At 36.5% G+C, this 72,089-nt stretch overlaps 6 protein-coding genes and 2 pseudogenes across 7 annotated transcripts in view; 1 reads left to right on the top strand and 7 right to left on the bottom strand.

The window, feature by feature from the left end:
- Positions 1–7,910: 7,910 nt before the first annotated feature.
- On the top strand, positions 7,911–8,863 carry LOC109371638 (olfactory receptor 1038-like; annotated as a pseudogene).
- Positions 8,864–16,652: 7,789 nt separating this feature from the next.
- LOC109371612 (olfactory receptor 5M9) lies at positions 16,653–17,591 on the bottom strand. The gene has a single exon (XM_019624232.1). The coding sequence runs from the start codon at positions 17,586–17,588 to the stop codon at positions 16,653–16,655; it is 936 nt and encodes a 311-aa protein (XP_019479777.1). The 5' UTR covers positions 17,589–17,591.
- Positions 17,592–24,679: 7,088 nt separating this feature from the next.
- Positions 24,680–25,590, bottom strand: LOC109371636 (olfactory receptor 5M3-like; annotated as a pseudogene).
- Positions 25,591–34,454: 8,864 nt separating this feature from the next.
- LOC109371611 (olfactory receptor 1030-like) lies at positions 34,455–35,393 on the bottom strand. The gene has a single exon (XM_019624231.1). It carries the CDS (start codon positions 35,391–35,393, stop codon positions 34,455–34,457), a length of 939 nt encoding a protein of 312 aa, XP_019479776.1.
- Positions 35,394–40,798: 5,405 nt separating this feature from the next.
- LOC109371626 (olfactory receptor 5M8) lies at positions 40,799–41,792 on the bottom strand. The gene has a single exon (XM_019624247.1). The coding sequence runs from the start codon at positions 41,782–41,784 to the stop codon at positions 40,846–40,848; it is 939 nt and encodes a 312-aa protein (XP_019479792.1). The 5' UTR covers positions 41,785–41,792; the 3' UTR covers positions 40,799–40,845.
- Positions 41,793–52,781: 10,989 nt separating this feature from the next.
- LOC109371610 (olfactory receptor 1030) lies at positions 52,782–53,768 on the bottom strand. Its single transcript, XM_019624229.1, has one exon. It carries the CDS (start codon positions 53,766–53,768, stop codon positions 52,782–52,784), a length of 987 nt encoding a protein of 328 aa, XP_019479774.1.
- An 8,342-nt stretch (positions 53,769–62,110) lies between these two features.
- LOC109371630 (olfactory receptor 5M11) lies at positions 62,111–63,105 on the bottom strand. Its single transcript, XM_019624250.1, has one exon. The coding sequence runs from the start codon at positions 63,095–63,097 to the stop codon at positions 62,129–62,131; it is 969 nt and encodes a 322-aa protein (XP_019479795.1). The 5' UTR covers positions 63,098–63,105; the 3' UTR covers positions 62,111–62,128.
- Positions 63,106–69,699: 6,594 nt separating this feature from the next.
- The window catches only part of LOC109371632 (olfactory receptor 1030-like), a 6,274-nt gene continuing 3,884 nt past the window's right edge, over positions 69,700–72,089 (bottom strand). The window contains exon 2 of one of the 2 annotated variants that reach the window (XM_019624254.1): positions 69,700–70,629. In XM_019624254.1, coding sequence (XP_019479799.1) covers positions 69,700–70,629 — 930 coding nt within the window. Of the gene's footprint in view, positions 70,639–72,089 lie in introns of those variants that run through there. The other variant, XM_019624253.1, reaches the window with a different exon arrangement.

Here is a 72,089-nt window from a genome sequence, read left to right as displayed (position 1 = left end):
CTTCATACTCTTTTTCATAATAGCTATATCATTTTATATTCCCACCAATCATGTACAAGGACTCTAATTTCTCCACATCCTCATCAATACATATATATATATATATGTTGGTGATGGATATATATATTATAATATCCATCCAAACTGGTGTGAGGTGATATCTCATTGTGGTTTTGATTTGCATTTCCCCCATGATTAGTGATGTCAACCATATTTCCATATTGGGCATTTGTAGTCTTCTCTGAAAAAATATCAATTCAAGTCCTTAGCCTAATTTATAATTGGATTACTTGGGTTATTTTGTTGATGAGTTACAGGAGTCTCATATATTTTGGACAATAGCCACTTATCAGATGCATGGTTTTTAAATATTTTCTCCCATTCTGCAAGTTACTTTTTACTTTGTTGATTGCTTCTTTGGTGTGAAGGAGCTTTTTAGTTTTATGTAGTCCTAGGTGTCTAATCCTGCTTTTGTAGTTTGTGCTTTCAGTGTCATATCCAAGGAATCATTGCCAAGCCCAATGCCATGATTTTCCACTGTATTTTTTTCTAAGAGTTTTAGAGTTCCAAATCTTGCGTTTAAGTCTTAAATTCATTTGGAATTGATTTCTGTGGATGGTGTAAGATAAGGGTCCAGTTTTCTTCCTTTGATTGTAGAGATCCAGTTTTCCCAACACCATTTGTTGAAGAGACTATCCTTTCCCCATTCTTTATCTAGGCGCTTTTGTCAAAAATCAGTTGACTATATATGTTTGGGTTTATTTCTGAGTGCTTTATTCAGTTCTATTGGTCTATATGTCTGTTTTATGCCAATACCATACTTTTTTAATTACTGAAGTTTTGTAATATATTTTGAAATCAAGGGGTGTGATGCTTCCAGCTTTGTTCTTTCTTCTAAAGATTTCTTTGACCATTTGGGGTCTTTTGTGGTTCTATATGAATTTTAGGATTGTAAAAAATGCCACTGGATTTTGGTAGGGATCACATTTTCTTTGTTTTTCTCCTACCTCAATGATTTCACCTTTAGCTTTTACTTTTCTGCCATGATTTCTTCTACTTCAACCCCTCTTCTAGACACTTTTTTTAATGTCCATAACTTCAGTCATCAATCAATCTCAAATTTATTTGTCTTTCACCTTTACAGTTTTGTCCCTAACTGTCAAGTATTGAGTTTAAATACGATGTCTTACAGCATCTCAAGTTCTACATGCCAAAGACCAAATTCTCAATATCTTGCCTGCAGATCTGATTGTCATCCTGTGGGCTTTATCTTAATGGATTGTATTACTATCCATTCTACTATGCAGGTTAAATAATAATATTTGTCCTTGAACTTTTTTAATTCCTTACTTTTCAAATTTTAAATCGACTTTGCCTTTTAGATATTGCCTTTTTCCTTGCTTTTCTTTCTATCGCTACTGCTACCCTCCAATCCCAACACCATTCATCATTTCTTGTTTTGAATGTGTATATATATATATATATATATATATATATATATATATATATATATATATATATATATATATATATACCTTCAATTTCTATTCTAGCTAACGTATTTATCAGGTGTGACTTGAGGCAAATTGTTTAAATCCTCTGAGCCTCTCTTACATAAAGTATGAGTACATTTTTTCCTACACCATAGTGTTTTGTAAAAAATAATGACATAATATATGTATACCTTTATATTACCTTGCCTGGCACATAGCAACACCCAATACATTTTAGTCACTGTCGTTATCATTGTTTTTAATTATCATTCTACTCATCATAACAGCATCATCAATTTACAAAGTAACTTAATATCCGTTACAAATTTACTGCTCAAAATTGCTCTGTGCTGTAAGTAGTATTTTCATTTCTTAGTTGAGGCTCAGAGATTGTGACTTTCCCAAGAGTACCTGGGTATATAGTAGAAGAGCCTGACCACAAACCTAGATCTGGCTTCAAACCCTCTTCTCTTCCCACTAAACTATCTTGTCTCCCAAAGGAAGATGCGTCCAGATGGAGGAAATAGTCATCCCTGAGGAATCAGATAATTATCTCTATCTACTCAAACTAAACTGCATATTAATTAATCTTAAATTAAACTCTATGTTTGTTGAGATGGGTTTCAGTTAATATGTCCCCACAAAAAAACTGAGAAATGTCATTTTAACAAGGCCCCTTGAAACTGATTAGCAAGCAAATCCACTCCAGCAATTCCAGTAGGGAATTTCGTTTGCAAGGAAGAGTTTTGTAATAAGACCCACAGAGACACTTTCATCATCCAAACTTAGGCAAACTCTAACTTCAGCTTCTCTTTACTTGATGATCAGTAATTATTAGTTAAAATTAACAGACGAAGATTGGTAGCTACAGAAAATGACACTTGGCTTAATTTTCCTAGGTATTCTGAACTTTTGCAGCCTGATTACAAAGAGAAATACTAACCTAATTGCTTTCATTTTATGTAGTCCAGGCAGGCAGTAGGCACTTGGGAACTTCTAAGTTCTCTGGCAAAACAATGCATATAAACCAGTGCCAAATAATTTGGGAATGTGGTCACTGATTAATTTCTTTTTCAAATTCAGTTTGGAACTGCTATTTTTTTCACAATTAAAGTTTTTGACATATGCTATAACCTGAAGGCCCTGCTAAGATGCGAATGCATTCTAGGATATCTAAGGATATTAACAGGTGTTTAATTCTTCCCTGAATAAAGAAATCCAAAAAAGTCAGCTAGGTAAAGTCCTGCTCAAATAGAAATAGGATAAAAATATCAAATGTAAAGTGTACATCCTCACAATATAAGATAGCATATGCCATGTATGCACAGTTTAGCTGGAGGTGATGGTCTGCGAGTTGCAAAGCATTGGTTTCTGCATATTTCTAGAATATGGATTATGAACTGAACAATGATAATATGTTTATGACTAGTGTTTGATCATTTCTAGAAATAAGACAGGACACAAAAATCAATCATAATACAAACATTATATTAAAAGGCATCAAATTAAGTCACTCCAGGAAAAATAAATAAAATAAACTTGCCTGAAGGAATAAATGAAATTTAAAAGTATCAAGAAAATAATTGCATGTGTGTGTTTGTGTTTAAATAAAAATGAAAGGAATACAAATGAAGGTCTATGCAGAGGATTATTCATGCATAGCCATAGGAATTAAGAACCAAAAATTGAGTAAAGAAGAAAAAAACCCTAGGCAAATTGAATTAGGAATTAAAAATAAAAGCAAAAATAACTAAATAGAAGTCTCTTTTTAGCTGCTTTATCTGTGGTTCCTGATACAAACTAGGGACTCAAGAAATCATTGTTGAAGAATAAAAAAATCTCAGAAAGTTTTTGGCAATTTGACTCCCAACAGTGCAAAGTTCATTATTTAAAAATGGCATTTCCTCTTTTATGTATATTTCTTAATCATTGGTAAAATAGAACACAGATTTTATTTTATGTATGTAAGTTATGTGTATATATACATATATTTATGTATATAAATTACATATACATTATACATATGCTACATATTATATATACATATATACATTTATGTATATATTTAACCATTAGATTTTACTAATGATTAATATACATTTTACTAATGATTAAATAAATATGCATAAAAGAGAAAACACCACTTTTAAAGAATGAGCTTGGCAAAGTGAAATATGTATAATTATTGATGTTAGTGAAGACAAGTGGACATTTTGGGGGAATTTAATTGCCAAAGCTTTTTGACAGATTCATTTGTTTTGTTCAACAATGATTTATTAGGTCCCCAGTTTGTTTCAAGAACTACAGATAAAGCTGCTAAAAAGAGACTAAAACCACTGCCCACACAACAAAAAACAGACAACAAACTAAGCAAGTAAGATATTATGTAGTGATAAATGATATTGAGGGGGAAAAGTAAGTCAGGGAAGGGAGGTAGTAGCAATTAGTGATTTATAGCATTTATGATAGTCCAGACATGATTCTATTATAGGTCTTTACACACTTTAACTCATTCAATCCTCAAAGCAGCACTTCAGACATTTCCTATCACTATTTTTGTTTTAAAGTTGATGTAGCAAGACACAGGATGTTATGTGACCAAGTCCTGCAAAGGCACAGAATGGCAGAGCCAGAATTTTGACTTAGACAATCTGGCTCCTGTGTTCTCACACGACCACTGTGAAAGCGTCCAGGGGTGAAAGTGTGAAATGTCTAAGAAAAAATATTCCAGGTACAGGGAACAAACACAAATACCTAAGGCTGGCATGCCTGTCATACTTGAAGTCAGTGTGGATAGAAGGACGCAAGGGGAGATAGGGATTAAGATTACTGAAGTCAGAAACCAGTGGCCAGATTATTCCGGATCTTGTGGGCTCTTGTAAGACTTTTGGGTTTTACTCTGGGTGAAATGGCAAACTTTGCAGGATTCTGTACCAAGGAGTGAGATAACCCAGTTAGATGGGAGAGGGGTTGGGGGGGTGGCTGAGTAAGGGGTAGTCCATGGAAACAGTGAACCTATTTGAAAGGAAGGTGAAAATAGTAAAACGAATAATTAAATCAGAATCCCTCTGATTCAGATTAAAGGGACAAGAAGGGACAAATGTAAATGAATGATAACAATACATAAGAAGTGGTTGTAATATTTAAATTGCATGCCACTTGTTTTTGCTTTTCTTTGCTTTGTTTATGCATTGGGTTTTCAGAAAACTCATGACATATTTTTTTCTATGCTTTTCGTTGCAAAAATGCCTCATGACTTTTCCTACAACCCAATAAATTGGATTGGGCGGAACATACATCACCAAGGACTAGTGATTTCATGGTGATAAGTTCAAATATGACCCAACTTTAGCTTTGTTTTTTTAGGCTGATCTTTTTCTAATTGACATTTTCTAATCACAGTTGTGCCCTGGAGGGTCAGTGACCCTGGAACAGTCATGTCTGGGGAACATTAGGCATTAAGTCTCTAAGGAACAGAGACTCCACTATATAAAAGGCCATATCATAGTCACACACCCTCACTGGAAAGGAAACTCATGCGGAAACATTCAGGTAGCTTAACAGGTACAGTTGGTCATTCCCACAGCTGCTTTCCCCTGAGCCATCCACAATTTTCCCCATTCAAAAGAAAGGAGATGACCTATTCTTTTCTACTCCAAGTGGGTGAAGCTGACATCTATACACAAGAATGAAATAACATTCTTAACTTTCCCCAAATAATATCTCCCTCCATTGCTTCCTGAGTTTGAGCTTCCTTTAGAAAAAGAAAGATTTTTTTTTAATCTGTTGATAAAACTTCAGAAGCCAATTTCTGTAGAAGAAAAACATTTGTGTGTGAGAGAGAGAGTTGCCTTTGGGGAGAAAAATTCGATGGTTTAAAAATCAAGTGTATCAAAGAGACATTCACAGGTAAAAATAATACACACAAAAAGGAAGCTGGTCTTTTTAAAATTTGAAATTGATGACGGTGTGTGGGCTTTTATTTTTTTTCTTTTATTACGGATGTACAAGGAAGGAAAATATGCCTGATTCCAGTCTATGGGCAAAGAAAAGTAACTCAATACTAAAACGTCCACTAATTATCTATAAAACATCTAAAGTGAGGTTTATCATGAAAGACCGAAAGTGGGGCCAGAGTCAGTATGTTCCTATGTCTGGATGTGGACAAATGCTGGCCAAGTAATCACTTTCTCATTTCCTCTTCTGTTCTACACCAAGAATAGTGAGCTGTAGTGCTGAGAGCTGTGTTAAGATGCCAATTCAGGAAGACAAGTAAGTTCAACAATTTTATCCAAACACACCTCTCACAAAATGGTGTTTGGCTACACCAAGAAGAAAGTAAATGGAAGTGAGAGAAAATTGGTTACATGTCAGATTCTATGTATACGTATGTATGTGTGTGTTTGTATATATACATGCATATGTGTATCTATGTATGTATACATATGTATAGTTTTATTTTTGGAAAACACGTTAGGTATAAGTTATAATATTAAGCTGAGTCAATAGAGGAAAAAGAGAAACTTATAAGGACAGATTTCCTGACCACTTACACCAAACTGTTAAAAAAAAAAAAAAAGTTTATCCTTGGGCTATATGTTTGGGGAGGGAAAGGGATTATTCCTTCTATTTTATACACTTTATTTATTCAAATTTGATATGGTGAGAATTTCTTGTCCTTTACCTTCATCCCCAATTTAAAGTTAGCTTGCAGGCCGGCCGAGTGGCGCATTGGTTAAGAGCTGGCTTGGGACGCCAGAGGACCCCGGTTCGGATCCCACATATGAGGGCCGGTGACACTGCCCTCTACAGCTAAGATGCTGAACAACAGCTCAACCTGGAGCTGGGCTGCCTTGAGTCGCCGGTGACGGCATAGGCTGTAGCCCCTGTGGCAGTGGGTTGCCATGGGCTACCGTATGTAACCAGCAGCCAGCGTGAGCGGCCGTCCAGAAGCCGGTGACTGATCTGCCTCACCCGAGAAGAGCGCAATGATGGTGCCAACTTGGGCCAGTGAAGCAACGGCCTCCACAACTAGACTGAAGAACAAAAGGACAGGAACTTGTCTGTTCCCCTTCCCCCAATTCCCCAGCGCTGTTCCCCTCCCCTAATTTCCCAATTTAATTAATTAATTAATTAGAAACATAAAGTTAGCTTGCTCAGCCTCAGAGGTGGAAAGAGGCTTATAATTCCCCAAAAGCACACCATTCAGGTCCTTATAACCACAGGCGAGTTACCTGCAGAGAAATAAGATAATTCTGCTCTGGAGGTGGAGGTGGGAGGGTGTTGAAGGCCGAGACTCTAAGGAGACTTCATGAAGACATTGGTAACTGGAGGAAGACAGGACTTTGTATTTCCTAGGAATATAGAATCAAAATAAAGACAAGTGATTTTTAGCAACCTGAGAAAAACTGTCCATGATTGGCTCTATCTCATTTCCTGCTGCTTCTTCCTACAGTTGCACAGGTTGCAGACTGCCTGACAGCTTGGACCCCTAAGCATGGGCCAAAAGGCAGTACTCACATATTCACAATTTTCACAATTGCAGACACAGAGGTCATTTCTTTAACAATGATAACTTGCCAAACATCATAAGACCAGAGTATTATTATACTTCCCCAAAATTATTCTTTATCTTGTCAAAGAGGTAACCACCATTTAAAAGCAGAAATTCATGATGTTTCACTGAAAATGTATCAGCTTTTGTAGAAAACATTTCTGACTATAAATGTTGGAAATAATTAAAATAGAACTCTATAGAACATTTTAACCTAGAGACTACACTTCTTAAAATCCATATATTCTAGCCATACTCACAAGTGGTTTTTTTTAATTTTTAGGAAGTTTTATATGAAAATGAATTAGTTATATACATATTCAAAATTTGGCTGATCCACCACTAGAAACATTTACTGGCCCCTATTTTTCTTGTCATTGAAATCCTGCTTACATTTCCTTCAGCATAATGTATAATAGTTAAAATAGAAGAAGAAATATCTATTCAAAAAGATAACAAATTTAGTACCTTAAGCTCCACCAAGTAGAAAATAAGGGTGCAGGAAAAAAATTATAATTGTTTTCTTTTTCTTATCCAATAAAATTTAAAATGACTTAAATCTAAAAGATTCAATATATTTATAAACATATAAAGTTTTGTTCTTTGTTTTTATCTTTACTATGCAGACTTCAATTGATTTATTTTTTAGTGGCTCTCAATTTTAGGCCTCATAAAATGAGATATAGTCAGAGAGATGAATCTTAAATGGGGTGTATTTGTTTGTCCTGATAGTCTACTTCAAGGAACAATAATTTCTGAAGGTAAAACACACTACAGTTGGCACCTAATGACAATTCCTTCATCCCAATAATTTGTTTCTGGCTCTATGTTGTCTTTTTTCAGCAGCTGAGACACTAGAATAAATGGCTGAAAGGAATAGCACCAGGGTGACGGAATTCATTCTTTTAGGCTTTTCCGTCGATAAAGAGATTGAACTCATTCTCTTCCTGCTCATTTTAGTGGTATATACTCTAACTTTGGTGGGAAACATTGGCATGATTTCGTTAATCCATTTGGATGCTTCACTTCACACACCTATGTAATTTTTCCTGAGTAATCTGGCCTTTGTAGACCCTTGTTTCTCTTCTTCAACAGCCCCCATGCTCCTGGAGACCCTGCTGACCAAGCGCAGGTCCAAATCTTTCTACGCATGTACAACCCAGCTGGGCTTTTTCCTGAACTTCCTGATTTCAGAGATGTTTCTTCTTGCAGTGATGGCTTATGACCAACATGTGGCCATCTATAATCCTCTTCTCTACATGGTAATCATGTCCCCCAAAGGTGTGTGTGAAACTGGTAATGGGCCCATATTTATAGAGCTTTTCTGTTGCTTTGCTCCACACAGTCGTTATTTTCCAATTGATCTATTGTGGCCCCAACATCATCAGTCACTTCTACTATGATGATGTCCCTTTAATGGCCCTTGCCTGCTCGGACACCAGCGTCCAAATCTTGATCTTCTTCTTTGCTGGATTCAACATGATCAGCTCTTTGACCACAGTCCTTTTTTCTTACTTATACATTGCGGCTGCCGTCCTGAGGACACAGTCTACTGAAGGGAGGTGCAAAGCGTTCTCGACGTGTGCCTCTCATCTGACCGCGGTGACGATATTCTATGGGACTCTCATCCTCATGTATCTGCAGCCCAAATCGAACCATTCCCTTGACATGGACAAAATGGCCTCTGTGTTCTATACAATAGTCATTCCTATGCTGAACCCCATGATCTACAGCCTGGGGAACCAAGAGGTAAAAAATCTTGAGAAAGGTCACTGAAAAATGTTATGTCTTGCCTCTAACAAACTTTAAAAAGTGACTTGGAGCAGCACCTGTCTTGGAACAATGCCACATGCAGATATGTTGCTTTTTATAATTTTTTTGATGGAGTAAATTCATTTTCACCATTCTTCACATGAGTAACATTATTTTGTACATGAGCTCTGTTTTTGTTATAACCTATAACATGAAATATTTAAAGGAGTAGAATTTAGATTTTTAACAAATTGCTACTTGTTTTGGTATGGGGCTCTAATAGCTTTGACCTGGTTAAGTCCTACTCAACTGATAAGCTTTAGCTGTTCCTTTTTAAAGTGTTTCTGTTTTGTATCCTGGTGGAGGACAGAGAAGGGGGCAAGGAAGGTGCTGAGGTAAGTTTCTTGTCCATCTCTGTGTCATTTCATGCAATAGCCAGTTCCTTGACTGTACCCTGCCTGTTAGCCATCATCTCTCACTCTGCCTCTGACTGCCACTAGATTTATTGCTGATCTCTCCCTGAAATTACATAATTATCATGGGTTCTAAATAAATCAATCTGCAGAATTATAAGACTGTGTTACTATGACCTATGTACTGTGATAGGTATTATAATTAATCTAGTGACTCAGAAATACATGTTGCTGCTTTGACAACAAAGTTATTTGTTCAAACAATGAACAAAATAAAGTTCATTATCAAACGAACAAAATGAAGTCATGACAATGGTATGTGTCAGAGTTACTTGTGAACCCCTTTTCTACCATAAACTGATTCCCCTTTTTATTCGCCCTCTCTTTCCTGCTTTCATCTTACCAAGGGCTCATGATTCAAACCTAGGCCTGCCCAGTAATTGAAATATGTCCACATTCAGGATATGACATCTCAGTAACATACAAAGAAGTTAGGCCTTGGAATCCTATGGTCTTGGGTTTCAACATAAGTTTTACCACTTCTAGCTCAGCAGCATTGGGTAATATCCCTGACTTCTATCAAACAGGCTCCTTAAAACCACCTCTTAGTGGTGGGGGAAAGGTGAAAAGTTGCTTTGACATTATTGAGTTCTCCGTAAGGGTACTTATAATGTTCAGGGACTCAAAGCTGCCTCTGTCCTAGAATTATAGTTCATTAAACAACGTGGGAACCCATTGGATACCTGAGTTCCCTTCAATTCTGCTTGAATATATGACTAAAATCAACCAATAGTATAACAACAGAGGCTTCTACAACAGACTTACTAAAATTTGTCTTACTAGAAACACATAGTAGTCTTGAACATTGCAAAAATTATTGAACTCTGAAAAAAATCAAACTGGTAAGGTACATTTAAACCTCATGGGAAGTAGTGCCTTATAGGCAGAGTTGCTGTATCATATATATATATATATATATTATATATATATATATATATATATTTTATATATATATACTATATATATATATAATATATATATAGTATATATATATACAGTAACTATGTATATGTTAGGTGTGTATGCGATTGTGGTGACTTGTCATAAGGTTATGTCATCTTCTGATTTTTGGTTATTATTATGCTTTTATAATCATTTTTCCTACATTGGCATATTCTCTATTATTTGCTTAACATACTTTTGCTTAAATTAGCTCACACTTTATTTAAATAAATCTGAATACAAAACTCTATATAATCATTGCAAATGAGAAAGAATTATGCCAATCATCATAAACAGAAAGTAACAAAAATTATAAACACACAAACATTTAAAATAACCAAATGTGTGTAATATATAAAATTATCTCATATGCTGTATTTTGGGAAATACTAGCAAAAGAAACTACTGTTTAGGAGTTAATCAGAAGTTCATACTAAGCAGTTTAACTAAAATCATTCCAAGTTATCTTACTATAGGTTTAATGGTTAAGTTTAGATTTTACATTTATGTGATGATATTAATACTGTCATATTAAACTACGTTTTTGTGGGGTTTTTTTAAGATTTTTATTGGGGAATTGGGGGATGGGAACAGCTCTCGGGAATTGGGGGAAGGGGAACAGAAAAGTTGCTGTCCTTTTGTTCTTCAGTCTAGTTGTGGAGGACGTTGCTTCACTGGCCCAAGTTGGCACCATCATTGCGCTCTTCCCAGGTGAGGCANCACTGGCCCAAGTTGGCACCATCATTGCGCTCTTCCCAGGTGAGGCAGATCAGTCGCCGGCTTCTGGACGGCCGCTCACTGCGGCTGCTGGCCGCTCACTCTGGCTGCTGGCTACACACGGTAGTCCATGGCAACCCACTGTAGCAGTGGCTGCAGTCTATGCCATTGCCGGTTGTCACGTCCTGCGTGGCAAGGACAAATGGGACACGAGAGGGGCGACGCAGATTGAATAAAGAGACAGAGACAGAAGTAATATTTAAGTGCGAGACCAAGGGACTCAGCCTTCAGAGATAGACTGAGCAACCGAATCCTGTCGATGCTTGGTTTTTATTGAGAACTTTCAAAGCAGTAAAACTGCTGTCAATCAAATTAGCATCCGTTTGAGGTCTGTGCCTCAAAGCCTTTTCCATTAACATATCCATTATGTTCCAGCATATGCTATGCCTTCACATATCCACCACATAGCCCCAGGACACCTTGTTACTGTGTCCTCCCAGAGGAGATTAACTGTTAGCATTCCAACAGGTCCCAATACACCTTGAGACACTCCCCAGAGGGAGTCTTATCGGCCTCCAGTCATACCGAGGCACTCCCTCAGAGAGATTACTGCCTCTGGTCATACCGGTCATACTGAGGCTTTTCTCTCATAGCTAATGGGATTAGAGGCTAAATGCAGGGGGACTTGTTTATAGAATTCGGCTGTCAGGCAATAGCCGGTGATTCACAGCAGCCCAGCTGCAGGCTGAGCTGTTGTTCAGCATCTTAACTGTGGAGGGCAGTGTCACTGGCCCTCATATGTGGGATCCAAACCAGGGCCCTCTGGCATCCCAAGCCAGTTCTTAACCAACGTGCCACTCGGCCGGCCCTAAACTACATATTTTTAAAGTTATATTTACATCTTCTTCCCTCAACCCCAACACCATTATTAAAGCAAAAATGAAGTGTTCCAAGTGGATGGAAATGGTACAAATTCTGGAGAGATGGCACTGAATTACAATTATGAATTTCAAGCTTTTAAATTAATTTCTTTTTTGGCAGGAGGGCGGCACCATAGCAGAGAAACTTATCTTGGAAGTCATGGCTGTCAGTTGTCAAGGGCAAGAACTCAAGAAAGAAAAATATCTTTGTTGTTTTGGTTTTGCTTGTTTTGTATCTCAAAGACTAATGTTAAATAGCTAAGAGAATAATAGTACAGAGCTTCTGCAGTCACCTGGAGAGTGGGGGAAACTCACAATGGCAAGAGAGCCATGTTTCTGATCACAAGCAGTAAGGGCTCAACCTGAGACAGGCAGTGTGAGGAGGATTTAAAGATTAGTGAATCAAAGGAAACTGGTAGCCCTTCCTCTGGGTAGCATCCTGGATTCAGGTGAGGCTGCTGCAAAACCACACAGCTCCCAAAAGCAAGTTCAGATAAGTTTGAAGAGCTCCCAGAACAGAAAAAAATGACAGCTTACCTTGAAAAGGTGTAGCCTGGGAGACTAATAGAGCTTCACAGAAGAATCAACATGGAAACCCTCAAAACAGTAATGTATTCCTTTTATCAGGGTGCCTAAACAAAGTGCCACACATTGGTGGCTTAAAACAACAAAAATTTCTTCTCTCATAGCTCTGGAGTCGAGAAATCTAAAATCATGGTATTGGCAGGGCTGTGCTCCCTATGATGCTCTGGGGGAGGGTCCTCCCTTGCTCTTCCAGCTTCTAATGACCCCAGGCATCCCTTGGTTTGTGACAACAGAACTCCAATCTCTGCCTCTGTCTTCTCATGGTCATCTTTTATTTATGCCTATGTCCAAATTTCCTTTTTCTTGCAAGGACACCAGTCATATTGCATTCAGGGCCCATCCTACTCCAATATGATCTCATCTTAACTAACTACTTCTGCAATGGCTCTATTTACAAATAATGTCATTCTGTGGTTCTAAGGCTTAGGACCTCAATATATCTTTGGGGGTGGGGAGGGGGAGGACACAACTCAACCCATAATAAGTAACAATAGCTAAAGGATGTGTGTTGGCTAAAATGTCTGATGGAAGCCCACTTAGCCTATAACTATAAACAGTGCAGAGCAAATGGCCAAGAATTCACGAGGCCAAGAAAGAAGCTCGTCAGTATCTGAAAATGCTAGTGGAGACTAGTGGCCTAGCAGTTGAGACAAAAAGGGTTCATAACCAACTAACGTGAAAATTGGAGCCAATGAAAAGTCTAAGGACTCATCAAGCAGAGAGGCAAAAGTGATACAACCTAATATCTAAGACCAGAGGGTTGAGTTTTTACCCCCTTCTGGTTAAGACAGGGAACCAGATATACTTCACTCAACACCAGGTGAATAGGCAAGTATCTGAGAAGATTTAAACATCCCCAAAGCAAAATTTACCCTAGGAAGTAGCAAGATGCAGAGGTGAGATGCCAAGGATGACTCACATCTTCCGAAAGTAGTATAAAAATGCTTTGAGAGAGAATTAGGATACTGGCTAAGTGCTATAACTAGTGAAACCCCCAAATACAGTGACTTAATAAGATAGGATTTTATTTATTTTTCAGGCAACAGTGTGAATTAAGGATTAGGGTAAGGCAATTAGACCCTCAATGTGTGGCTTTCATGTCTAGAGCAACCATTTTAGTGGCAACATTTTTGAGTGGGAAGTGGGAGGAAAAGTCCAGGTCTAGTGCCTTTGACCTTGAGGAGATGACCCTTAGGATGTATACATAACTTTTTACTGACAGCTCATTGCCAAAACTTCATAACAAGGTTATATACCCAGCCGATAAGGGAAGATGGAAACTGTGGTTAATAGCTGGATGGCTAGTGTTTTATTTCTAAAAGGAAAAATGAAATAGTAGGCATATCTCTGTATATGGATCACAGAAAATATGGTCATAGAATGTCAGGTTATGATGTCAATCTCTGTGAAAGTGGTTGTCCCTTGAGCAGTCCTACTTTTTGTACTTGACACTAACTCTTTAGAAGCAAATTTGAGTGGTTTAACAACATTAAAAAAAGAATTGTCAACATAGTTTCCAATACCAACTAATGGTATTCCTTCCCCTTGATCAGAATCTAAAGTTATGAAAGAAAACTCTCCTCCCCCACCACCTGCCTTTCCTCAGATCCATTTTAAGGAAAAGTGGCCCATGGTTAATTAGTACATTAGCCTGAGTAACAATACTCTCTATCTTTGAATTAGTCCCTCTTACCAGCTATATGATGCTTCTCAGAGTAATCCTACACATACTCAATTGTGCACCCCTTTTAATTGGGTTAGCTCTTACATAAGAATAAACTCATGCATAAGGAATCACTGCTACTTCCCATTTGCTTTCATGCTGGTAACTTAGCAAGAGTCAACAAAGGTAAACAAATGTGTATTGTACCTGTACCAAGAATGAAATGCTGACCAACTAGGTTGCAGAGGCACAAATCTGGATGAGCAGAACAGTGAGATTTTAAGGATTTTTAACCAAACCCAATGGGATACCATTTTGAACTGTATTGATCAAATCTGAATGCATACACAGTGCAACAGCATTTAGTGGAACAGTGTTTCTTATCTGGTTGACCCACCCTAGACACTGAAAGCTTGATGTAAGCTGCTAAATATAGAACCAAAACATTTAATGTTAGTAGGAAGAACTGGAATCAAGCAGTAGTCTCAAATCATATCAACCAAAGGTTTAAAAAGAACAAAGTACTATGGCCAAAGATTGGCTTTTTCATATCTGAAAATTCAGACTGGTTCATTTTTTTTCATTATGATGAACGCAGGAAAGTCTTTAGTCATAAATATTTCACCCTGTTAATATCAGGATAGTTATACCAGAATCCAAACCAAGGAGTAGAATTAGGGTAATGAAACAGATTATTGAACCCAAACATTGTCAACTATCAAACCATACATACTGAGGACAAACCTTAGTATTGTATTGAGATACTAGGTGAAGATTCTGAATACAATTTCATTGTCAAAATTCCATGTATGTGTATGAATATTACAGAATACTTTTCTGGTAAATAGTTTCCATCAACATCCTGTAGTCATGGAAAAGAGATGAATTCTTACCCTTTTTCTCATGAAATGATATATTTCATATAAAACCTAGGTGAAGGATCATGTGTATATGGAAAACATTCTAGGAAATCATGTTTGACCTTAAGAAGGGTACCTCCAAATTAACATGTATTTATCCAAACTTATTTATGAATCCTTCCAATGACTATACTTAGCACAGTATTATTGGGTTGTCAGAAAAGTCATGATGCATGTTTGCGACAGATGGCACTAGTTTATTTTTGGAATACTAGAGTCACTCACATCTATGCTATTGCTATGTCATTTGACAGCTGACAGTTCTAGCTTCATTCAAAAAAAATTGAGCGATTTGGTTGAGTTTTGGAGATTTTACAATAAGTTGAAGATGGAAGACCAAACTGTGCATTTTTGCCATATTTTACTGTTTTACTTCCATAAAGGGGAGAACGCATGTCAAGCTTGTGAAAAGTTGCATAAAGTTTATGGTGACAACACTCTACAAGAACATCAGTGCCAACGATGGTTCATGAAATTCTGTGCTGGTGATTTTGATCTCAACGATGCTCCTTGGTCAGGGAGGCCCACCAACAGTGATGACAACAAAATAAAGGCATTGATCGAGTCAAACCCACATTACATGACATGAGAGATTGCAGAAACATTGAACATCTATCATTCAAGCATTCATGACCACCTAAAGAAGCTGGGATACGTACATAAGCTCAATATTTGGGTTCCGCATGAACTCAAATAAGTTCATTCGATGGCGTGTATAAACATCTACGATATGCTCATTAAACATGAGAAAAACAATCCTTTTTTTAAGCGACTGATAACTGGTGATGAGAAGTGGATTGTTTCCAACAATGTGGTACACAAACGGTCTTGATCCCGATGTGATGATTCGCCTCAAACACATTGAAAGCCAACATTCATCAGAGGAAGGTTATGCTCTCAGTGTGGTGGGATTTTAAAGGTATCATGTTTTTTGAGCCACTACCAAGGAACCAAACAATTAATTCAAAAGTGTACAGTCAGTAATTGGACAGTGTGAATGAATCCATCATCCAGGAACGTAAAGGAGTTGTGTTCCATCGCGACAACGCGAGACCACACACAAGTTTGATCATCCATCAAAAATGATTAGAGCTTGAATGGGATGTGTTGCCACACCCACCATACTCGCCTGACCTTGCGCCATCAGACTTCCACTTGTCTCGCACTCTTCAAAGCTCCTTGCATAGTATAACATTCAATTCAGACGAGGCTGTAAATCAGCACCTTGTTCAGTTTTTTGCAAATAAAGACAGGTCTTTCTAATAACGAGGAATTATGAAGCTCACTGAAAAATGGCAAAAGGTTATCAAACAAAACAGGCAATATATCATTGATTGATCTTTGTTCTTTATATAAATAAATGACCTTTGAAAAACATAGACAAAGTACGTCACAACTTTTCCGACAACCCAATATATGCACTGTGAACGGCATTAATATTTCAGTTTTAATAATATGGTTGCATATGTAGGATAAAGCAGGCTTAGTCATTAGAGCCCATTCAGGGGTAACGCATCATCGTGTTAGATTGGATCTTTTATTGTATTTAAGAGTTGCCTTTAGAAAATCCTTTTGGAGCTAGGACTTTTATGCCTGGACATTCATAATAGGTAGCAACACACCACAAAAATATCTATTGTAGTTTCAAGTTTGCCTTACTGATTGCTTTGTTGACTGCCTCTTTCACATCCTTGTTTCTCAAACTGTAGATCATGGGGTTCAGCATGGGGATCACCGTGGTGTAAAACACGGCCACCATTTTCCCCTGCTCCACGGACTCTTCAGTGGGCCGCCTGAGATACATGAATATAAGAGTCCCATAAAACATGGTAACAGCTGTCAAGTGGGATCCGCATGTAGAGAACGCCTTCTTCCTCCCGTCAGCAGAGTGCATGCGTAGCACAGCTACTACAATGAGCGTATAGGAGATGAGAACCACTGAGAGGGAATATGTGAAGTTAATTCCAGCGATAACAATCATTGTGTATTCTTTGATGTGGACTCCCCCACAGGCAATCTTGATGAGAGGAGGGTCTGCACAATAGAAATGGTTGATTTCAACGTTTCCACAGAAGTACAAGCCATACGTCCATAGTGTGCATATTAGACTAACAGAGAATCCATAGACATAAGGCACAGAGATGAGCCGAACACAGACAATCCGGGACATTTTACTGCCATAAAGCAAAGGGTTACAGATGGCCATGTAGCGATCAAAGGCCATCACTGCCAAGATATAGACCTCCACGTGGACAAGGGCAATGAAAAAGTAACATTGCACCAAACACCCCACATAGGAAATGGTTTTTGTCTCTGATAATAAGTTTTCTAGCATTTTGGGGGTGACATTGGAAGAGAACCACACATCCACAAAAGACAAATGACTCAAGAAAAAGTACATAGGGCTCTGAAGCTGGGGACTGATACCGATCAAAATAATGATACCAATGTTCCCTAACAGAGTTATTATATAAACTATTAGAAACACCCCAAAAAAGAGAACTTGAAGCTCCTGACGACTGGTCAACCCCAGAAGAATAAATTCTTTCACATCTGTGAAATTTGACATTTTCTTTACATATAGATGCAGTCTGTATGGCCTATGGAGAAATAAAAAACATTAATAGATTTGGTTTACTCTTGAAAATTTTGAGTCACATTTACCCTTATTCAAATAATTTAAAAATCAATTAAGATTTTGCACAATGTCCAAGATAAGAATATAGGCATAATTGTTTACTTTAATAGATCTTAAAAGTAGTTACCTTCAATATTTATCAGTTTATTAATGTAATAGTGGCAATTACATTCATTGCTAACATATATTATTAAAATTAGACATTTATATTTTGCTAGATTATGACACTAATGTTAAAATCACAGGGCACAAATATAACTAAAGTCCAACTAAGAGTTGTCAAAGAATGGCTAACTCCAATCCAACATGGGCTGATTTACCAAAAAAAGTATTCTATAATATTCATACACACATAGATTTTTGAAAATAAAATTGTTTTCAGAATCTTACCTAACGTCTTAATACATTGGTGTTACAATCTAGTCATGGATATATTTGTCCTACATTATGCCAGCATATAATAGCATATGCTTTCAACGTATGAAATTTCTAATCACATTTCATTTATTTAGATAACATCATGCTTGTTTGATTGCCACCACTTGCAGAGGTGAGGTTAGAGGGATTTAGACTCAGTTTTACAGTTATCTCAAAAAAGTAAACTACAAGTGGTTTAATCACCTAGCACCCACTATCAAAATCATGTCAATAGATAAATAAGATGAGGTAAAGTTTAAACAACACAGTATACCTAAAATAGTTTCATGACTAGTGTGTCTCATTTCAGAGTCCACTGGTTTTCAGAACCAATCAATTCTATGCTTTTTTATTCATATTCAAATTTAATGTCACTGGAAGGAAAAGGTTCCCAAACAATATTTTTCTCTTTTACTATACTTCTCTAGTTTATTTCTTCCAAAGAGTAAAAATTTGCCATGAGTTCTTGAGGATGTATCTATAGGATTAGCAGAAACTTGGGAATTTAAGCTCTCCATAATAGTAGTGTTTAAAGGGTAGATTACTGACTTATAAATGGACCTTTGTTTATAATTGCTTACATTAATTATTTTACAAACACAAAACCAATTATATGTCAGATGTATTGGTTACATGTAGAAGTATTCTAAATTCTGGAAATACAAGGGTGAACAAAATATACAAGATTCTGGCTTGCATTATATTTTATTCTTGTTGAAAAGGAATAAGTAATAAACAAATATACAAGTGAGATAATTTAGGGATTGAAATTACTGTGACAAAATAACAGCATGCTAGTAAGATAAGAAATAAGGGGAGGTAGAGTGCAAACACAGTGACAAAAATGCTCTCTCTGAGGAGGTGACTTCTGAGGCAGTGAGAAGTAGCTGGATGTGTAGAAATATGAAAGAAGGCGATGCAAATCTAGAAGCTTACAAGAGGAAATATTAGCTTTGGTATGTTGAAAAAGGGTATTGCTAGAGACATTCCTTTATATATTGAAAAATGGATGAACTCTATGATTATATCATGGCCCCATCCAATTAGTTGCAGGGCACACTAGAAAAATTAATTAATTCTAAGAACTATTTTCTTACCTTTAAAATTCTTAATACAGGAATTAGATATATAAAATGAATTGGGCACAGACCACAGCAGGCACTGAAGTTTTAGTTTTGATCTAAGTTTTTCCTTAACTATAGATTTCATGATTGTAGCTCATCTGTTTTAGCTTTACTATTATTATTTTTATTATTATTATTACTCAAAAATCTGAAAACATTTATCTGTAAAGATATATGCATCCCTATGTTTATTGCAGCATTATTCACGGTGGCCAAGGCATGGAAACCACCAATGTTTTGGTTCCTTTTAAGTGTGGAAATAGCCAGATGAGAGCTGCAGACTCTGGTTGGGAAGTAGAGTTAAGATCATGGATTTCCCTATGTAAAAACTCCTGACCCCACTTGAACCTGCAATTCTCCAATTAACAGAGTTTGACTTGGTTTTATGGCATGACTACATTTTGTAAGTATAAAACATAAAAAAGATCAAAATATCTAAGAAAAATACACTGATGCTACTTCTACAATTCTGTTTCAATCCTTGTACCATGTGTGTATTTCTCTTCCTCTGCACATAATCAGTAGCTCTGTAGCAGTAGTTTGTCTCATTCATCTTGGAACTCTTTTAAACACCTAGCTTAGATGTTACATATAACTGATATTCAGGAATACTCACACATATGCTTTTTTAAGAAAGTGTCTTCATCTCTAGATCAGCTTCATATAATATATTCCAATATTCCAGTACTATCAAAACTCTCTAAGAAAGATTGTTCTGGTAACAACCATCTCATTTTATAATATTAGTAAGAATAGTTACATTTATTGAATGCTTATGAAACCTTTTGCATGCAAAGGTTATGAAACAAGTGCTATTAGCACCATCACTTTATAAATGAGGAAACTCAAGCACTGAAAAACTGAAAAGGTCTCTGTGGGTCAAGCATCTACCAATTGACCTGACTGGGAAGCAAGCCAATTAATTTAACTTCAGTGTTGTACCCTGAATAAATTGCTATCTCTTTAATAAACTATTATTTTATTTCTTGACATTTAAAATTTAGTTTGATTATCCTCCAAGACAGTACAAAATTATCCTTTTACAATTTCATCCTTGATGAACTAGAGGAGCTACGTGTGACTCTAGGGCAGGCTGAACTATGGCGATAGTAGACTACAACCTCTCCCTCCCCTTCCAAGGTTAAGTGATCTCATAGACCGAGGACCAGATGACCAAGTGAGTCCTGAGTCAGAGCCCATTTATCACACAGGTGTGCATCATCTATCAAAGCACATGATATAATTTATAAGTAAAAAAACAAATTCATTTTTATTAATGTTTCAGGAATTTCCCATGAAATAAAACAGTAAAGGTATAATTACTGGTCCAGTCATTCCCACTGACACAATATCCTCAACTCTATGCACATAGATTTTAAAACAACAATATGCAAATCAATAGAATTTGTAGAGAAGAATGAAAGGGTGAAAAATGAGAAATAAAAAAATTGTAAACCCCCACTATACCAAGTTCATTCTTAAGATGTTTTGAATAAACTCTGGGTAGAAATAAGAGTATTTCCCAGGAACATAATTTCACACAGTAAAACTCTGGAATAACAAATAAGTCTACAAATAAGACCTCATTCTTTTCTTCAAAATAGGGATGAAAAATGAAAGATTTGACTGTGTTAATATGTACTGCAGAGCATATAATTAATAGACCTACCGTCAGCAGAGGAAAACAACTGATGATAATTTCTCACTACTTATAATAGAATTTGAAATACTGAGAGCATCTCCCCAAGGAACTATCTAGGTAATTATGAAAGGAATAATGATTACAATTCCAGAAACATCTCAGGGGTAGGAAAAGTTACAGTGTGTTAACTGGAAGAATAATTCTTTAATAAAATTAAGAAATCAAAACTGTTGATATCATTGTATGATCTCTCTCACCTTCACATGAGTCCTGCCCTCTTTCATTCACACTTGGCAATTTTGCATATCAAAATTTCTCTTGGTTTGCATTATCTAAAATTGCAGTGCTTTCTTTTCTGTTGTGCTACAGTATGAGTTTAGGCTTTTATGGGTGTCAATAGAGCATCACCTCTGAAGTCAGACAGGTCAGGAAACAAACTTGGCTCAGTACTTTAACTACATTACTTTGGTACATAACAATTCTCAGCCTCAATACTCATTTGCAGAATGGGAACTACTATCTTATGGTGTGATAATCTCAGATGATATAGGAATAACCCTCGGCACAATGCCTGTTTCATACGACACAGTAAAAAAAATGAAATTATCTGGGCAGTTTCACCTCTAAGCAGTTAACAAGTATGCTCTTACCACGTCTATTCGGTTGTGACTCATAGTACCCCTATGTTGAAGGATAAAAACATGCATATGTAAAATAACTATGAGGTTAACTTTTTCTACCAACTTTCGATAACCAGCAGGTTAAAGATCCAGGATGCCAACCTAAGTTGTTCATAAGCTCTAAACTATATACTCTCTCAATTTAGTGTGAAAAATTATAGGTAGAATTATGCAGGCAAAGTTTTTTCTTTGGTGCCCAAGTACCCTAGACTCCTGAGTTTCTTCTCACTTATTATGGAGAAAATAAATCAAATGAATTTTTTTGACACCAAGTTATTATGAGGTAATAATAACCCTCTCTCAAGAAAATGCAGATTTGAAAAGAAGAAAGCACATGCACAAGTGTGTGTGTGTGTGTGTGTGTGTGTGTGTGTGTGTTAGAGAGGAAGAGAGCAAGAAAGAGAGTGACAAAGAGAGATAAATACACTTTGTGTTGGAAACGCTTAAGTAAAACGAAGTTGATCAATATAGAAATAAATGTAACCATAAAATCTATTTTTTAAAGTATTTTACAGAAATATCCTGAATTTTCAGCAAATGGAAAAAAAATTGCTTTAAGTTCTGCCCAATCATGGAAATTATGAGCCAGAAGAAGCATTGGAGATAAAAAACTACAACCTAAAAATTAACAAAATGAATAACAAAATGTGACTTTCCCAAGGTCACACACAAATTAATTTGAAATTTAGAAATTCAGACCATAAACATGATTTAACCATTGACCTTGGCATCAGCATTCTTCATGTAACACTAAACCAACTCTCCAAAAAAGTATGTTAGAAAAGCATTTCACCTTTGGGAAAAAATAAAAGAGGTAACGAAGGTCACCCAAGTAAACACACCTGCTAAAAGTTTAAAAGTATTAAAATGATTTAAAATCATATCTTGAACTATGGCATAATTTGGCATATCAAGAGTTTTCTAATAAATGGTAAATAAATAGGTTTATTACCAAAAGAATTTTACACTTAACTCACCCCAAAGGCAACCATAAGTAAAACCATAAGTAAAAAAAAATTTGGCATATCAAGAGTTTTCTAATAAATGGTAAATAAATGGGTTTATTACCAAAAGAATTTTACACTTAACTCACCCCAAAGGCAACCATAAGTAAATTAGAGCTTAAATTCTTTAAAGTGTTTAAGTTTGTAACTATAGACATGGTGATATTATAATTTACTCTAAAGTAGCAACTTGTTTATAAGTGAATAGCTTTAAAGTGTTGCCCATGATATATGCGGGTATGTGTGCATGTGGAAAAAAGTTCACATCCATTTTTATTTCCCTTGAGGAAATAAAAACTCAAAAATGGACAAGGAAGAACGTTTGGGCTCATATCAATCTCATTTTATATTTACGTCTCTGCAGAAAAAAATGTGTAGTTACTTAAATGCATACCTTAAATGTGTGAATTACATTTCTTGAGTTATATATTGTCTACATCAAAACATCAGGTTGTTTATTCATTTATGCATCTGAGGTCAGAGACTTTAAGGAAGTCCAGGTTGCAAAGTTGTCGTCTCATGCTTATGCTTCGTGAAATGAGGTGCAAGAGAGATACCAAATTATACTACTATTATTATGACAGGACATGGTATTGTTAACAAAAAATAGACCACCCCAACTCTTCTCTTTCAAATGTGAAAATTATTTTAAAATATTTTAAGTACCATGTAATCATCACAGATGTGCAAAATATTCAATCTCAATATCAATGTAACTTATTAAGTGTAATTTGGACCACTCTGCTTTCAAAATGACATGTCCGTCCACAAATTCTACCACTCTTTAGTCAGACTGAAGACACTTTGGCCAGGGCACAGTTTGATCACTGGCAATTTTGGAGCTGAAATATGGCAGTTATTGGAATTGGTAAAAGAGAGACACTTACCATGCTGTGTCTCCTAAACACAAAAAAATTGAAAAAGTATTAAACACAATAGGATTCCTATTTTCAAAGTAGCTTTCTCTAAACAGACCTGCCCTTCACATTGGTAAAAGCATTAAACGCCACACAATCTCACAACTGGATGAACCACTTATACATGGTCTTACGTATTCATACATGATGCATGTTCCCTGCACACGGACTCTTTTAACTATCTAACATGTAATTATAATCTATTTGATATAGTGAGACCAGCATTTTTATGTCCTCATAGTAGAAAACTAAATGAAATATGGTATTTTTTCTGCCCCAATTTACTTTTTAATAGTCAAATTGATAAGTATTTCCCAAATTTATCCACTGCTGTTTTGAATAAGAAAAATCTTTTCATTCGAGCTAAGTATTTGAACAATTTCAATTAGTGTACTTTGGCTCAAATAACCTTTCGATTAATTAATTAATTTATTTATTTATTTATTTATGTATTCTTTTCTTTTTAAGATTTTATTGGGGAATTGGGGGAAGGGGAACAGACAAGTTGCTGTTGTTTTGTTCTTCATCTAGTTGTGGAGGACGTTGCTTCACTGGCCCTAGCTGGCACCATCATTGCGCTCTTCCCAGGTGAGGCAGATCAGTCGCCAGCTTCTGGACAGCCGCTCACAGTGGCTACTGGCCGCTCACAGCAGCTGCTGGCCACTCACGCTGGCTGCTGGCTACACACAGTAGCTTATGTCAGCCCACTGCAGCAGGGGACTGCAGCACACACCGTCGCCAGCGACCCACAGCAGCCCAGCTCCAGGTTGAGCTGTTGTTCAGCATCTTAGCTGTGGAGGGCAGTGTCACTGGCCCTCATATGTGGGATCCGAACCGGGGCCCTCTGGTGTCCCAAGCCAGTTCTTAACCAACGCACCACTTGGCCGGCCCCAATTAATTGATTTATTAAATTTTAATTAACCTTCACTACTTACATCAATAAGAATGGGCCAATCTACTTTTTTTTATTAAAATTTATTTGGGTGATGATGGTTAGCAAAATTATACAGGTTTCAAGTGTACAATTCTGTAATACATCATCTACATATCACATTGTGTGTTCACCACCCAGAAGCCAATCTATTTTTTATTCAGTAAATTTGTCTTTCTCATTTTATTTCTTTCTATTGCCGTTTTTAGCTTTTATGAAGAAAAGTCTTTAGCTAGGTACTGAGCAAAGGCCTGTTGACAAACAAATACTTCCAAAACACAGAAAACAAACTTAACTCAAATTTGTTTTATTTTGTCAAATACATTCTGCTGATCACTTTGTTCATGGCTTCTTTCACATCCTTGTTCCTCAGGCTGTAGATCATGGGCTTTTTCATGGGGATCACTGTAGTATAAAACACGGCCACCATGTCCCCCTGCTCCACAGACTCCTCGGTGGGACGTCTGAGGCACATGAAAATGAGAGTTCCATAAAGTATGGTGACAGCAGTCAAATGGGACCCACAGGTGGAAAAGGCCTTCTGCTGAGCGCATCCGGAGAATGGCAATGAGAATGAACAGGTAAGAAACGACCATTGCAGTCAGAGGATACGTGAAGTTGATGCCGGCAAGTATGATCAGCATATATTCCTTTAAAAAGGTCCCAGCACAAGCCATTTTGATAAGAGGTGGGTCTGCACAGTAGAAATGGTTGATCTCACTTTTCCCACAGAAGTACAAGCCGTTAAGTCAATATACATTAAGAAAACCATATATGTAAGGGAAAGAGATCAGCCGCCTACAGACCACCCTTGACGTTTTGCAGCCATAGAGCAGATGTTTCCCGATTGCCATGTATCTATCAAAGGCCATCACAGAAAGGAGAAAAATTTCTACATGGACAAGGGCATTGAAGAAGAAACACTTTACCAAACAACCAGCATAAGAAATAGTTTTTGTTTCTGATAACAGGTTTTCCATCATTTTAGGAGTGACGTTGGAAGAAAACCACACATCCACAAATGACAAATGACTGAGAAAAAAGTACATGGGGCTACTGAGCTATGGACTGACCTTAATTAACATGATCATGCCAAAATTTCCCATGATGGTGATGATATAGACCACAAAAAAAAATTATGAAGAAGACAACTTGCTATTCCCAGTGACTGGTTAGTCCCAAAAGAATAAACTCCGTCATGTCAGTGAAACTGAGCATTTCCTCAGTTGTAAGCCAATGTTTGTTACAAATCTCTGAGGTAAGGAAAAGGATATAAATTTTAAAATCATGTGTTAATTATTTATTAATTTATACTTTTATCCATGCCCACTTTCATAGTTGTTTTTATTACATATCTTTGACTACACTTTGCCATGATTTTTGGCAAATCTTTTCTGAGCACTGCTATGCAACTGGCTCTCCCAAGGTTACTAAGATGAATAAATACATAAGACTTATTACATAACAGTTAAAATTTCATGATTGAAACATGCCAGTACGAAATATTGTAATTAGCCAAATTTTTAAGACTACCTTTTAAACATCCTTTGTTTTGAATGCTGGCATACTGCGTTGTTTCATTTTTTTAAGGATATTTATGGAAAGTTATAGCACTCTTTTGACCATAACTCAAAAATAATTTTACACTTCATCTCTTTTTCATTATAAGCATATTCTTCATGATTTGCGATGAAAGCCACTTAACTAAATAATTTGTCAGTCCTAAATGTCAGATAAAAATGTATGTTTAATCTAACCTCATACATGCACTCATTTAAATGAAGAGGGACAAACTGATCACAGTCATCTTCAAAGCCAAGGGAAAAGGATGAACCACTTATACACATTCATGCATATTCATATATTATGCATATTCCATGCATATGGACTCTTGAATATCTAGCATGTAATTATAATCTACTTGATATCATCTACTGTTACATTCTGGAGATTGAAAGATAAGTAAGACAAGGAGGTTAATGTCACTAATTATAGTGTTACTAACACAAGTAAACTTTCTAAAACCATATGTCCTTACAGAGTTATACTGGGGGCAGAAAGTGGGGAATGATTGACACTTCTTTGGAGATCTAGTGGAGTTCTAGGAAAGCTTCTTGAATATTTATCAAATTTATTTTCAAATGTAGGTTATATCATATGAACCTTTTCCCAGCGCAATATTTTACAAAGTTATTTTCCTGAGAAAACACTAGTGCCTCACATAATGTTAACAGGTATTACAGAGAAAAACCCACAAATGTTCCTTAATCAAATAATAACAAGAAATCTTTATATCCTATCCAATCCTTAAAGATACATAATCTACCTACTAAAGTTTAACTATGAAAAGTTCTGTGGAAAAGAATTTTATTATATTTAGTCTAGCTAGCATTCAGTTAGCTTAAAAATGAGAGACACGGAGAGAGAGAGAAAGAGAGAGAGAGAGAGGATTCCATCAGCGTCATGAACATTCACGTTCTATAGAACACAGAGTGGAATTCTAACTATAAGGATCTTGAGATAGCTTTTCAATATCACAGTGAATTTGTTGGAGATGAGATTGTGTCGTGCCCTCCAAACGTTAAATGTCATTTCTAGGGCAAATTATTATTCCCAAAACCCTCTTTTAACCTCCGGGATTACATTTTGCTCAATTACAATTTGATGGACTTTATCCATAGTTATCATTGTATTGTGACCAGGAAGGATAAGAGCAGACAAGGTAAACTTTATTGCCATAGCAAAAATAAACAGACTCTTATCCACAAATGTAATTTACTACCTTCCACCCACCCATTTGGAAAGAAAAGTTTTCTCAGGAGAAAGGAGAAAGCTACCAACCAAAGTAGATTAGACCGAGACCACATGACTCCAGAGTCTCAGGCAAATTAATGAAAAATGGAGACAGCTACTAATAGCTTAAAAATTTTAAGAATAACAACAAAGTTGTCTAAAATTACATAAACTAAAATCCTTTGTTTTATATAATAAAGAATACCACCCTTTCTGTATAATCTTAGTGTCTTCTCCCCGCCTACCCCCAGTCGCAAGGCTTCGTGCTACCTCTATGGGACTCATTGTCCCCTCAAAGAGTTTTCCAGTGGTCAATTTGACATGACCATTTAGATTTAAGAATACATAGATATACAGAGATAAATTAAAGCTCAGAGAATACATGATCACATTCATTCATAGTTGAATATCAATCTATGCATAAAGCAGAGTTCCCTTAAAATGGTATTACAGACTAAGTCAATAGCATTGCTTTGTTATTTACTGTTCAACCCACAGTTCAGAGTATGTGTGTTAATAAATTGGCCAAAATTATTTGTCTACCAATTTATAGTCATGTTACAAAAGTTAAATTACCACCTTAAAGGAATACACAGAGGGTGCCAAAAAAATTTGTACACATTTTAAGAAAGAAAAAAATGGTATTAAAATTGTAATACTTAATAAATATATACCAATAACAAAAGATGAAGACAAGGCATGTGTATACATTTTTTGGCACCCCCAGTAATTATGAGTCTTTAAGAAATAAAAGATGACATTACATCACAGGATGGAAATTAGTGACATGAAAGTATTTTTTTTATTTTGTTTTTTACAAAATTTATGAGATATGCTGAACAGTAATTATGTGTGGCACATACAACTTTCATAAAGCTAAAAAATGAAAACTAAATGCAAACAAAACTGTAAATCATTTGCATAATGACTAGCAACTAAGTGAATATGACAGACAGTGTTGCTTTGCTCCCACAGTGTGAGGTGACCGTGTTACAAACTGCTATTCTTCAGATACACGTGACCTGTGAGGACTCAGTTCTCCCCAAAACATGTTTCTCATTTGAAACCCTGTGGAACCTTTCTGACATAGACATAAACTTAGTGTTGAATTAATTTTTAAATAGTGAAGTCCACTAAAATTATAAATTGGTTGTTTAACCTTGTCTTTCACCTTCAAGAAATGGTTTCACATCTTAGGGAAAAAGAAAAATATTAATACCAGGCAGAAAAATAACTGGATAAAATATTCTCCCGCTTTGTTGGATAAATGCTGTTGTGTGTTACTGTGTTTTCAGTTTTGGAGACTCTTCTCGAAGGTCTGGGCGGGAGAGGAATTGTTTTGAGTATTTGTCTCAAATGTGCTGCAGAATCATTGTAAGCTGCCTGCACAGTCCAGGGGAATAAGAGCAAGAAAAAGAGATCACAGGTCTCATTGTAAACTTCCCAAACAATGCCACTTCATAAACACTCAAAAAAAAAGGGATTAACATTTGAAAAAATGAATTCCCTAAATAGGAAGAAGTTAGATGTTTAAAGTTCGACAGGCTCATATACAAAGAGAAATTAATGGAAAATATGTTTTAGACACCATGATAGATGACAGAGGAAATATAAACACAAAGAGAGATTCTGTACCTGAAATGAGATTATGAATATGTCGCCAGTTCAGACTGCCCTCTGAATCCACAGAATATGCCTGTGGCTGCCTGTGCTGTTCACCCTTATGCATTTTTCAAAGATTAGCAATGGAGAAATTCTTATTTGGAAAGTCAGATCTCATTGCATGGTACCGCGGATGATTCAGCACAAAAAGGGATATAAAAGATGGTGGTGGTAGTGCTTCGCAAAAGCTAGCTACAAGAAAACCTGAGTGGTGGTTAGCCAGGTAACAGATAGCAATGAGGAGCTCATGGAGAAGGTGGAATGGTTTGGTTTGATCTCAGGGAGAATGAGGTCTGGAAAGAAGCACAGGTTTGGGGACCTCAGAAGCACTTAGAGAATTTTCCTCACCATCTAAAGGCAAAAATATATGCACAAGCTTCCCATGTTGTATCATTCCATATTTCAAATTAAATTACCAATAAATGTGGATTTTTTCCCCCCAGGCCAGGCACAAGAAAATATTAAGTATTCCAGTTAAAGAGTTCTGTTTCTGTTGTCAGACCATGGTTGAATTCTGGCTCCATGACTTGATGTATTTTATGGACTTGGGAAGGTTTTATTCTTTTTTTGTTTGTTTATTGTTTCTCTATTCCTTAATATGATGTAATAATAGCATTTATTTCATTGTGTGTTTATGAGCATGAAAAGAGATATTACACATTGATACATAATAAATATATAAGGCACAATTATTATTAAATGAACTCCTGGAAATTGTAGCTTCCATTAATAGTTTGTAATAATCAAATCTCTAGAAAATTTCTCTCTCTCCCTCTCTCTCAATCTCTCTCTCTCTCTCTCTCTCTCTCTCTCTCTCTCTCTCTCTCTCTCTCTCTTCTCTGTCACTTTCACATACACAAATAACAGATAATACACAGATAATACATATGGAAAAATCAATATTAATTAATAAAGACTAAAACCCAAGATGCAACCTTCATCTAACAGTTCCAGGTAGATGCATTTTTATGCCAACCTGGGAATGAGGAGAAATATTCCCAGTAAGGGTATAGAGTTGAAAATTGAATGCTGTATAAGAGATGGAAAACAACATATGTGTGTGTGTGTGTGTGTGTGTGTGTGTGTGTGTGTGTGTATATATATATATATATATATATATATCAGACAAAAGACAAACCAGTAGTCCACCAGAGATGTTTCCTTAAATCTTTGCCACAGGAAAACAGAAACAATTAAGAAGCCTTCCCCAGAAATTACCCTAGGGGAAGTACATCTCTAGAGGAAGAGTTGACGGTTGAGTTTGCTTTTTTTTTAATTAAAGTTTACTGGGGTGACTATTTTGCCATAAGAAAAGATGAGATAGTGCCATTTGTTTTAGTTTCCTATGTGAGAATAATCATGTCAGTATTGCATCAATTACAACATATATTGCAAATAATCTGTACTTCATGAGCACAATTCTTTGTATTAATAAAGTTCCTTCCATTTTTCAATAAGAAAGAGTTGTAAAAAAAGAGAATAAAGGAGGATATATGTTACATACACATATCATTGATGAGCTTCAAATGGGTTTCTCCTTGTCTGAAAGAATTAATATACTTCTCTGAAACTCAATTAAGATTGAAGTTGATACTAATTAAGGATGATAGTTTTTCATTGTTTTTTATATTGTTTTGTTCTATTTTTTTAACACTGCAAAAAAGTTCTTTTTGAATTTATTTTTTTCAGTTAGTTGACATTCACTATTATTTTATATTAGTTTCAGGTGTATAGCAGAGTGGTTGGATATTTATATAATTTATGAAGTGATCCCCCTGATTAATGTGGTGCTCACCTAGCACTATACATAGTTATTACAATATTATTGACTGTATTCCCTATGTTTTACTTTACACCCCCATGACTGTTTTGTAACTACCAATTTGTACTTAATCCCTTCACCTTTTCACCCTGCCTCCCAACTCCCGTCCCATCTGGCAACCAACATTTTGTTCTTTGCATCTATGAGTTTGTTCCTGTTTAGATTTTTTTGTTTGTTTATTTTGTTCTTTAGATTCCATATGTAAGTGAAATCATATGATATTTGTCTTTCTCAGTCTGACTATTTCACTTAGCATAATACTCTCCAGGGTCCATCCATGTTGTCGCAAATGATAAGATTTCATTTTTTTATGACCAACTAATATTCCATTGTATATATGTACCACTTCTTTATCCAGTCGTCTAATGACAGGCACTTAGGCTGCTTTCATATCTTGGCTATTGTAAATAGTGCTGCAGTGAACACAGAACTGCATATATCTTTTCAAATTAGTGTTTTGGACTCTTCAAATAAATACCCAGATGTGGAATTGCTGGGTCATATAGTAGTTCTATTTTTAAGTATTTGAGGAAACTCCATACTGTTTTCCATAGTAGCTGTACCAATTTGCAATCCCACCAACAGTAAAGGAGGGTTCCCTTTTCTCCACATCCTCACCAACACTTTTTTTTTATTTATTGATGTTAACCATAAAAGAAATTTCCTAATAAATAATTTTTATTGGTAGAACATGATTTTTAATAGCTATCGTCCACATGTTTAAAGGAGGATAGCTATTCAAAATCATGTTTTTCTGTCCATTTAGAAGAGAAAATAAATTAACATGCTTGAGAAATATGATTTTAATTTTTATTGATAAATATAATTGTTTGCAAATGTGATGGGTATAATTCTCAGTTCACAATCTCTGTATTACAAAGAAGCAACTTTATTCCTCTAATTCAGCTTAATTAATATTTTTAGCCTCCATTTTTCAAAGTACAAGAAATTTAACTTGATTAACATCTCTCTCTCTGCTTTCCACAGGGTTGTGCCTGAATTCTAGAGAACGAATGTACTCCAAGGCATTGGAAAACACAATTATTGACTTTGGTGTTGTCATCTATTGACACTGATATTTCTTTATTTGTTTGTTTGTTTATTTGTGTATTTATTTATTTATTCTTCTCTCCATTTACTATGTGCCTGGGATACAATTAAAAAATAATAATACCTGCTCTCATGAAGCTTATATTCTAGTGATATATTCTCATCCTGATGAGTCTTTCATATTTAGAACTCTGTGACCTCTTAATTTTTGCCAATTTTATATACCACTTTTCCCATTCAAAACCAGGGAACATTTTAGAGCTACCCACTATACTCGACCACAGAAGGTCTTGGGAGACTGAAACCCTACATCTCTAGACACATGCTATAATCATTGTTATGTTGGGAACTTGTATCTTACAATAGTGTGAATAGAAAAAAAAATACAGGACACCCTAGTACTCATATTCTACAAATCTAATAAAATGAATGTTTATCTCCGATCAATTCCCAAACCTAATGCAGAGAAATTGGATAAAGGACATAGATTCTCTGTTTCTCAAGCAAACATAGCCTGAAAACTTTTAGCTTACTTTTTGTCTCTCCCCTTCCTCCAAATTAGAATATTTTTCTAGATGTTTTAATAAATTCAACTTTCACATTTATTTATTTCTGAGTCACTGTTTCTTTGTTTAATATGTATGTAATACATAGTTGTATAATATTAACTAACATTAAATGAATAGAATTATTAAAAATCATAACCTAAAGAGTAAGACTGTTTGGACCATCTAGGAGTCAACAAGTTTTTAATAAACACTCACAAACCCTAATGACCATATTCCATTTTCTCGTAACAATTAACATATTGATAAATTGTACCTCTCCTGGCAAAACCGTTTTCAAGCCAAAGCCTTATTTATTGAACTAATGGCTAGATTTTATTGGTTAACATAATTTTTAAAGTGCTGAAAATTATTGAATATGAACGTCTACTGTGTCCACTCCCTTATCTTTTATAAAACATGGCTACATATAAGAGGAAACACCATCAGGTTTAACCAGTACTTAGCATATCAGGTATATCCCTCTACTAGGTGTTGCTTCTCTCACTCCCTAGTAACTCAGTCTATGATTCCAAAGAGTTGTGTTTCTATATTCAGTATTTGAGATTTGGATAATGTGCTTCTCAGACTGGCAAAGTAAGCTGATTCTAACTCTTTCTTGATTCTTTTTTTTTCAATAAGTCACCATTTTATTGAAAATGTATTTCATAAAATCCAAAAATTTAGACATGTAAGATTCTTGAGTTCGAACTTGTTGACAGCAAATAGTTTCACACTTACAGAATATCCTGTCATGACAATGGTCCCTGAAGACCACAAGTCCTCTCCTCTGTCACAGATGATAACTGCATCTTTGCTTTAATTGCTAAGACATTTTAAGAGATAACATCAACAAATAGAGAAGCTAAGAAAATTGTAGTGCACCCCTGTTCTTCATTGATTAAATATTAGCAATTTTGACCATTCTCTGATAACCCCCTAGGATTAAGGCATATTATAATTTGGCTGAGACCATATTAGAATCCCATATACTAGGATGGTGAAGGAAATGGGTGGAAGATAAGAAGGGAGTAAGTCTCTTACTTGCATATGAGTGAGCCTTACTGCCCATGTTGACATCTAAGCTCAACTAAACCAAAACATCGTGATTTATAAAATAACTTTAGTTAATGACTATTAAAAATGATTCATTTGTGATTTTTTTTAAGGAAAGTTCCTTGAATACACACATACACAAAAAGAAAGCTAGGAAAAGTTTAAAAATTAGATACCAGGCACCATCAGCCTACACAAAGGAAACACAATCTTCTATGTAATGTTGATTTCTAAAACAGCCAGATGCATTTAGAAAACACACCCATAAAGGCATTTTTCTGATGCTGTAAGGAAAGGCTTACTTAGTTGTAATATTGAGACCCTAGAAACATGTTTATGTGACAAAATATTTTTAAAAGAGATTTCACTCAACAATATGTGTGGACACTTTATCAGGTGTCTAAGGTCTTCCCATCGTCTGTGAAATAAAATGTTATTCATTTCAAGTGTTGGGAATCACTGGAAGTGGGTAAGGAAGTCATCACTTATGAGTAAGGGGTGAAAGTGAGGTATTTTTAACAAAGGAGTGGAGATTGCTATTCACCAGTGGGGTGGAGGTAGAACCCTCATCTCTAAGCCTGATATACAGTGTCCTGAAATAAACTTCTCCCATGCACTCTTGCAGGGAGGTTTGATTAAATTTGGCCCAAGAGATCTAAGAAAACATGTTATACAGAACACTTAGAACATCTGAAGAACATTTGCACATGTGGGCTGGCTTCTAGCAGCCATTTTGCATCATAGAGTGACCTTAAGAATGTAAGCCATGTTTAAAGTAAAACAAGCTGTACCGGGTTTAAAAACCAAACCTAGTAAAGCTGGCATACAAATCAGAGACCGCTAACCCCCAGAATTCTTTTACCTAACAGAAAAACAAAGCAAAATGAAAATTCTGATTTGCTTAAGCCACTATTTTGTTGTTGTTATTGTAAAAAATGAGACTAGCTGATATAGGAATGTGAGTGAATTGCATAAATGTTACCTCCTATTTTTCCCATTTTCAACCACTGCTTTCAGGAATGTTTACCTAGCCAGCTACTCAACACAGAAAGTTAAAACTGTATTGTGCAAAGCTAACTTAAAAAGAGATGTCTAACCCAACAACATCATATCTTACTATGTCTGGAGATGTTTTTAATGACAGGTTAGCACTTTTATTTCCACAATTTTTGTTTCCCTGTTGCTTTCCTCAATGCTTCTTTCACATCCTTGTTCCTGAGGCCATAGATCATGGGGTTTAGCATGGGGATTACTGTGGTGTAAAACACAGCCACCACTTTGCCCTGCTCCACAGACTCCTCTGTGGGACGTCTCAAGTGCATGCAGAAGAGGGTTCCATAGAAAATCGAGACCACTGTCAGGTGGGAGCCACATGTGGAAAAAGCTTTTTTTCTCCCTTCTGCAGAATGGCTCCTGAGGATAGCGACAAGGATGAACATATAGGATGTGAGAATGACCAGGAGGGACTGCACGTTGCTGTAGCCAGCAACTATGTACATTGACAACTCTTTGCTGTAGGTGTCAGAGCATGCCAGCTTGATAAGAGGAGGATCAGCACAGTAGAAATGATTTATTTCATTAGCACCACAGAAAGAGAGGTTGTAGGTCCTCAAGGTTTCCATCAGGCTGAGCAGGAAGCCATAGACATAAGGGACAAGGACCAGGCGGACACAGACACTCTTGGACATCTTGCTACTGTAGAGCAAGGGATAACAGATAGCCATGTAGCGGTCATACGCCATGACAGCCAGCATGCAGTGCTCTGTGAGGACCACTGCAATGACAACATAGCACTGGACTAAACACCCTGCGTATGAGATGGTCTTCTTCTCTGACAGGAAATTTTCTAGCATTTTGGGAGTGACATTTGTGGAGAAACACAGATCTAGAACAGACAAACTTGAGAGAAAGAAGTACATGGGAGTGTGAAGCCGAGAATCAATTTTTATTAAAACAATCATGCCCATGTTTCCTATCACAGTGGCTGTGTAGACCACAAGGAACAACACAAAAAAAGCAACTCGCAACTCTGGACGGCTTGTCAGGCCCAAGAGAATAAATTCTGCCACTTCAGTGTAGTTTCCTCTGGACATTTCTTTGTCTCATATGTGAAGCATTGGTTTGACTGTCTAAGGAGAGAGATAAAAAACCTGAATATTGTATCAGGTTAAATATTATAAGAAGATCCCAAAGGCCTTAGTTATGTTATCTCAGTAGCATTTCCATATTAGATATGAATGAATACACCATGAAGGAAGTCTAACGGTTTTTCAACAAATGATTTTCACTCAGGTTGTATTTGTAATCACACCGTATAATTAAGTTGAAGTCTAAAGACAAAATTATAAATTTAAGTAGCCCTACACTTTGAGAAACTTTTAAAAATCTAGATAAACTACATGTCAAAGAAGAAATTATAACATAAATTTAGAAATGCTTAGAATCCCTGTCTGCATTCTTTCATATGTACACAAGATACATAGGAGGTCAGAAGGTACTTTGAAGACAACACAGGTAAAGTTCATTCTGAACACCAAGAAACTAAGTTGCAGAGAGACAAAGTGACTCATCTGTCAGAACTTCATTTTGTATTTCCCAGTTTGGTGATTTACTGATGTATTATATGTCTCACCGAATACAAATTTATAAACAAACCTTCACATACGAACAATTGCATACAATGAAGTTTACATCTAAATATTCTTTTTCCATGGGACAATTTTGGCATTAGCAAATGTCATTGTCAAAGAACTTGTCAGAGACTGTGTAAGACTTCTCATACCCTCTGAACACACTCAGGATATTGATGTGAGTAGCACATTTTTCAGCAGACCTGAGAATATAAATGAAACTAATAGATCTGGTTAATTTACTGCGTGGAAGTATAACTACAGAGCAATATTTGTTGTGTTCTTATAGTCCATGTACCATATTAAAGGACTTTCCAGGTATTATCTTAATTCCAACAATGACTCTATGAAATAGATACTATGTCATTCCATTTTACAGTCAAGATACACAGATGGTTTTTTGGACCTTCTGATTTCAAATCTCATCTTCTTAGCTATTATTTATTATGAGGTCCTTCAAAAATTGTACCCATCTCATCAACATTACACTTTATAGTTCAGACACACTTTAAGTCACTTTATAAAACCTCGTGAGCCATTCATTCATGTATATATGCTTATGACAAGTAATGACTGGGTGCCTTTCAAGTTCCAGACATGGTGTTGGATGCTAGAAGTAAGATGGTGGGCAAGATAGAGGTAATAGGTTCAGTTAGGCGAGTCATCCGTTTTACAAAATTTAACACTGTGACCCTGGCTCACAACTCTGAAATGGAATACCAGGAGAGGAACCAGATATTACAGTTCCCCATTTAGTGTTCTTCGTCTGTAACATGCTACTTCCCCAGGAAAGTTCGTTAATTCCTCTCACTTGAGTGGATTGCTTGGGGAAGGAGAATAACTCTTGTCAAAACAGTTAAAATCCAATTTATCTAATATTATTGCCTCCTTATTCTGCACCAATGATTGCACTATAGGCTACTGGAGAAAACAAATATGAATAAAATAGAATCTTGAACTAGAGTTGGCATTTTTTTTGTATAGATAATAAGGACAGACCAGATATTCTAACAATGGTAAGAGATGGAAGATTGAGAAGAAAGATGGTATCAGTGCCCTTTTAAAAATCGGAGAAAATTTGGGCCAAAAATCTAGGATAGTGCCTAAATACTGTGTGATTCAACTGGCAAGAAGTAAGCCAACAGATCTTTTTCTAACTCTCAGCTCATGAGCAACTAATTTCCCCAGTTCAAGGTCTAGATTATAGTACTGACTTAGAATCTAAGGAGATTTGTGATTTTGCTGAGATCTCACTAGCCATAGGCACATATCATTTTTTAGTGGAAACTTTTGTCACTAACCATATTTTAGTTCTAGAATTGTGCGACTGTGGCAAACAGAGATAGCTAATATAAAGATATAGCCCATGGGAGACCTGTCAGACTACTGCTAAGAATCAAGAAACACGCACAGCAAACATTCAGATGCAGTCAGCAACTGTGATGACTACATCTGCGACCTGACAAAATGGAGATGAGAATCCTTCTCCTCAACTAAATGTCATAAGGTCCTTGACCCAATTTAGTTCTTTCAGTATCATCAAACTGACTCATATTTCAAGTATACTGACTAAAAAAAAAAATTTTTTTTGTAAAAAGATTCCCTGGAATACAAGCATGGTTTGTGAAAAACCAGGTCCTAGACCGAAACAGAATATTCAAAAAGAATCCAGAATCTTATTAATAAGAACCATAAAGGACTTAGAGATGTTCTAGTCTAAACCCTTTACCTACATACACTGAAGCTAAGTTCTCCATATGTTTAATGGTCACAATAAAAAGTCTATTTGAGCATCTCCTTGACTTATTAGCAGTCAGAAAAATTTTAAACCATTAATAAACCACATAGGCCTAAATTTTCACTTTGTCTTTTTCTTATGGAAATTGGTGACAGCAAACACCAAGACATTAAGCAAATGGAAAACACAAAAGGAATGCTATTTGAAACTAATTTTAGTGAAACATCTGCTGGAGATCTATATTATGAAAATCTACCATAATGAATAAAAAACACTGATAATATAAAGAGAAAGACAGAGTTGAGTAAACACCCTATGGATTTTTCTCTCATGAATAATGCATTGTGTGTGCAAATTTCCTGTAAAACTGCTTATTTCAATACATCAATATCTAAAAAGTATGCAATTTGATGAAAAGAATAGATTACAAGATATTGAAAACTAATATACAAACACATTTCCTCTCCTACCTGTGAAAATAAGAGTGTCTTCTTAATGATCCAAAAGGTCAAATTCTGGTCAGTGCTATAGAATTTATATAGCACTGGCATTTATCTCAGGAGATTTCCCACAGTTTCAAGAAGAAGCAATTACAAATGGAATCCCAATGGGGAACATCCTCACGGGGACAAACATTAATTGGAAGCACGATACTTTCTCAAATCATGTTTGTTTTTTTAAAAAATCCATATTTTATACTTCACTGATGTTCAAAACAAATGTCTGCTCCAAGTACTAGGGCAATACTTTAGATAATACTAAAGACTAAATTTAAAATATCCTGGGGACACAACTTCTCATGAAACGGAATTCAGGCAATTGTCTTCATCACTTCAAACTCTCTTAACATATTTCCTACATTGTCTTTTAACAAATTCACATAAAAAACGTACCACTTAGTGCAAAGATCAATGCTATTTAATCTTCAGATTACAAATATGAAAATATATCCTTACTCTAAAGGAGCATTCACATTGATGGGATACTTAAGATGTGTGAATAAATAATACTTGGTATAAATGACTAATTTCAAGAAGAAAAATACATGGGACGTAACAGGTCGAAGAAACTGATAACTACTAGTAAAGTGCCTGACAGATAATAACAAAGTATATTTTAAATATATAAATGACTAACTAATATTTAATTTATTGTTTCTACCATTCTTCCCATGCTTGGAAAAGTTTCCTAAAAATGAGTCTAAAATTAAACTCAGAGCAATGTAATACAGGAAAAGTTATCTTACAAATAATTTGATATTCACAATAATCCCATGAGATGGGTGTCACTAACAATGTTTTGCAGTTGAATAAACTGATCCTGAGAGGTAACTACCTTAAGCTTACCCAACTAAGAAATAAATAATAAAACTAAAACTTAGACTCAGGTCTGAATAACTTCATAACCAAACGTTATCCCACCACATTATTCTGTTTCAATATGAAACAGATTAAATGCCTCTTTCTCCAAGAGTCCTTTCCCATCCATTGAAATTGACACATTAGTATAAGCCTCACTTCTGAGGCTGCCAAGTCACCGTCTTTCATATTACCTTGTTAAACTTTCTCCACAGCACTTATCAATACCTGAAACGTTTTATCTGTTTACGTGCCTTGCTATCTAACTTCCCTCCCTCCTCAAATGCAACAAAGCACATTTTCTGTCCGGTTTCTTGCTGAATCTCCAGTTTGTAACATATTGCCCAGTAATCAGCATAAGTTGAATGAATGAACATTTTAAACCAATGGAAGCAATCACTGTCTCCAGATAACACTTGTGCAGCAGATGGAGACAGCAACCAGTGCAGACTCCAACAGGAGCACAGAGGGCCCCCAGGAAGAAAGCACGTCAATTATAAATCATTGATTAGTTTGTCTCCATAAGACAGGCTTTACAGTTCTGTGGAAGTTTGGGGGAAAGTAGGTACAATGAAAGAGAAAACTATTAACTCTATGAAAATCAAATAATTGTGCAAGAAGAGAATTGCATTCATCAATTGTATTATTCATAATGCTAGTAATTACTATTAGTAATGCTCATAGTGTTAGTCATAGTATTATTCACATATTACTAATGATATATGCACAGTAATTTTAATAACAAATATAAATTTAAGGGAAAATTCAAGTGACCATATTATGAAGATGGGGAGGAAGAAGTGGTGTTTCTTGAGTAGAGATGCAGGGATTGATGGGAGAATTTTCATACTTTATCTTTAATAAAAAGATGCCAATCAATCATGTCTACGATTGAAAAATCAGTAACTACACATATAATCATATAATTTAAAATGAGTTAGTGTCAAAGGAGATACCAAAAAGGTGTTATCTACGGGGAGATAGAGGCAGGAGAGAAGTGAGACAGGAGTTTATATGTTTTGTAATATTACTTGATGTTTCAAACCATATATGTGTTCAACATTACTAATTTTAAATAATAATTATAAGTAATTTTAACTAAACACATGCATATATGTAAAAACATAGAGAAAAGACTAGAACATAAAAAATGTTAATTGTGATTTTTTTTGAGGGTTGTGGTGTTTAATTTCTATATTATATGTGTCCACATGTTTGAATTTTGTATAGTTGTATTTTATCAGTCAGAAGGAGCTACTTCTTACCATGAAAAAAGCAATTCAACATGTTGTACTAGCTTATAAAACCAAAGAATGTTTCTCATCCATTCTACATTTCTTTGTGAGTTGGCAGAGGGCGCTATTCCATTTCTCGTCATTCAAGAACTGACGCTTACGTGCTGAGTCTTAAACATTGATGGTCAACATGGCAAGAAAAAAACAAAACAAAACACTGAAGGGTTCTCTCACCAACAACTAAATGTTCAGCTGAGAAACAAGCCATATGAATCCTAATCTAACTCATTGACTAGAAAGAGCCACACACTTCCACCTAAACCCCAAAGAGGAGAAGCCTAATGCTAACATGTGTACAAAAGAAAAAGAAACTTAAATAACTCATGAACAATAGAATGACGAGTACAAACATGCAAACTTTTAAAATGAAAATTTTACTTTTTGGGTTTGGATTTTCAAAAATCTTTAAATTAACACCACGTTTTCCATTGGTATACCATATTTCTCACTTGACCATCAATTCTGTCCTGTAACTTAGGAAAGAGATCTAGAATATGTTTGGGAACCAGAAATATTGATATCTTTTACAGAAATACTTTCTTCCTTAACAGTTCTCGGGTTAATGCTTCTTTCACATCTTTATTTCTGAGGCTATAAATCATGGGGTTCAACATGGGAATTATTGTGGTATAAAATACAGCAACCATTTTTCCCTGTTCCACAGAGTCCTTTGAGGGGGGTCTAAGATACATGAAGAAAAGAGTTGCGAAGAATATGGTGACAGCTGTCAGGTGAGAGCCACAAGTATAGAAGGCTTTGTGCCTGCCTTCTGAGGAACGAATCCTCAGGATAGATGGGAAAATATAAAGGTAGGAAATCAGGATGATGAGGAGAGAAAAGGAAAGGTTACATCCGGCCACAACAAACATTGACGTTTCTTTGTTGTAGGTGTCAGAGCAGGCCAGCTTAATCAGCGGTGGGTCTGCACAGTAGAAGTGATTAATTTCATTGCGGCCACAGAAGGCCAGGTTGTAGGTCCACATGGTCTCCATCAGCCCCGTGAGTGCACCATATACGTAAGGCCCCGTGATGAGGGATGTGCACACACTCTTGGACATTTTGCTGCCATAGAGCAGAGGGTTGCAGATGGCCATGTAGCGGTCAAAGGCCATCACGGCCAGGATGTAGATCTCCACATGGACCAAGGCAATAAAAAAGTAACACTGCACCAGACAAGCAGGATAGGAAATGGTTTTCTTCTCCGATAAGAAAATCTCCAGCATCTTTGGGGTCACATTGGAAGAGAAGCACAGATCCACAAAGGATAAGTGGCTCAGGAAGAAGTACATGGGCGTGTGGAGCCGGGCGTTCACCTGGATGAGAACAATCATGCCCACATTCCCTGCCACTGTGGTCATGTAAACCGCCAGAAACAGCAGGAACAGGAGAATCTGCAAGTCCAGGCGACTGGTCAACCCCAGCAGAATGAACTCGGTCACTGAGGTGAAGTTTCTTCTCATCATTTCCTTCAGGGGAAATGAGAACTCTGGATCAGCACAGAGCGTTTTTCAATGGCATAAATAAATTCATAGTTTCTTAGGACAACACTTTGGCCTTTACTCTGCACCTTTTTCCTTTCTTTTTCTGTGACTGTTTTGGCCCCGGAAATGCTAGAAATAGTGGTTTAATTAAAACAGGATCGAATTAAATGTTAGCAGACACTCAAACTGACTCTGGGTCTCAGTCACTAGTCAGCTTCAATTCTGTTTCTTTGGTAATTGCCCTCTTATTTCTCTTTGTCTATTTACCTTTTTGATTTCTGCAACTACATTTCTTACACATCTCCATTTCTACTTTGTCTGTTTTCTGTGTTTTACTTAAGTAACCCTACATCAATTTTTATCCCAGATTTGCCACTCAGTGGCAATAAGCAAGTGAATCCCCATCACTTATCTAAATGAATTTACCAGGTAACTGAATTAGAGGTTGAGGACCTTGTACCAGAAGTTATTTTCCTTATAACAGGCATGTCTTCCAGGCCATGCCAGACAAAACCCCTGAGGTTCTTTGTAAAAGGGTGCTAAGGGTACCCTTTAAAAGATGTAGCTTAATTAAAAGATGTAGCTTAATTCATTTTTAGTCAAATGTAAAAAGTCAGTACTTTCTATTTTAGACTGACTAGATGCCATTTGGGGGGGGGGGCAATGAAGAAAAGAGAAATCCTTGAAGGTTGACCAATTGCAAAGTTTTATCATAAATGAGAATCAACATAATTACAGGAAAACTTCCCAAAAGTCATCTAACATTTTTCCAGTCAATGCAATAAAGTATAGAGCAGCTCATTTTTCAGTCTCTCCAGCCTGAATGAGACCTTAGAAATGAGTTGGTCCAGTAGGTCCTCTACAGCTAGGAAGCAGACTGAGAAGCAAAGAAGCCCCAAGCCACACACTGGGGTTTAGCACAGCCTTATCTAGAGCTGGGACCTCCCTGTATCCACGCCAGAGCTTGCTTCTTGGATCCAGAGTTGGTCTTTATGAGACAGCATTAAAAAAAAAAAGAAGGAAACAAAAAAAATAACCACGAAAGTCCCTTTTCTTTGTGTATTCTCAAACTAGACTTGTTACAACCAAAGAGTAAGTTCTCAACAAGAGAAGGTGATGAAAGGGTGCAATTTTGCATAATGTGTACAATTTGACCTATCCCTTTATAACACAGGCTTGCCCTCCCCGTGCACTTTTCTGCCTCCCACTGTAAGATGGATGTAGTGCTGAGCCAGCCTGGATCACATGGATGAGAAGGCAGAAAAACAAGAATGAATAAAGGGGCTGGCTGAGTGGCTCACTTGGTTAAGAGCTTGCTCATGAGTGCGAGCTCTAAGCAACAGCGGTTTGAGTCCCACCCGAGCTGAGCTGCCACTGAGCTGCCAACAAGTGGCAGGATGTCTCAGCTAAAACAATATAAATAAATAAATAAAAGTTAGAAAGATAAATAAATAAATAAGAGTGAATAAGTTAAAACTCCTAAAATCATGGCAGCACTGAACTGACATAGCAACTCAGAATTGTATATAAACAAGAATTGAACTTCTAACTTGGTTAAGTATTATTTTGTTTTGCTCTTTCAGGAATTGAAAGCATTATCCAACTAATGCAAACCTCTATATACTATATACTATATAGCTTACTGCTATATACTATACAACTATGATAGAACTATGTCAAGTAATAAATATCTTTTTACTTATTAAATTTATTTTGGTGACTTTTGTTAGTAAAATTATATATGATTCAAGTGTACATTCCTATAATCCATCATCCATACATTGCATTGTGTGTTCACCATCCAGGGTCAGTGCTCCTTTCATCGCCAAATATTTGACCCCTTTTACCCTCTTCTGTAGGCCCCCACTTCCACTTTATCCTGTGGTAATAACTAAACCGTTGTCTGTATTTATGAGTTTTTGCTTTTTTGTTTGTTTGTCTTGTTCCTTGGTTCCTTTAAAACCATGAGCAAGATTACTAACAGACAGACAGAAGCAGGAAATAAAACCCCTACACAGAATAGAGCATGATACACTTAAAACTATAAAGGGTAAAGAAGATTAAAAAAAAAGAAAAAGAGGACAACTTGCTACTGCAACTCAGAAATCTACTCACAGCATAAATAGGAATAATTTGTGACAACAAAAATGTAAAAAAGGAGAGAGTAAAGTAATAATTATTAGTTAGAATTTAATTAATCCCCCAGAGTTTATGCCCCAGAAGCATGCTATGACTTAGAAATTGTGATGATAATGCTTAGATAACCTGTATGTTAGCAATTTGAGACCTTTAAAATTGCATTAAACTTTGTATTCATCCATTCCATGCCATTTAGAAATCCAAAATATTCACACACACACACACACACACACACACACACACACACACACACACACACAGTGCAATTCTATGCAATGCAGGGAAAGACTGTATTCATTGCAAAAAGAAATTTAAAGATGAAATTCAAACATTGGGTGTATTTGTTCTTTAAATTTCCATCCTGCACTCTAACCACAGAGGATTTTCCCATAGGCTACTTTAGAGTACTTAATCCCCAGCTTCACAACACCTACCTGGTTTCTCTTATTCTTCCGCCCCCTCCTGTTTCTCACCTCTATCTCTTCTTGCCTGGAACGAACTCAAGAGCTTCCTATTTTCCTCTCCATGCGATTCTGAGCAGCTCATGTGTGTGCATGTATTGTCATGTGGGTTGGGTGGTGGGGCATCTCAATATCTTCTCCTATCAGAGAAGACTGAAACACCATGCTGTACCCTTCTATGTGTTCATGCCCAACTCTTATATCCCACCTTCCTTAGTAATGGTCTGCCAAGGCATTTTCCTGCTTTCTAAACGTTTTTAAATAATTTTGGGCCAAAATGTTTCTGGTATCTGGAATACTGGTATTCACCTAACAAAATCAACCATGGGTTTTGGAACTGGGCAGATTTGATGTGAAAAATTACAACTGTGCTACATATGAGCTCTACAATTGTAGACAATTGAACTTTAGTGAGCCTCAGTGTTCTCACCTTGAAAATGTTGTTGCATGGGTTTTCTCTGAGGATTTTCAAAGTTATAATATATGTAAATATCTCACCATGTGTGAGGCATAGAAAGCCATCACAGGACATTTTTAGTGTCTACCTCCCCTTTATTTATTATTTAGAAGAAATAAAAATTCTCAAGTAGGAGCATTGGTACTTCTCATATAGTCAACCCTAACCCTTTCTATGTAGTCATTTAACAATTTCTAACGTGCACTTATTTTTATCAAATAAGAAATTGGATTCCAAGTGTACATACTAACACTATGGCTAGTGCTAACACACACAGAACAGACAGCCCTACCTATAAAGAAGTAGGAAGACCAATGAGCCTTCAAAAATAATAAGTGAGGAAAGCGTTGCTTGTGTTTATAAGGTTGATTCCTTTCCCTATGGTTTTTTTAAAAATTGAGATTAAGCAATCATTCTGCCAATTAAAAGTTCCTGGAAGATAGCTCAGGGACTTTGCCCCAAGGAGTTTGGAATGGCTTAAGCCTCTCTTCTACATTGTCTCCATCTCTCTTGGGAGTGACCTAGTCATGCATTGCCAGCACCATTCTTTCTACTACCCTCATTACTCAGCAGAAAAAGAGCTGCATTCTAAAGAAAGTAACCTATTCATTCTATTGACTACCAATGCAGCAAGAGCATATTCTACCGGGTGGTATCATCGCAGGGATCATACATTCATTTGAAAAAAAAATGGGGGGGGTGTTTTTAGCCCGTTTTTTGCTTATTTTATATTGTTTTGCTTTGTGTTTAGAAAAGTCCAAGAGCAAATGTAAGCAACTGGAGTAACCTAAAGAATGCACATGATTTTCTTTATGTTCCTAGGCCATGATGTACTTTGTTTAGTTGTTGAATTTTATGTGGTTAATTGTTTTTAATATATTTGATTAATAAAATAACTAGCTTTCCTTAAACTACATATACTGAATATTTTTTTCATGTATAATTTTATTAGAAACTCATAGCAAATATCTTAGGTTAATATTAAACCCATTTTACAGGTGAAGAAATTGCGCCTTAAAGGTGATAATCAACTTGCCCGAATTTGAAGAGCTACAGTGACTAGACTGAGATGAGAAAACAGACGATAAACCTCTGTCTTTGGCCACTAACATTCATGGCTTTCCTTACAGTTGGTTCATCTCACTTCATGAGATGGATTAAATATTATCTCATTTCATAAGTGAATTAAACATATGTATGCTATAATGAGTCAAAACTTCCCATGCCTTCCAGATTCATGGGAGCAATTTCTATTAAATCTATTACAATCTACTCAGCTGGAGAGAGAACTAAGTTGAGTGGGTTTAATTCAACTGAGTAATTCTGTGTATATGGGCTAGTCCATTCATTGAAGACAAGTTATTGTCTTTCAGCTTCTTCATCTTTAAAATGTATGAGTATGTATTTCCGTCTATCCTAGGTCAATTCCAATTCAAATACTCTACACTTTAAATACTTTAATATCAATAAAATTGAGAAAATCATATTCACATCTAAGTATCTTGTGTGGGAGTCAGGAGACAACAACTTTTTTTTTCTTTCCTGAGGTCAGTGGAACTCAACTTATGTTTGACAATTTGGAAAATAAAGAGATTTATGACCATGTACTTTCAGGCCTTGATAACAGGACATTGAGCAGCACAACAATAAATCTGTAAAGAAAAGGGGTGCTATTAGGTGGTTGCAAAAGTAATTGCAGTTTCAGAACATGAATTTTAAATCATTATAACTAGGCTCAAACACATCTTTATTAATCAAAATAGGAACCGTTACAATCAACACACTTTTACCAATGAGAAATAAGTTTGTTTATTCCAGTAGCGTAAAAATCCATGCTTGGGATTCAACCAACTCTTGGAAAGCATTTTCTGCATCCTGCTGGTTGTGGAAGTGTTTTCCCTGCAAAAAGTTGTCAAGATGCATCAAGAAGTGGTAGTTGGTTGGCAAGAGGTCAGGTGAATATGGTGGATGAAGCAAAACTTCATAGCCCAATTCATTCTATTTTTGAAGCACTGGTTGTACAACATGGGGTCAGCGTTGTCATAGAGAAGAATTGGGCCCTTCCTGTTGACCAATGCTGGCTGCAGGCATTGCAGTTTTGGGTGCATCTCATCAATTTGCTGAGCATACTTCTCAGATGTAATGGTTTTGCCAGGATTCAGAAAGCTATAGTGGATCAGACTGGCAGCAGACCACCAAACAGCGACCATGGTCTTGTTTTCATGCAAGTTTTACTTTGGGAAGTGCTTTGAAGCTTCTTCTAGGTCCAGCCACTGAGCTGGTCATCACTGGTTGTCTTATAAAATCCAGTTTTCATTGCAGGCTACAATCCAATTGAGAAATAGTTCATTGTGGTTGTGTAGAATAAGGGAAGATGACACTTCAAAATGATGATATTTTTTATTTGTATCAGCTCATGAGGCATCCACTTGTAGAACTTTTTTACCTTTCCAATTTGCTTCAGAAGCTGAATGACCATAGGATGGTTGACACTGAGTTCTTTGGCAACTTCTCGTGTAGTTGTGAGAGGATCAGCTTCGATGATTGCTCTCAGTTGGTCATTGTCAACTTCCAATGACTGGCCACTACACTCCTCATCTTCAAGGCTCTCGTCTCCTTTGTAAAACTTCTTGAACCACCACTGCACTGTATGTTCATTAGCAGTTCCTGGGCCAAATGCATTGTTGATGTTGCGAGTTGTCTCTGCTGCTTTACAACCCATTTTGAACTCAAATAAGAAAATCGCTCAAATTTGCTTTTTGTCTAACATCATTTCCATAGTCTAAAATGCATATAAAATAAACAGCAAGTAATAAGCCATTAGCAGAAAAACATAAAGCGAGAAATGTGCATTAAATTGATGTATTGCATAACCACATTTCTTTAAGAATGTATTCCAATATCAAAAGGCAAATTTCAAAAATGCAAAAACCACAATTATGTTTGCACCAACCTAATAGAAATGTAGCAAAAAAATGGCAACAGGTAAATTAATGACTAATTCAAATGTTTCTCCTAAAGTTAATTCCTAGATGGACACAAAGAGCTACAAATGTTGGACAGGAATAAAAATGGCCTGAGATAGAGACTCTCATTTGCTGGATTGATAATGGTGACCAGTCATGAAGTCAATGTCTACCTTTAGTTAAAACTAAATCATTGCTCTTCACAGAATTCTTCTCTCTCTTTTAAAGAAATAGAACAAAAAAAATCATCAGATTTGTATGAAACCACAAAAGACCCTGAATAGCCAAAGCAATCCTAAGAAAAAAGAATAACGCTGAAGGTATCACACTCCCTGACTTCAGCTTGTACTACAGAGCAACAATAATCAAAACAGTATGGTATTGGCAGAAAAACAGACATACAGACCAATGGAATTGAATCAAGAACCCAGAAATAAACCCACATAAATATGGACAGATAATTTACAACAAAGAAGTCAAAAACATACAATGGAGAAAGAGAGCCTCTTCAATAAATGCTGCTGGGAGAATTGGAAAGCCACATGCAAAAGAATGAAATTAGACTGCTATCTGTCACCATGTACCAAAATAATTCAAAGTGGATCAAAGACCTAAACATAATATCTAAAACAATAAACTGCATAGAAGAAAACACAGGTACTAAACTTATAGACCTTGGGTTCAAAGAGGAGTTGATAAATTTGACCTCAAAGGAAAGGGAAGTGAAAGCTAAAATAAATGAATGGAACTATATCAAACTAAAAAGCTTCTGCACAGCAAAATAAACCACCGACAAAATAAAGAGGGAACCAACTGAATGGGAGAAGATTTTTGCAAACAATGCCTCTGATAAGGGGCTAATATCCAAAATACATAAGAAACTCATACAACTCAACAACAGAAAAACCAACAATCCTATTTAAAAATGGGCTGAAGACCTGAATAAACATTTCTCCAAAAAGGACATACAAACGGCCAATACACATATGAAAAAAAATGCTCAACATCACTAGTCATCAGAGAAATGCAAATAAAAACCACAATGAGATATCACCTCACACCAGTTGGAATGGCTGTCATCAACAAGTCAAATAATAACAAGTGTTGGAAAGGCTGTGGAGAAAAAGGAACCCCTCATGTGGGAATGCAGATTGGTGTAGCTGCTATGGAAGGCAATGTGGAGGTTCCTCTAAAAATTAAGAATATAATTACCATATGACCCAGCAATCCTCTTGGGTATCTACCCAAAAAGTCTGAAATCATTTATCCATAAAGATATATGTGCTCTGATGTTCACTGCAGCTTTATTTACGGTGGCCAAGACATGGACACAACCAAAGTGTCCTTCGATAGATGATTGGGTAAATAAGATGTGTTATATATACACAATGGAATTCTATTCTGCCATAAGAAAAGATTAAATAGGGCCATTTGCAACAACATGGATGGATCTTGAGATTATACTGCTAAGCGAAATAGGTCAGACAGAAAAAGTAGAAAACCATATGATTTCACTGATACGTGGCATATAAAACTGAAAACAACAAAAGAACAAGAAAAACAAATTAAAAAACAAAACTCATAGACACAGACAATAGTTTAGTGGTTACCAGAGGGTTAGGGGGGAGGAGGGTGGTAGATGAGGGTAAAGGAGATGAAATACATGGTGATCGAAGAACAGACTCTGGGTGGTGAGCACACAATGTGATATATAGATGATGTATTACAGAATTGTACACCTGAAATCTATGTAACTTTGCTAACAATTGTCATCCCAATCTGCTTTAATATAAAAAAAAAATTCTTCTCTCTCAGATACATGATGAATGATAACTAGAAGTCATATTTACTTCAGGTCACTGCTCAGGCTAAGAAGTGTTAATGGTTTGTGATCTATACCAAATTAAATCTAAGCATGTTATCAAAGCATCCTTTCCCTAAATACACATGCATTCATTTTCTTTAAAAAAAAAACAAAAACCACCAATCAGAGTCAGAACTTTTATAGGAGGGAAGAAATAATAAAGTATTATCATTATTGTTCCTTATGGAACTACAGTAAATATTCTTTAATTTCTCATAGATTCTTTTATTATCACATTGTTCAATTTTTAAAATAAATATAAAATCCAGCAAAATTAAGTTTCAAAGAGAAACACAAGGATTTAGGAGCCTGTTCGTAAAATCCCTCATCAGAGACTTTAATGCCTTAACTTTTACAAAAAAAATTCAGAGTCTACTGAAATAATTCACTGATACAAAAGTATTTAATCAGCACATATTTATTCTATGTCCAGCACAGTGATCCTGAACTAAAAAATAAACTGTCTTCACAGGCTGATGGTGTCATTCCAGTCAGCCAGTCAATTCATCAAAGCCCCTTGTAGAATTCCTCTTATTTTAGACTTGTGTGCATGTGGGCATCACAGAGGGCTTCATATTGCTACTCTCTGTCATAAATTTCAATGACATTATGAGTTCTTGTATTTCTGAACAATTCTGTTGGCTCATAACTAATATATTTCCTCAGTCATTTCTTGATCCATTCAAAGACATTTTTCTTGTATATCTAAAAACAAAGACACCTTTTTCATTTTCATAAGTGAGATTCATTCATTATTTTATGCTGCCATCATTATTGAATCTTTATTGGATGATCAGCTAGGCTGTAAAGATAGAAACATGGACTCTGAGATCACAAAATATGGAATAATATAGAGGCTGGTTTTACATAACTGAATATGTGTGTGTCTTAAATAGTAACAGATCTAGGTATATGCTGAAGTAGAATTCAACAAACTACCAACGGAATGTTCAAGGTTACAAAATAGGTTTGTTTATATGTGTTTTATCAGAATTTGTAAATAATCTGACTTTCAATATAAAGTTATTTAAATAACAACATCAGGGGGTGGGGGGATGAGGGAGAAGGGGAAGAAGGTATTAGAAAGAACAAATTTGTAACCACAAGATTGCCACAGGGATATGAAAGACAGTTTGAGCAATATAATCAATAATGTTGTAAAGATTTTGTAGGGTATCCAATGGACACTTGTCTTATTAGGGAGACCACTTCAAGGAAGGTGTAGGTGTCTGACCACTGTGCTGAATACTTGAAGCTGAAGCTGAATAATAATGAATGTCAAGTATAATTTAATAGATATACAGTCACAGGATGTAGAGTACAGCGTAGGGAATAGAGTCAATAGAATTGTAACAGCTATATACGATGTCAGAGGGGTAGTAGATTGGGGGAGGGGAGTTATGACTTCCTGAGCAGTCTATTACATTGTTTTGTACACCTGAAACTAATAAAAATATAAATAAATAAATAACAACATCTACTCACAAGGGGTGAAATAATTATATGGGATAATATACAATTAATGAATACTAAAATGTTACCCTGCAGGAAATTTGAGCAAAATAGGTTTTAAGGTAGAAAAGAAGCTTTGACATACAAGTGAGTAAAATGTGTCAATTGGGGAAGTGACTAATTACATACAGTTCTATGGCTTTTCCTTTTTCACTGAAAGTAACATTCACATATGTGATCATAATTGGTTCTGACACTTACTTGGTTCAGACCCTGCCTGGTCTGATATAACATTGTACTAGGCCTATCAGTATGGGGGAGCAGGAGCGTAAAGAATGAACAAGCTCTTCTACAACCGTGAGACTAACTTCAATTGACTCAGAATAAATCGCTTCTTTCCTCTTTTGATCAACACTTCCGTTTTCTTACATCATAGCACTTAACAAATTGTGTTGATTTTTCTCCGTACAGTTTCATAAACTCTGCAACACTATATAATCCTAGAGCTTCTTGAAGGTTCCTTGGTACTCGGAGTAGTGCTTGGCTTATTGTAGTGACTCAGTAAAGGTTCATCAACTCTGCTAACAGTATGTAGCTGCAAAATCACCTGAAATGCTAACATCTTTAAAATATCAACTTATCATTTGCCTCCTTTAGCATTAAAATATTTAGAAACACATCAACATATTTAATCCTATAGTTTGATATATAATAATGTGACAAAGGACAATTGTGGGTGAATTTGAACTATGGTGCAAATGGCACATATCTGTCCCATCCTGAGAAATAGATTAATATGCAAAGATAAGGGAAGGCATGAAAAGCCAAGACCCAGGAGGCTAGAATGTCAATAATGGATTCTATAGAAGTCACAATTCCTTCTGAGACAATCGTTATATCCTTGTAAGAGTCATTCTTTGCCTGCTTCAGGCATTAATATCTAAAACAAATATTGTTTGGAGGTTCTCGTTTCTTGAATGGCAGAAGGAGGAAAGTATCTTCGTGAAAGTGACTCTCCCAAGTGGGGAGGAATAAATGAATGTGAGAGGGATGTTATCAGAAGCTCTCTCTCCTGGAGGTGACATCAAGTCTCATCCCGACTGTGCTCACATTCCTTTGTACCATGGGACCAAGGTCCTGCGTCATAAATGCTACAGGATTAGGAAGTACTAAAAATCAGCTCATGACAGTCAATATGTGTCTTAATACTTTTGTGTTGGTTTAGAGAGATATAGAAATTTTCGGAAAACTTAAGAAACTGTTAATAGTGGTAATTTTGAGGAATCAGAATAGAAGATCAGCATGGGGGAAAGAAAAGGAAATATTTTATTCTTTAAATTCTTCTAAAGATCGAATGTTTTACTATAAGAAGGTATAATTTTCATAATGTAAAAGTAATATAAAAAGTTATAAATGTAAATGCATATAAAGGAAAAGGGAGTATGCCACATACCTACATATATAACTCCATCCCTGTACACACACAATGCATTCATTGTTACATGTAGAACTATAAATCTTATATTCCTATGTCTTTTATGTTTTGCCATTAGATGATAGCTTTTCATCATTGATTTAAAATTGATTTTACTGTTAAGGCAGTTAAAGTTGGATCCAGTTCTCATATATATCTCTTTTATTTAATTTATAAAGAAAGGTACACTGTGATTTTGCTTTGAAAGTACTTTTCTTCTAATCAGTTTCTGAAAAGCTTGTTTCACATCCTTGTTCCTCAAACTATAGATGATGGGGTTCAACATAGGGCTTACAAATGTGTAGAAAACAGCAATGATTTTGGACTGCTCCACTGAACTGTCCGTGGGAGGCCTAACATACATGCAGAACAGGGTCCCATAAAACACAGTCACTGCCACCAGATGGGACCCACAGGTGGAGAAAGCTTTGTGCCTACCTTCAGCAGAGCGCATCCTTAGGATGGCGATGAGAATGAAGAGGTAGGAGATGAGGATTATGAGGAGGGAGTTAGAGAGGTTAAATCCTGCAACCACAAACATGGATGTCTCCTTAATGAAAGTGTCAGAGCAGGAGAGTCGGATGAGGGGTGGGTCAGCACAGTAGAAGTGATTAATGACATTGGAGCCACAGAAGGTCAAGCGGTAGGTCCACATGGTTTCCATCAGGCCACTAAGGAATCCATAGGCATAGGGACCAGCAATCAGACGAATACAGAGCCCATTGGACATCTTGCTGCTGTAAAGCAAAGGGTTACAGATGGCCACGTACCTATCATAAGCCATCACAGCGAGCATGTAATATTCAGTAATCACCATGGCAATGAAAAAATAACACTGGACTAAACACGCGGCATAGGAAATGGTTTTCCTTTCTGATAAGAAGTTCACCAACATCTTGGGAGTCACGTTAGTGGAATAGCATAAATCCAAGCAGGACAAACTGGCAAGAAAGAAGTACATGGGGGTGTGAAGGCGTGAATCCATCCTGATCAATACCAACATCCCGAGGTTCCCTCCGACAGTGACCAGGTAGATGACTAGGAACAGCACAAAAAGGATGGGCTGAAGCTCCGGACGATCTGTTAATCCTAAGAGAACAAATTCGGTCACCAAGGTGGAATTTCCTCTGACCATTTTCTTAGGTGCCAGCATGGTTCTCTTAGATGAATTAAAATAAAGACATGAATGAGAAGTCCATCATATGTTTCTTCTTTCTCGTTCTCTCATTCTCATTCTATCTCCTTCTTCCACTCTCATCTCACACATTGCTATTATTAGACAGACACTGAGACCCCTGTAGGAGCTGGGAGTTTTAAGAAGGTCATGGCCCCTATTAGCTAGGTGTATAATGTGCAGATGATTCCCAACGACAATGACTCCTGTGACACCAACTTGCTTTGGAATAGGGGAATTATAACCGAAAGTTTGTCTAAAAATGGATTGAGCCACCAAATGCCACTTGCAATTCCCTGTAAAATCATGGGCTTTATAACTGAGCTCAGGTATGGTGTGGACAAAATGGTGACATGTATATGAAAACATTTTTGCAGTCATTAACATGTGTGCATATTTAGAAATTCAGCCTTTGAGAACTGCACTCCTTATCTGCTGTATTAGAGCCCAAAATTATAGAAGTTTGAAGGAAATGCTCTGGGACCTGTTTTACTGCTATATTGATAAAATATAGGAGATTGTGGTAGTCCCATGCAAACAGACCAAAGATAAGGACCCCAAATTTGGAAATAAAGCCCTATATGAATGACCAATGAAGGAATTTTCAGAAGTTTGTATAAATAAGAGCAAGAGAGACATGGAGAGGGGGAAAGAGAGGCGGCCAAAACTTAGATCATAGTTTTATTGGCTTATTCTTTTTTTTTCTTTCATTTAACCAAGAAAGCATTTAAGAGGTTTATAGCATACAACAAAATTTGGCAAATTGTGCAGCTGGTGGAACACAAATTTGACTCAGCTTTCTAGAAGGCTATGTAAATACCTCAACCTTCTTTATTAGAGACTATAATGTTCAGAAGTTGTAAAACAAATACTAATTAAGAGAGAATTATTCTTAGCACAAAGGTCAGATGATACTAATTATAATGGAAGGATTATACATTCAGATAATATTATCAGTCCAGATAATATCGATTATAATGGAAGAATAAAATGAGAAATCACTGTGCCAAGAGTCTGAAGAATATTCTTTTCATTATGGATTCTTAATGCTGTCATGTGTTATTTCATAAGTGATAGACTAAATACAATAAGGAATCAAAATTAAAATGCCTATGGGAGCCATTTAGATAATAAGAATGAGTGGAGTAAGAGTGAACTGAAGTGAACTAGAGAATGGTTCCCAGGCTACAGAGTCAGCAGGCCAGTTGAATTTTTATAGTAACGTGTCCTCATGTTCCAAGATCTTAAGACCAATTTTAAAGAGGTATCAGAATTCATTATTTTTATGTGCAACCTATCAAATACAGTGTTGGCATACAATTCAATTTTTAAACCTATCTTTAAACAGAATATACTGAAATAAGGAGCCTGTAGACTTGATCCACTGAATTGCAAATGACAATTCCATGCAACGTCAATATCACCAACTCTATTTCTAGTATCTAAGTTGTTCCTGAACATTAAACCAAGTGCCCTCAAAAGTTAGCGACTTTGACTCTGATGTTTCCGAGATACCGTATGACTTAATCATCATAGGAAGATAACCTTTGTGCACAAACAGCACTGAACACTGTGTGTGTGCAAGTCACTTTGCCAGGGAAATAAAGATAACTGGGAAGAGTGTTTGTCTTGAAAGAGCTGGTGTGTGTCTTCATAGTAAAGGAGATACATGAAGAGAAAATTAAGAGTAAAGGTGATTTGTTCAGTAACAAAGATTTGAACAAAGTAACCAATTACATTCAGGAATCAGGGTAGGCATCAAAGAATGATCACCTTTAAATGAGGCTTAAAGGATAACTCTAGGAGGACAATTGTAGGGAGGGTTTCAGGTAGTGTGAAAAGTATATGCAGTAACAGGAGGATTTCAAGAGAAATCAAACATATTCTACATCGACACAGGGATGAATTTACTATTGTGTCAAATAAAGTGTTTAGGAAGCAGCAGGCAGCCAAAGAAACTGAAAGTCCCCATCACAGGGCAAGAAGTGTGAACACCTCTGAAAGCTACAAGGTAGCATATCTTGGAATTTGTCTTTGACATATGTTTTTTTTTTGGAGTGTGTATGTGTATGTGTGTTACACTCAAGTCACTGTGATGAATTAGAAACAACATTCCCTGTTAATTTGAAATAGAATTTGCAGGGCTTAAATCGACAACTTTGGCCTCTGGGAGAAAAATACAATAATTAGACAATCAGGATTTACGTAAATAGCAAAAGTGTTCTTTCCTCCCTCACCAAAAGGATGTGACTGCATTTGGAAAATATTCACCTTAGTAATATAAATCTTCCATTGTAACGGCATGAAGATATCCATCTAATCTTTAAATCTGTACAACTATGTCCTAAATAGTAGGCCAATTTTGTCATCATATTACCTTCAACAACTAATAAAGACAACGAAAAATATAAAAAACAAGATTGGAATGTAATCTGCCTATTTCCTACCCTTTCCTGTAAATAGGTTCAACGATCCCACTCTACAGTTTAGCAAGAAAAGGCTATATTTTAACAATAGTTATTTCTTCGAATGCACACAGGCACTTCAGTTTGACAAAGCAATTATGCAATTCTATTTTAGTTTACCTTCAGGAGAATCCTGCAACTGATAGAGCGAGTACAATTAGGAATGGGGAAAATAGGGCACAAAGAAACATCAAGCTAGCAGTCACCGGAGTCTTCAGATTCGTGTTTCCAAAACTGTGTTCAGTGGGACAAGCGGCTATCAGGCAACGAAATAAGCCTATGATAAAAATGTTTGAAAAATGCTGAGTTTGGGGAAAGGGAGGGGATGGGCTTCCCTGTTGCAGGGAGTCTCTGAACCTTTTAAATGTCCATACGTATTTGAAGCTACAGAGGGTGGGTAAGGATATGCATCTTTTCCTAAGCTTACTTGTTCAAAGAGCCTGGAACATCTCAAATGTTCTCTTTAGGCTAAGAAAACCTCATGCCACAATGAACATCAGAGATTGCTAGAATTCTGGCACCTCAAAATCTAAACCAAAGAGAAGAAAGTAAGGTGTGTTCTGTGCTACTTGGAAAGCCACCTTCAGTCACGAGTGCCACTGGTAGGGTACTAAAGCACTTCTGAATTGGTCATTGTTTCATGTTCTCAAAAAACAGTTGCTTGGAGGAAATACTGAGCATGGAAAAGGAACTCCATGACTGGGAAGGGAATAGAAACAAGCAGAAAAACTCTAAGAGCTCTGAAGGAAATAGACTACAATGTGACATCAGTGCTCTGTACATCACTCACAGGTGGGCTCATATCTTCTCTACCTGCAAACACAAAATCTGTACAGGTGGATCCCAAAGGCCAGCACCTATTTGCTCATCATATCATTTCAAACAAATGATAATGGTTGCTTACTATTTGGAATAAGGCATATGATAAATTAACATACATGTGGATATAACAGGAGACAAGTTCCAAATATTTTAAATATCCTCATATAACCTGCACACATTTGAATTTTTCTGTGTTGAAATTACTACGTGTTAAGTTCTTTTAAAAATGATACGTCTCTAGTTTCTCCTCCCCTCCCTTTTTAAAGCCCTTATCAGACCATCCATGACTCTGTTCCAAGACCACCCTAGTTGAGTTTCTTGCCTGATTCACATTATAAAGGCCTAAAAGTAGCTGGAAAACATGGTTCTCAATATCTCAGCAACAACAAAATCTGAGATCTGAGGTGTGCATATGACAAACACTGTTGGCAAATTTTAAATGTTTTTTGGTAAATCCCTGTGATAAATTCAAATTTGCTGCATTAGAGCCTTTTTTCCACTGAATGTAAGTATCTGAATGATTTTGGAGAAACTCAACTGAAGGTCATTTCTCTTTCTATAAGCAAATTTGTATCGAGCATGCACTGCTGGGATGTGTCAAAGGCTTATGCTTAATGGCTGTGAAAACTTCCTTTGATAGCTTCCTATTTAATTTCTAGGGCACCCAGTGTATCCTGTGGTTAGAAAGGTTGTTCATTTATGTGACATTTATGCAAACAGTAACAAAGTTTATCCTCCATGACTCTTATAATTTCCTAACACTTATTCCAATACAGAATTCCAAGTAATTCATATTGAATTATTGGAGAAATTGTTGAACCAGTGTATAATAGCCATGCATAATTTGCTCTTTGAATGAGAAAATCACACAAAAAATAATTAAATTTCAATGAGGCAGGAAACCAGACATCCTTCAAACAGGGGTTTCCCTGTGGCATTGGTGTCCAATTTGAAATTTCTGGGTCATTAGGAGAAGTGTAGGTAGCAATAAGATTTTTAAAGTCTCTGTTCCTTATTTCAAAAAATATAACTGAACGAAAACTCCACATAAGATTTTACTGACTCAGTAATGTCAAATCACTTTCCTCTGGTGGGGAATGGTCACAAATAAGCTTGATAACAGATACCACACAGATTTGTTCATGCTGAAGAATTTGATTCACAAAAATATCACATATATGTTTATTTTTATGATGTAAAGATACAAGAGAAAAAACATTACTTGTAGTTTAACAGAGGTTATTGAACAAAAAAACCACAGGTGCCATTTATAGTAAATTGGTAAACATAATAAATATTTGGTGAAAATTTGGAGCTCTAAGGACTTCTTAGTCTCTTGTGGGGAAGAAAAGCAATCAATCAATAAAAGTGAAAGTGCAAAGCTCACCTTTACAAGTGTCACTGGTACCTGAAATGCTACTTGGTGAAATGGTTTACTTGGGGGAGAAGCTTGCCCTCTTCCGGCGCCAGTCACAATGCAAATGTTTCAGGCAGCAGGATCACATTGAACTGCTGTCACAGTTACTAACTACTCCCTGTGCATATGGTCACCGTTTTTGAAGTTCTATAAGATGGAGACTAGTCCTATAAGATGGACTGAGCGAGACACTAGGGCCTCCTGAAGCCAAGGAAAGGAACAGAGAAAGTAGAAGTAAGAGTTATTAAAGTTTAGTTTTAGCAACTCAGTCTAGAAACTGCTTCAATGGGTCGTTAAGATATAGGGAAATGTGCAAGAATAGCTGAGTGAAATGATATTTTAAGGTAGGAAATGAAGGAAAAGTTAGGTGAGTCATGTAGTTGATAGAGCCGAACATTTCAGGTGAACATAATTTCCCAGGAAGATGCACCTTCAGTGTCCACCTGCATCATGAACTCCAGCACCTTCCCCTTCTTCTGGCTTTCCATTCCAGTGTCTCACCAATATAAGGGCAGGGTACATTCCCTGATTATAATCCATGAACCTAAATTATAGTGCATGTTACACATTCTGGCTTTGTACTAGCCAATGACGTATGAGTAAAGACTTTTTTGAGTCTTCATTTAGAAAACAATTTTTTTTAACCTTGATGTAATGGCCCTCTTTCTATAGACTTCAGAGCTCTCACTTCTTCAATATCAGACTTTGACTAAATTATTTCTAAAATTCCCATCGTTTATAACATTCTGATCCATAATGTATGTACTTACAAGTCCTACACTCATTACTTGTCATGGATCTCTTAGTTAATATTAAATTTGCCCCCAAAGTTTCTCTCTCCAATAATTTAAGGAGATTTACAAGCTTCATGAGAGTTTCCTTTTTGCTAGAATGAGTATTATTATACTTGAATTTGTTCCTCTTCTGAATTATTTGCCAAGATTTTTCTTTTGGTGGGGGGACTGTTCTTTCAATAGATATTAGCCTAAAAGAATGTTTAAGATTGTCTATTGTCTAGTGTTTACTCCATTATGGTTATTTAATGTGTGTTAAATTATTGAATGAATGGGGAGAATGCTATTTGTAAAGTAAAATGATTCATGTAAACACATAATGCCAACAAAATTTTATATTTTCTAGTGACCAATCTACGTAAGAAATACTAGCTAAGACATTACACTAACATTCAAAGCTGCTTCTGCTGTCACCTGAGTCCTACTCATGAAGATCCAAAACTGAAACAAGAAGAGAAATTGCAAGCATAGAAGGCAGAATTTTCATCCTACCTGACCCCAGGAAAGGTTTCCTCAGAGACACTAGTGGTCCAAGAAATGAGTTGCAGGCAATGATTTATATAGCCAACTTGTAATTTGAAACTTTTATCCCTAAAGTATTTTTCAACACACCCTGAAAAAATAATTACAATGTTACTACAAGAGAAAACTCCAGGGAAATAGATATTTATGTAGATTCATACTTACTAGAGTCTTGAGATTTGCACAATATAATTGCATCAGTTTATAACCATTTTGAGCTGATTCCTTTGGGTGATCCAGTCTATTCTCATAGAAATTCTGCATTATGGTTCACTATTTATTCCAATCAGATCAGTTGAAAAGTAATAAAGATACAAAATAATTATGAATGTTGATGTTTCTGTGATGTTTTCCCAGTCAGAAATGTGTTTTGTATAGTCCCTTCCACAAAAATACTACTGAGTATTTGCTAAAAAACTTTCATTGTTGAATAAAGTGGTTAAGTTACAAAATCCTGTGAGTAAAACCATTTGGACAAGATATCATAACAAGTTGTAATGGAGTTAGTTCAAGGTGTTAGGTTAGGTCCAGGAGTTGAAAAGCAATATAGCATGAAAAACCTGGTAAGCATGTAATTTACCAAAATGTTATCTATGTGCCCACAAGTGAAAACAGAGTAAAGGTGAAAATAGTAAATCTACCTTTTCTTCCCATTTACCAAGTATCCAATTACCTACTACAATAAAAAATCTGTAATTATGTGAGATGACAGATGTGTTAATTAACCTTATTTTTATAATCATTTTCCAATATATACGTTTATAAAGAATCACATTGTACACCTTAAGCTCAAACAATGTTATATGTCAATTATATCTCAATCAAGCTGGAAAAAAATACTAGTCAATAAAATTTCAAAAATAGAATCATAAGGTGAGTGTTCTTTGACAAGAGAACTAAAACAAAATATATAACAATGAAATGTCTTTTAAAGTCCCAAATGTATAGTAATTAACTTAACCACTCTCTGCTAAATAACCCACAGATTAAAGAAGTCACTGAGAAAATAAGAAAATACTGCAAACTGAATTACAAAAAAATGAATAACTTTCAGCTAAAGCAATGTTTAGGTGAAATATATAAATACATTATGACAAAAATAGTGAGACTAAAATAAATTAATCCCAACTTTCATTTTAAAAAAATTAGAAAAGCAGATAAACAATAACCCCAGTAATTTTTGAATTACTTTTTTCAAAAATTTTTTTTCAAAATTTCAAAAATTTAATTTGAATTAAATTTTTGAAGCCCAAGTAATGCAGAAAACAGTTATTCTTTTCCCAGAGCTGAGTTTATGGATCCAGGTTTGTAGGTCAGAAGAAGGAAGTAGGAAACTATGGCTCAGAGGCCACGAAGCAGACCCACAAACTCAGGTCTGAGAAAGAAGGCTCATCCCATTCCTCTCTCTTCCCATTCCCATACCTTCAGGAGAACCTTCTGAAGTACACAGCACAGCCACATTCACAAGAAACAGGAAACCACTATCATGGCCCACAGTTTCTGGTTTTAGTAAGTTGGGAAGGAGTACAGAAGGATATGTTTCTTACAGAGTCCTTCCCCAAAAGATAGATGGTAATAAGAATAGAATAAATTCAAGGAAACTGAGCTGACAGCACGCTTACCCTGTCTGCTATTACACACAATAAGAGCAAACCAGTGTTCCAGGGCATGCCAAGAGAGAATTTTCATTTAGAGCACTGCTCCCCAGCTCCATGTGTTTACACACCACCGGGGATTTGGTTCATACACAGGTTTGATACAGCAACTGTGAGGTCGGGATGTGATGCCACATTCTAACAACCTCCAAGGTAATGCTGTGGTTGCTGGTCCAAGGACTACACATTGAGAGACAAGGACCTAAACCGTGGGTCAGCAAACTTTTGAGACGAAAGAACCACCAGGGGTTCAGCAAACTGCGGCTTGCAAGCCACATGCGGCTCTTTGGGTACATGCATGCGGCTCTGAAGTAAAATTGAAAATGAAAATAAAACTATCATAGTTTCATTTATAAAAGTTTTAAAGGATATTATTCGCATAATGGTGATTATGTAAAAATATATTTACGGCTCTTGAATAATTTTTAAATTGTTGTGAGGGACAGAATTGGCTCGTCCAGGGGTCAGCAAACTTTTGAGCTGGAACACACCCAAAGAGCCATGTGTGGCTCTCGAGCCGCAGTTTGCCAACCCCTGGCCTAGACCAACAAGCACTGCTCATTTTTCCCCACACCTGAGCTTTGTAGCTGAGCTACCTGAGACATATCCATAAAGAATACCAAAACACATCACAAATGCAGACATCTGAGCCAAAGGTTTAGCATTATGGTTTATTGGAAAATGGAGGCACTGCCAACTTAGTGACCACATTTCGTCGGAGGACGGTGTTCAATGCTCGCTTTACATCTTTGTTCCGCAGGCTATAGATCAATGGATTAAGCACCGGATTGACGAAGGTGTAGAATACAGCTATCATTTTGGATTCCTCGACCGTCTTATCTGTTGGAGGTCTTACATACATGCAGAAGAGGGTTCCATAAAATAGGGTAACAGCCAACATGTGGGAACCACACGTGGAGAATGCCTTGTGCCTTCCGTCTGCTGACTTGATCTGGAGGATGGCAGCAATAATGAAGGCATAGGACACCAGGATGATGGTGAGAGAGCTGGAGAGGTTGAAGCCAGCTGATATGAGCATGGCATGCTCTTTGACGTAAGTGTCAGAGCACGAAAGCTTAATGAGGGGTGGGTCAGCACAATAGAAGTGGTTGATGACATTGGATCTACAGAAGGTCAAGCGGAAGGTCAGGATGGCTTGGAACAGCCCATCTGAGAAGCCATAGACATAAGGAACTGTGGCCAAGCAGATGCAGACCCGCCTGGACATTTTCACACTGTAGCGCAGAGGGTTGCATATGGCCACGTAGCGGTCATAGGCCATGGCTGCCAGCAGGTAAAACTCAGTGAGGAGAAGCGCGATGAATATGTAACACTGTGTGAAGCAGCCAGCATAGGTGATGGTCTTCGTCTCTGATAGGAAATTAGTCAGCATCTGCGGGGTTGCGTTCGAGGTATAGCACAGGTCCACGAAGGCTAAGTTAGCAAGGAAGAAGTACATGGGCTTGTGAAGGCGTGAGTCCAGTCTGATCAACACCATCATGCCCAGGTTACCCAAGAGGGTGACAAGGTACACAGCCAGAAACAGCACAAAGAGGAGAGGCTGGAGCTCGGGGCAACCTGTGAGCCCCAGGAGAATGAATTCTGTTACTGCACTGTCATTCGTCATGGGCATTTTCTGAGAGTCTGGGCCTGCACTTGAAACAGATGGAAATAGAGCAGACATGAAAGTGAAACTCCTGCTACTGATTATTGAAGTGATTTTTCCTCTGAAATCCATATGTCATTCAAAAGCAAACTACTATAAATCAACTTTGTATTTCTACTAAGCCATTATCTCAGTTGCCTTTATACTGAATTATTATTATATTTTTACCTCTAACCTACGCTTATACCTATAGTTATACCTATTGATAACTGTACTTATATCCTCATATACAACTTATATCTATATATACACATATCCACACATATCCCATATCTCCCTGCACTATTTTTTGCCTCCTAAACTCTTTTTCATCCTATAAGGCCCAGTTTAAAGGTCCATCCTTCATGAAGAATTTATCAATTCACTCCTGTCATACTTGAGGTTGAATTCATCTTTTCCTGCTTTATGCTTGCAGGACACCCTGTATACCTCTAACATATTCTCTAACACATCACATCACCATGCTGCATCTACTTTCCACTCATATATTAGTTTATCAGGAGCAGGAACAAAGTCCAGTCCATTATTGTACTATGACTTCTAAACACATGGTTATATACTGGATTTTTAAAAGGAAAGAAAAAAAACAGTGTAAGCATGAAAAAAATGAATTACATGCAGTGTTTTACTCATCTCCATGTCCTCACAGAGCTTTTCATGATGTCATATACTTAGGAGAGTTAAGTGCTTTTTGAACTTCTGTGCCCAAAGCAATTGTTTGATAACTTTTTTTTGTTTGAGAACCTTTTTAATCCAGCAAATCACAAAAAGTTTCTGCTCAGAAAGCCTAATATGAGATACTGTTATTTTAATATTTAACAATTACCCAGAAGACTCTAATGCAGATGTTCTCAGAATCACACTTTAAAAAGGCACCATCACAGTGTACCTTAAACATATGCCAAATCAATAAACAAGAATCATCAAAGTAAGTGAATATTTTGAGGGTAATCTACAGCAGTGATATAATGTGTTGATAAATGTTTTGCATAGTTAGTATTTAAATTATTAATCTCAACTTGTATCCATCTAGACATACTAAAATCCCTATGATATTTTTGCTCTCCTTCACATCACAACTGGTGCTGAATCCCCTCTTCCTTTCTCTCAAGATGCTTGTATTTTTTGTCTTTTCTCTCATACTTATTTGTTTAAATCTGCCCCATTCTTGTCTCATCTCAAAATGAATCACTAAAGCATACTTTAGTGGCATAACTTTTAGAAAGGCAGTGACAAAACCTTCTTACATCTCTATGTTCTTTATCTAGAATAGTAAATAATATAAGTGTTTGCTGAATACACTAATAGTTATTGATAACATATAATGATCCTTAACCATGAATCACTTCATTCCCCATTTTCAAGTGGGAAGAATAATATTCACCCTTCCTCTCTCTAGTCATTGCATATTTCTAGCTAGATATACACGAAAGAAATATTTTTTGATACTCAACATATCATATGATTGACACTATAAATGCAAAATGAAGAAAACCATCACAAAGCCCTGCCCTTCTGGCATTCATGTTCTTGTAGACAGAGACAGATAGAACTGCAAGTGCGTACATGGTGTTTCAAAAGGTACTGTTATGGAGAAAAAGAAAGAAAATGGAGTTTGGGAAGAGGGGATCAAATTTTTTAAAAAGCAACATCAACAAAGAGTTCATGAAAAAGTGACATTGTTAGCAACAAAATGAAGGAGGAAGAGAACAAGCAATAAAGTTATTTCAAGAAGGGTGCTCATGAAAACTAAAGAGCAGATGCAAAGTTACCGTATGTGGTCTTCCCTTGGAACTGCTGGTGATGTCTGTCTGTACAGAGGACACACACAGTGGAGCAGAAAATTCCAGCTGAGTTGTTCTCTAAAATACAAATGTTTTACTTCACCAAAGACTGGTTCAGCTCTACCTACGACTTTCCTACCAAGAATATCAAGAGCCTTTACTGGAAAACAGCAGTCAGTAGTTTGCAGCATCTCAAGAAGCATCAATAGGAAATACAGTAATACCTTACTTTGCAAGCATAATTCGTCCCGGAAACAAACTACTCATATTGCAAGACATCACTCATTTACCATGTTAAAACGTATTAGAAATGTTTGCTCATCTTGCAGAACACTCACAAACCAAGTTACTCGCAATCCAAGGTTTTACTGTACTCAGAAAACAGCACTTTGATTTGTATGGTAGCAGCCAGGTGGCTTAAAAGATATTTTCATCTTTTCCTGTACCCAGGAAATCCCAGAGAGTGACTAGGTGGTGGTTACCCGAACAGAGAAAACTGGAAAGGTTTGGGAACTTCAGATTTATGAAGACACAGCTGGAAGCTGGACTTGACGGTGCCATTTGCATGAGGGCCACGTGTTACACGTCACTTACTGACTGACTGTGGAGCTTGTGGATCACAAGCTCAGTGACTTATGAGAGATCTAGAATTATCCAATTGAAGCAGATCAGAAAGTACTGGTAGGTGGAGAGAAGCAAAAAAAGACTATGAATAGTGTGTGTTTACAGAGAAAGAAAATCACAGCTGCTCTGACTGCCTGTGTCAGTCCAGAGGGAAAGGTTAACATCTTCTGAAAGAGACCTTTGTGGGTTCCTAGTTCACAACCAGGGAGAGCCTCTACCTGATGGAGACCAGGAAAAGGAGCAGCTAAGGACAGGGGAAAGCTCCGAATTGTAAAACCTGGATCTAGGACTAACATGCAATATACAGGGTCCAGTACAAAGTAAAATACGAGTGATCCTTGTTCAAAAATTATTAAGAACTTCAACATGGTGACTGCAGGGCATTAAACCTAGCTTGAAGGACTTCCAAACACTAGGCTATGTCAACTGCACAAGTTGCCTCCCCATAAAGACAGACTAAGAGAGCAGACAGTGGGGCTATGGAAGGAGAAGGAGAGCACCTTAATTCCTGCTAAAAGAAGAAGAAAGATAGAAGAAGAAAATGAATAGAAGGATTCCTAACATGGGGCAGCACGGGTGAGCATGTCCTCAAAGGTAGCCCAGCTCAATTGGCTAGCTGTCTACATATATTTTGTAAGTCATTCAATTACAAGTGAATGAGAAAAGACTTTTTTTTTTCAGAATAAAAGAAAGTAGAATTAAGGGAAAACTTTCAGCAAGAATTCAGTATAAGAATGGTCCTTAAGCTTCTTGTTTTTTAAATATTAATCCCTTGAAAGATCTAATGAAACTATTGAAACCAGGGATCCTCAACCAGATAAATGCACGCATTAAAAATCTAACAACAACACTAACAAACAGTATATAAGAGGCTTATATGTTGCCTGGCTCTAACTATAAGAACTCATGTATTATGGTAAACTCCATCCCACATCTGAAAATGTCCTTACATTTGTGTGTGGTGCAGAATGTTGGCCTTTCTTGATTCTTTGCACCAGTGACAGGTCTTCAAAATATTGTCCAGGAAAATCAACAGAAATTGTAATAAGCCTGTTGTCAAGGAAATTAGTTAAAGTTCAGACTCTGCTACTGAAAACAGAAAGGATTGCATGCACATATTTGAGAAAACGGGGTACAAAATTTGTAGGCCTCGGTTTGAGATTTTAATACAATTTTTTCTTGACTAAAAATAAAGAGAATAAAACCACAAAAACTTACTTCTGGTTCTGATAAGCACCTAATTTTTCAGCCTCTGACTAGTTCATAGAGGCCTCTCTAAGCTGTAAAATGTGGCCATATTTATACAAGGTTGTGGGAGGTAGGTAATGCTCAGAAGGCAAATCTCAAAAGGATTTAAAAGTAGCAGCAGTGAGTGTTATATTGGGAATCGCCCTTCTTAGGTTTAATTGGAACACGGGGATCAAGAAAGCTAATCATATGCCTCAGTGATATTTTCCATAATTTCAAGTTTACTATTTGCCCTAAGAGCCTTGTGGAAAGAACACAAAAGGGTGTCATCTTGAAATTTTATGATGACCTGGTTGTTATGTTTTCTATTTCTTTTATACAAAAACTCTCCTCTCCTAAAGTCCAGAGCTCTGAGCAACATCCTTTCTGATGAACATCAATGTCTTGGACAGGGTCTGCCATGAACGAGACTCAGCAACACAGGTCATTGGCAGATATCTTGGTGACAGTTTCCTACGTGTGGACAGCTGTCCCAGAGCTAGTTTGATTGTTTACTGTAAGCCTAAGAAGTAAGTGCTTCATCCTAAAGTTTCAGCTAAATAAACAGAGGCTCTACTAAAAGAATAGTGATGGATAACTCACCTAGCACCGCATACCTAGTAAGCGGCGGGGTAGAATTTGGATTCCTGTCTTCACATACCGAGTTGACTACATTTTCAGTTGTGGGTAGCTACCATTCCTCAACCTATAGTCACAATTTGTCCTTCTTTACCTCACCTTTTAAAAAATATTTCCTTAGCTTCCTTCCAATCAGTACTTTCCTTAGTCTCTTAAGATTTAAGTGGGTCCTGATAATAGGATAGACTCAGATGAAAGGGAAGAATTGTTTAGACAAGACATGCAAAGAACAACCATAAAGAGAAGAATAAGAAATTTGAACTGTGTTAAAATGAAACACTTCTATACCAGCAAATATATTGTGCACAAAAATAAAATACAAGCTACAAACAGGTTGAAGATATTTGCATTGTACATATAATTAAAAGATTAGTACCTAGTACAGAATACATAAGGAGCTCTTACAAATGGAGAAAATAAAGATCAAATAACCCAGCTGAAAAATGAACAAAGAACGTGAACAAACAACTGGAAAAAAAAAAAGAGAAAGAGAGATGTCTTCAATTATCATCAAAATGTTTAAAAATACCTCACTTCACTGGTAATGATGACCCAACAACTTATACAAAAAATAAGAATTCATTTTGCACCATCAAACTGGAAAACATTTTAAAAGTCTGACAATATATTGTGTTGACAAGAATGTGAAGTAAAGGGCACTCTCATACATTATTTGCAAGAGTGCGAGCAATTTGGCTACATCTAACAAATTTAAAGATGCTCATATCTTATGACTCAGAAATTGCCATCATAGGTACATAGGTACATACATGAGAGGACCCTTTGAACTGGTACACATTCAGAATTCCAAAAGAAAATTTATTGCTGGATTTTTATATCAAAAATTAGAAAAACATAATTGTCCATCAATAGTATAATATATAAATATATTCTGACATATTTATATATTGACATATCAGTAAAAATTACTGCTACAAAACTCAGCATAAACAAGTCTGACAACATTTAGTGAGAAAATAAATTGCAGGACACATAGATTAATTTCATTTATAGCAAATTTTAAATCTAGTAAAGTAATATTATATAATTCTGTGGATGCATAAACACCTAGTAAATATTAAAATTCTACATAGTGAAAAGAAACATTAAATTACATTAAAGGTCAATGCAAGAAATGAAGAACAGAGCCAGGCTGGGAGGACTCAATTTTAGAATATCTGAGTATCCGAAGTATCAGAAACAAAGGTGGCATTGTGTGAGGACTTAATAATGATTAGTTAGCCTTACACCGGTGGTGTTCCTATTGTTTTCTATTTTTGGCTGTATGTTGGAAACAGTACATAATAAAAAATTAACAAGAGAATCCATAAAAACACTTTTATGACGGGGATGCATAATGGTAAGCAAAACAAAACAATCCTCTAAAAGAAAAGCCTTATGAATGAGGCTTCTATTGGATTGGTACTATCATTCTAAAGATACTTCTTAAAGTAATAATCTGAGATACCCATAGATCTTCATTGCTATATGACTAAAAAAGGGGAATAAGAAGATAAAGTTCCCTGGCCATGGTTTAGAAGTTTCTGGAATACAGCTTGGAAATTATTAAGTGCTATAAAAATCTAACAAATTCTCATTGCCTTACTATCTTTTATAGCTTGGTTCCTGGGTGAGTATTACGGATTGGACCATCTATTCTTTTTTTTTTCAATTAAAGTTTAATGGGGTGACAATGATTAGTAAAGTTACATAGGTTTCGAGGGTACAATTTTGTAATACATCATCTATATATCACATTGTGTTCACCACCCAGAGTCAGTTCTCCTTTTATCACCATATATTTCACTCCCTTTACCCGCATCTACCAACCACCTCCCCCCCTTACCCTCTGGGAACCACTACACTGTTATCTGTGTCTATGAGTTTTTGTTTCTTTATTTGTTTGTCTTGTTCCTTTGTTGCATTCAGTTTTATATCCCATGTATCAGTGCAATCATATGGTTCTCGACTTTTTCTGTCTGGCTTATTTTGCTCAGCATAATAATCTCTATCTAATCCATCCATGTTGTCACGAATGGGTGATCTAGTCTTTATTGATTTTAGAGAGTAATAATAATGACTTCGGGTCTTGTGTTTGAATTTCTGTCCAGTATTTTTGTTTTTAAATCACTGACATGGTAAATGTTAGCAAATAGTTTGACACATACTCCAAGTCTAATATGTGAATTATAAAAAAAAAAAACACTCACTGACAGAAAATAATCTGTTAATTAAAAATCTTCATAATTGGCCAGATAATTAGATATATTATATAGCTGTCACCAAAATGTCTACTTATTTATTAAACAATTTCTTTTGGATAACTTTCCTTATTGCTTCTTTAACATCTTTGTTTCGCAGACTATAGATCAAAGGATTTAACATAGGACTCACAAAGATATAAAACACAGCTATAACTTTCCCCTGTTCTACAGACGCCTCCGAAGGGGGCCTCAAATACATGCAGAAGAGCGTCCCATAAAAGATAGTGACGGCTGTGAGATGGGACCCACAAGTGGAGAAGGCCTTGCGTCTCCCATCAGCAGAGTGAATACGCAAAATGGCTGCAAAAATGAAAACGTAGGAGATGAGAATCATGGTGAGGGAGCAGGTGAGGTTGGAACCAGCCACCACAAACATGGCAGTTTCTTTGACATAAGTATCTGAACAGGCAAGAACTAGGAGAGGTGGCTCCGCACAGTAAAAGTGGTTGATTTCGTTGGGTCCACAGAAGGAGAGACGAAGCATCAGGATGGTCTGTGCCAGGCCGTTTGCAAAGCCATAAATATAAGGAATAGCAACGAGACAGATGCAGACACCTCTGGACATTTTGATACCATATAACAAGGGTTTGCAGATGGCCATGTAACGGTCAAAAGCCATCGCTGTGAGCAAATAATACTCTGTAATCGCCAGGGCAATGAAAAAGTGGAATTGTATAAAGCAACCAGTGATGGAAATGTTTTTTCTCTTGGATAAGAAATTAACCAGCATCTGAGGAGTGATATTGGTGGCATAACAGAGATCTACGAAGGACAGGTGACTGAGGAAGAAGTACATTGGAGTGTGAAGCCTCGAGTCGCTTCTGATTAACAAGATCATGCCCCCATTGCCCACTACTGTGATCAAGTAGATGAGGAGGAATACCACAAATAGGACAGGCTGCAACTCCGCTCGATCTGTCAGTCCCAGGAGAATAAACTCAGTCACTGCTGTGTGGTTTGTCTTGAACATTGCGTTTGCTTGGCTTCAAAGGAGGGCTAAATAAGGGAAAAAGAAAGTCATGTCTTTTGTCATCCATCCTTGATCCCATCATGTCATTTGATATTTCCTCCTGTTCTCGCAAACGTATAAATACATGTGGTATAAAGAAGTACCTGATAATCACACAATTGGTGTTTTAAATATCTAAATTAAGGGGCCGGCCGAGTGGCTCAGTTGGTTAAGAGCACGAGCTCTGAGTAACAGGGTTGCCGGTTCGATTCCCACATGGGCCAGTGAGCTGCGCCTGAGCTGAGCTGCAGCTAAGCCAGCAACAGGTGGCAGGATGGCTCAGCTGGTGAAAGCACGTGCTCCTAACAACAAGGTTGTGGGTTCCACTCCCACATGGGATGGTGGGCTACGGCCACCTGCAACTAAGATTGAACACGGCACCTTGAGCTGAGCTGCCTACGGGCAGCCGGATGGCTCAGTGGTTAGAGTGTGTGCTCTTAGCAACAAGGGTGCCGGCTCGACTCCCACATGAGATGGGTGGTTATGCGCCCCCCATAACTAAGATTGAACACAGCACCTTGAGCTGAGTGGCTACGAGCTACCGACAAGTAGTCAGATGGCCACTGGACTTGGAGCTGAGCTAGCTGCACCTCCACAACTAAGATTGAAGGACAACTTGGCTGTTCCCCTTCCGCAATTCCCCGACACTGTTCCCCTTCCCCAATGAAAACAAAAAATCTTAAAACAAAATATCTAAATTAATATAGAACTCCTCTATATAAAGGTAATCATATTATTTAATTTTTTCTGTATTTTCATATTTAAAAAATCTTTATCTTTTCTGCAAGTCTTTATTATAGTTGATCATTTACAATTTTCTTAAACGTTGCTTTTCTTTGACATTGTAACCCCATTTTTGTCAATATACCTCTTGGTGTGGTAACTAATGCATCATCATTGAAGCTCATCTCTTTTTTTTCTCAGCTGAATGGACTTAGGGAAGTGGAACTGATGTAGGGCACACATCCTTATAGAACTAGGGTCTGCCTACCTGCTCCTCAAAACTCATGCTCGTTTTCAAGCTGTTCCCTCCCCCTGCAATGCATATGCATTTCCCCCACTCTCCTCTACCTCAGGGGGCCCTCTTATCACCAAATTTTATGTAACTTGTAAAACTCAGCTCAGGACCTCCTTTGCTTTGTGTGTTACTGCCAATTAGGGGGCAAAAATTCATTCATGGGTCACAAAAGCAAATCAGTGTTTTTGTATAAAAACAAACATACAGAGGGTGCCAAAAAAAATGTATACACATTTTAAGACAGGAAAAAACTATTAAAATTGTAATGCTCAATATGTACTGATCACAAAACATGAATACAAGTCACATTTGACTTCTGCAACTGGAAGACGTGCTCAAAGTGGTTACCATCAGTGTCCAGACACTTCTGATTACGGCGAACTACTGCTTGAGC

The sequence above is a fragment of the Hipposideros armiger genome, unplaced genomic scaffold, assembly GCF_001890085.2.
Source record: "Hipposideros armiger isolate ML-2016 unplaced genomic scaffold, ASM189008v1 scaffold_582, whole genome shotgun sequence".
Taxonomy (NCBI): domain Eukaryota; kingdom Metazoa; phylum Chordata; class Mammalia; order Chiroptera; family Hipposideridae; genus Hipposideros; species Hipposideros armiger.
This window is presented reverse-complemented; position numbering and strand designations above follow the sequence as displayed.

Excerpts from the sequence above, each read along its gene's own strand:
- LOC109371612 (XM_019624232.1), bottom strand. The coding sequence starts at position 17,588 with ATGTCAAATTTCACAGATGTGAAAGAATTTATTCTTCTGGGGTTGACC.
- LOC109371611 (XM_019624231.1), bottom strand. The coding sequence starts at position 35,393 with ATGTCCAGAGGAAACTACACTGAAGTGGCAGAATTTATTCTCTTGGGC.
- LOC109371626 (XM_019624247.1), bottom strand. The coding sequence starts at position 41,784 with ATGATGAGAAGAAACTTCACCTCAGTGACCGAGTTCATTCTGCTGGGG.
- LOC109371610 (XM_019624229.1), bottom strand. The coding sequence starts at position 53,768 with ATGCTGGCACCTAAGAAAATGGTCAGAGGAAATTCCACCTTGGTGACC.
- LOC109371630 (XM_019624250.1), bottom strand. The coding sequence starts at position 63,097 with ATGCCCATGACGAATGACAGTGCAGTAACAGAATTCATTCTCCTGGGG.